Genomic DNA, 72,089 nt, shown 5'->3' with positions numbered 1-72,089 from the left:
GATTGGATCACAAATCAACAGCACCCAGTGCTGTACAGGATCTCTTGATATTTTAATGGCCAAGATATGTCTGGCCGCTAATGACGATACATCCTAAACAGCCCAGCCTGTGTTTTTCTGTAAATGCCAAACGCTACCTTGCTATTTGTATCACTCTTAATTGCACCTCCTTAATTACAAGAAGGGAAATTGTTAACTATATTCAGATCTCCAAACCCTTACATTCCAGGCCTGGATATTTTGCAAGTGCAGAGTTATCCTTGGGAAAGGCATTTCCCTGTGCCCAAAGCTCCTCTTCATTCACGGTTGGAGTCTTGTTGAACCAACTGAGCACTGAACAGAATAGAACCATCAAATAGTTTGGGTTGGAAAGGACCTTCAGAGGTCAAAATCATGAGTAGCTTGAGTCTTCTCCTCGACCCAGCTGCCAAAAGCTGAGCTGAGTCCTGCAGACCGGGACCTGGAGGGTCTCCCAGCGCTGGCTCCTGCTGGCACTGTTGGGATAAATACTGACATTTCTCAGCTGAACCCCCCCAAAAATGCCATTGTAATCAGGGGAAAAAGCTCTGATGAGCCTTGCATCAGGCTCTGCTGTTGTGCAGCCTTCCTTGTCATTGATGGACACCCCTGGAGATTCCTGAAGTGACGTCCTACAAGGCTCCTTCATGTCCTCTTCTTGCAGGCATCACTCCTGACCAGTGTTCATAGATACAGGGGAAAAAACCCACCCAGCCTATGCATTCACAGCTAAATAGTGCCAAAAGGACACTAGTGCATCAGTGAATGTGACAGTAGGGAAAAGAAAAATATTTCTATATTTCCAGAAGCTTTAAAATAATTATTATCTTGGCCAGGAACTCACTTACCTTGTGTATTACAGTGCTTAAAACAGTAGGTTAAGGTCCACAAATTGGGTGGATGCTTTGCTCTCAAGAAACCAGAGGGTAAACGGGTGGGTACTCACACTATTCTCATGCTACAGCTTCTGCACCTTCGTTGGGTTATGAAATGAAAAAAGTTTGTGCTATTTTGTTTGAGAGGCCAAGTGACCACAACCTTTCTGCTCGGTGTTGCATGGCTGGAGGAAAATTAGGTTTGGCGTCCAAGGGTTCAAGCTAGGAAAAAAATGTAAAATTGGGTAATGTTGGTTTAAACCTCAGTTTCAAACTTTAGACACACAAATACTCCTTCTGTAAGTGATGGGTGACATAGTCCTGCTGGAAAGTGGAGATGTTGACCAACATGTCCAAGGGGAACACGGCTTCCCAGCCTGCAGTATCCTATTTGAAGGGAGGCTCCCAGACAGCAAATCCACTACAACATCTTTAGTTTCCACTGCATTTCTCTAACGCCACTTCTCCGAAGAAGTGAGAAGCCCTGAATGCGGCTCTCACCACCCAGGACACTTCTGACATTGGAGATGGAGCATCTTGACCATCTTTGGGTCAAGCTGCATTACAAACAGCGCCAGAACCATTCGCAAGTCGTCAAAGTTGCCACATGATTACGTGAGCAAATATTTGGGCTGGAACTGCTGCTAGTCATTATTTGCACTTCATTTTCTCTTATTTGTTCTCTGTCTTTTAAATAATAGTAATAATAAAAAAGTAGAGAAAGCCGAGATGACAGCTCGCAGTATTCACATCCAGGAGCAGAAGCGACACCTGTTTGGGGGTGTTTTTTCGGCAAACCCCTGAGCTGCACACAGCTCCACAGCTCCAGGGGAAACGCTGCGGCACAGGCAGCCTGTGCCAGGGAGGAATAAAAACCCCTGCACAGATTTATCCAGATTTACACCCCAGGGCAGAGAAACAAGAACCAGTTCCCTGTTTCCAGGCCTCCCTGGATTTGGGGGCTTTTCCTGCTTCGTTGCTATTTGGCACCTAATTTGGAGGCCTGATCTCGGCAACAGCTGTTGCTCCAGCTTGGGGTTCAGCGCCATTAATCACGTCAGGAGGCAGCGGCGTTACCGGCAGCGGGAAACGCTGCAGCTGGGGATGGGGCTCTGCAGAAACAGCCCCCGAATGGGTTCGCCAAGGAAGGGTTTGCACCTGCCCGTGGAAGTGCAAGGCTCCCTGGGCACAAGAGGAGCTAGTCAAGAGCAGAAAAACCCCACGGTAATGCTGGCGCCAGGCACCTGAGGAAGTTTCTTATTGCAGTGGTACTTGGGGAAGAGCGGCTGGAAAGTGCCCGGTGGAAAAAGGAACCCGGAGCTGTTGGTGCCAGTGGCTGAACATGAGCCAGCGTGTGCCCAGGTGGCCAAGAGGCCACCAGCATCCTGGCTGGTACCAGCACTGGTGTGGCCAGCAGGCCCAGGGCAGTGACCGTCCCTGTGCTGGGACCTGGGGAGGCCAAACCGCCAATCCTGGGGGCAGTTCTGGGCCCCTCAGGGCTCAAAATGGTGGCACCAATATCACCTCAGGGTTCAAAATGGCAGCCAGCGGGGTGGTGGGAATCACCTCATGAAAGGCCTTGAGGTGCTGGAGCGAGTGGAGAGAAGGGAACAGAGCTGGTGAGGGGCTGGAGCACAAGTGTGATGGGAGCAGCTGAGGGACCTGGGGGGTTCAGCTGGAGAACAGGAGCTGAGGGGAGACCTTCTGATCTCTGAACTGCCTGAAAGGAGCTTGGAGCCAGGGGAGTCGGGCTCTGCTCCCCAGGAACAAGCGCCAGGAGCAGAGGAAACGGCCTCAAGTTGCGCCAGGGGAGGTTGAGGTTGGATGTGGGGAACAATTTCTTCCCCAAAGGGCTGTGGGGCATTGGAACAGGCTGCCCAGGGCAGTGCTGGAGTCACCAGCACCATCCCTGGAGGGCTGGGCAGATGGAGATGAGGTTCTCAGGACATGGGGCAGTGCTGGAGTTGGGTTATGGTTGGACTTGATGATCCTGAGGGTTTCTTCCAACCAAAGTGATTTTATGGTATTTGTCTCAAAAACCCCTTCTCCAGAACTCCTACAGATCACATTTCCAGCAGCCGGTTATGGCTCCTGTGTTGAAAGAAATCCGTACTGAGTGCTGCTGGAAGGACGGGACAGCACCTTGAGCTCAGCCAGCACTTCAGGATAAAGAAGTTGAATAGCAAGCAGGGTTTTACTGCTCCTGGCAGTCCTGGCTTAGCAAGTCGGGGAGCCAGGATCCAGGGCCTGGATGTGGCATCTTCTGCATCACAGTCCTCCTTGCCCATCCTAACACCTTGCTTCCAGGACATGAACGGAGAGCTGGCTCCTTCCAAAAGGACAGCTTGTTTACCCCCCAAAATCTTGAGAGATGTCAGTTTAACTTGTGTTTAGGTTTCTGGAAGGATTTCAGTTCTAAGACAAATCCCCCAAAGCAGAACATCTCCCCAAAAGGCATCTCAGGGTGGATGTTTCTGCTCCAACATCTCAGATTTGAGGAGACCAGCGACATACAGATCTGCACTAAAACCCTCCTGAATCATCACATCGAACCTTTCTATCTCCAGCGAGATATTTTTGGCTTTACATGGAGAAAAGGATCTTGTTTCTGTGGACACTGTAGACTTATTGCAAACGTTTGTGCCGAGAACAAATGGGCCTTTCTGTGGAAAGGATTTCAAACATCCTAATGGACAAGGAAAAGAGAAAAATCCCAAACTGGTAGAAATACCTGGTCCAACAGAAATAAAGTTGAGGTAAAATGGCAATAACCCAAGCAGCCTCTGTTTACCAGATAGTCTCTCCTCTGAGTCACGCATTGATGTGACTATTAATAATGCGCTGTTATAAAAATCCATCCTTGTAGGAGGAAGGATGCTGTCAAGACTCAAGCAATTTCTTGTTTTCAGTGAAATATGGGTAACATTTGTATTGTGTTTTCAATTCCTCCTTTCAGCTTATTTTCCATTTCCACTTTAATAATAATCTTTAAGCCTAAAAATAGCAGCTCCCTTTTAGAATCAGAGTGACCTTTTATATTACGTGTGGATTAGCACGAAATAAGCAACTTGTTCGGTTTATAGCTGACAATAAGTACGGTGGCTTTCACCAGTTTAACTTGGTCTCCATTACTTCAAGTTTTCTCATGGGGAAACTGAGGCAGGGGGGCAGTAAAGCCACTTACTTGGCACTGTTTGGGTGAAGCGCTGGGGATGCTGTCATCCTTGGCAAGAAAAACCTGAAAGTCATAAAAAATGTAATATACTTAATTATTGGCATTTTTTAGTTTATCTCCCTTTCACCTGCCCCAAAATAGTGAAAACTATCTCTCCGTCAAGAGATCCGTCTCCTTCATATTTCAACTCTAATATTACAAAAACGCCTGTTTTTTTCAGAAAGCCGTGGTTTGTAATTAATGCACTTTGGTAGAGCACCAGCAGGATATTTTGCCTCAGGTTTCATCCTTGGGCCAACTGGGATATTTCCTGCTCCAGCTGCCACACGGATCCCTCTTAATTTTGTGCTTTCTGAGAGCATTTGAATGCAGTGGGAGCTACAGCACCAGGTAACACTTGACTTTAATATTAATAGCTACTTTTTATTCCGGCGTTATCTGGCTTAGTTGAGAGAAGATATTCTCCATGGCAAAGTCCTCGTGCCTTGTTTGACAACGGACTCTCGGAATATTTCAGCATTCCCATCTCCTCGCGCTGCCTCTTCCGAGAACCCACCTTAACATTTCCTAAAGCCCTACAAAGAACGACCCAGCAATTTCAGGCAGGATGATTTTCTTGGCCCAATCTAATAAGTGTCCTGATGCCCTAGTCAAAGTGGTGCCACATTAAATGCCTAAACCTTTTAAAGAATAAATTCTCCATTCACCCAGGACAGGGCTGATCGAGACAGGGATTGAAGCAAGCTCAGCATTACCGCTGCGATCTTACTCAGGCCATTGCTTCTCAGAAATCAAGCCGTACCTGTGCAGAGAGCTCAGATTTTCTTGCTGTAGGGTTCGGGGATTTCCTTGAAACAAATAACACCTGCAGAAAGCTCTCATGTCCTCCGTGGTGGAGAGAATCGATAACCTGACTGCTGTACCGGAGCAAACAGGCAGTTCGGTGCCATGAGCTGAGGGAAGGAATGGCAGCGCTGTTCGGAAATTGTCAGTCAAACCAAAAGACAAGAAGAAAATAATAATAACAATAATAACAATAATACTAACAATAATTGCCCTGGGATTCTCTTGTGCCCTCAGGGTGCATATTGGTGATGCTCTCTTGCACTTTTGGCGACGCTCCCTTACACTTTCCAATGGCTCGCATGGACTAGAAGTGTTGGAGATGTCAACTCTCTTCTGTGAGCTCAGAAATGGGGGTTTCTACCTGAAGACGGGCTGAGGTGACCACGCGTGGCCATGGTGACCAGGCAGGTCCAAGGTCCAGCTGGGATGCTGAGTCTGCACGTCAGGGTTGGGATCAATGGGCTGCAGGGCCGTCACAGTTATGTCTGCAAGCAAGGACTCAAAATATCGCTCTACCACCTTCCATCCAATGGAGGAGAAGCCAAGGAACCAGAGAAAAGGGAGAACCCCTCTGAGAACCTCCTCCCTACCAGGGCAAACGTTTCTTCCTTAGGAGAAGTGATCCATATCCTCTCAGTAAAGCCATTTTTGTCCAAAGAAGTGCTTGAATATCAAACAAAACACAGGCTTAGCGTTTTCAGTCTGCTCTGCCACCCCTCTTGATGAAAGAAAATCCTTTTCTTCCAGCTTTTGAACTGGTTTTCCATCCCCTCGGCAAGACCTTGGGCTAAACACAGGGACTAAAAAAGGACAGCTGGATTTTTTGATTTTTTTTTTTTCTTTTTTTAAGATAAGATTTTTCCCCTCAAGAGTTTCCTCACTTATGATGGACTTGAGTTTTGCATCTCACTCCAACACCGAGCAGTGCCAAGCACGGGCTGCCCGAGATGGTTTTTAAGGCTAAACTGGGTGTTCTCAGACTCTGTTTCACTGCCAAACCTCCCAATCGGTCTGTGAGAGGCTGTACTTGGAATGGTGTAGTTGCTACACATCCTCCCCAATTGCAGTCTCTTCATCACACTAATACCACTCTTCTTCTTTCCAAGCATCCCCTGCTTTGCTTGTGGATGTGGATGAGAGTGAGGGAGCATGTGTTCTGTCCCCACTCCTGCCTGTGTCACACTCCACCCCCTGGGTGACTTGGCAGTACAGACTATTTTGTTGTTATTTTAAAAAATTACCTGCAGTGATTAAATATGAAAGGACATCATGCCAAACAATCACAGAATTATTTTGGTCAGAAGAGACCCTCAGGATCATCGAGTCCAACTGTTCCTCCACCCTGGCACTGCCCCATGTCCCTGAGAACCTCATGTCCGTCTGTCCGACCCTCCAGGGATGGTGACTCCAGCACTGCCCTGGGCAGCCTGTTCCAATGCCCCACAGCCCCTTGGGGAAGAAATTCTTCCTAATATCCAATCTGAACCTCCCTTGGCATATCTTTTCAGTAATGAATTCTTGATATCTTCTCTGCCCCATCCCGATTTCCATGTGGTGGGATCTAGTTTCTCACCTGCCTTTTTCTTTTGCAAACAGAAAACTTTTTGCCTTATGAGAGGGAGCAAAAGCCACCAGAGCTGGCAAATCTCTCTTTTCTTCCATGGGCAATGGAGATTCCTCCACACTTATGTTTCAGGCTGTCTCATCATGAGCTAACATGAGTACTCCTTCCACTTCTCCTCTCTTGCACAGCTCCATCCAGGCACTGGAATTGCCTCCCAGCCTCGGGAGGAACAACCCATGTCCCCTACATCTCCTTTCGGGGTGGTGAGAGCCTGGCCCAGGTTGGCCAGAGAGGTGGTGGATGAACCATCCCTGGAGACATCCCAGGCCAGGCTGGACAGGGCTCTGAGCAACCTGAGCTGGTGCAGATGTCCCTGCTCATGGCAGGGGGGGAACTGGGGGAGCTGGGAATGTCCCTTCACGTCAAACCCTTCGGTGATTCTATGAGACTAGGCCTGGAAGGCTGTGATGAAGAAGAGCAGATGATCTAAGGGTTTGTGGACCTCCTGGCTGCCAGACCAGTGCCCAACCTGCCCAGAATCTGATTGCCTGCACTGATACAAGTGTTAATTTTCACCTATGCTAAATGCTTCTTTGAATAATTTATTGGTTATTTATTCTGCCTGAGAGGAAGGTCAGACCAAGCATTTAAATGGAAATGCTGTTCACAAAAGCTATGGAAAAGATCAGTGATTATTGCTGCTTCTCAGCTGGACCAAGTTTTAAAGCCAGGCTGCTCAGGAGGACCTTGCTGTTGATCTCGGGCCTTACCAAGCTTAATTTCTGCTGCTTTGCAGAGGGTTTCTCAGAACATGCCCCAAGTCCACCCCGTGTCCCTCAATGACCTGAGGTCAGCAGTGTCCCCTTCTCGCCACCACTGCCACCAAAGTGGAAAGGGCTTCTCCACATGTCCACAACCACACCTGGCTCGCCCAACCTGAACCACTTTTCAGAGAGCGGACATCCAGTTGTCCTCAACCGACAATGACAAGAACACGCAGGAGGGTGCAAAATGACGTGAATGAGACAAACGGGACCTCAGCAGACAGTGAAGGACCAGCAGGTCCCTGGAGATGGTGTCATCGGAAAAGGTCCCCAAATGTGTTCAGATCTGTGATACCATCAAAGCTGCACAAACGCAACTGTTTGATTTGTCAAAAATAAAAGGCACCTCCGAAGTTTCCACTAAAAACCCACAGCATTTTCTTTTCCTTGAATTACCACATTTTAGTCTGTTTTGCAGTGAAACCCATCGTATTAGTTTTGGCAGGACAGAGGGGAAAAAGACAGGGCCCTAGAACAGTCCATAACTGATGACTACCACTTTTGCTACCCTGATAGTAATTCCTTTTTCAATCAAAAACAAGTTGTGTGCTTCTCTGGTTAAATCCTGCCAGCTCCACCAGCGTGTACATCTGCAGCGCAGATTCCTCATGGGACCTCTGTACAAAGCCAGACTTGGGTGGGTTTGATCCCTTAGAAAAAAATTGTTTGTAAAACCTAATAGCATCTACTTTCCCCCTAAAATAATGTTTGCAGCAAAATGATCCTACTGGGCTCCATATGAAACAGCAGCACAATATAATTAACTGGGATATGGCAGAGATATTGGGGACTTTGGGTGATGATATTGCAGAACTGTTCTCTCATACAGGCAAGCAGATCACTACGTTATAATGGGGAAGACAAAGGATATTTATTATTATTGTGTTCAAGCAAGGTTTGGTTCTAACACACAGTAGTGAACGGAAACCCACAAGTGAAATAAAAATCCTCTAATTCACCTCCTCGCTGTTAAAATTACAGATAAAAGAGTGATCCTGGATGTTCCAAAGCCAAGCAAAATAGCAGGATAGATAAAAATAATATATATATGGCTGAAATCCAAAGTACCTCAGGCAAACCCTATAGGATGAAGCAGTTTATCACGGAGGAGAGGGGGCGGCTGAAGGAAGAGGCCGCAGCAGAACAGGATGAATGATTTTATGGGCTTCGATACTTAACGGCCCAACTGGAAATGACACGAAAGACCCTGATTTTCAAGGTGAGTGGTTAGAGCCATCTCAGAGCCTCTGCCAGCAGCGGCCACTGCTGGCAATCTCAGCGAGTCACTGTGCAGATGTCCCCAGAGACCTGCTGAGCAGGAGGGCACCAGCCGCTCACGCTGGCCCCAGCCCAAACTCCTCCGGCAAAGGCCGATCTTGGCAAAGTTTCTGCTCTGTACTGGGAATTCAAAGAGCTCCTTCATGCTTTCTGACCGGAGATTAGAAACATTTTCAGTCAAGAACTTGAATTTTTTTCTTGCTTAGTCCCAGTTCTTGGGAATCTATGTTTTCTGATAAGTTCCTCTTTTACCTGGGACAGATTCTATTTCTTTGGGTGTCATAGAAACATTCTGGTTGGAAAAGACCCTCCAGATCATCAAGTCCAACCGTTCTGGCACCCCTGGCACTGCCCCATGTCCTGAGAACCTCATGTCCATCTGTCCAACCCTCCAGGGATGGTGACTCCAGCACTGCCCTGGGTAGCCTGTTCCAATGCCCCACAGCTCTTTGGGGGAGAAATTGTTCCCCAGATCCAACCTCAACTTCCCCTGGTGCGAAACCAAATGCACGAGCAAAACCTGTTCTTACCTGCAGGAAGGACAGACCAGTGTTCCACGCTGCAATTGCTTGAGTGCTGTCCACATTGGCGGGTTTTGGCTTGGATGCATCCAAGTAATTAGTGACTTGTGGCATTTTTGCATCTCGAACTTCCAGCAGTTTGTCCTATGTTTCAACAGACCCATAAAAAGATCAGGGAATTCACTCAAGCGTGAACAGTTACAAGCATAAAAGTGAGCAGGGATGGCCCAGGGATACTTGCCGTAAGATGGTCCCCAGCATCACTGTGACAACTCACAGGAACCAGGCAGCAGTTAAGGGTCCCCAACTTACTCCCAACTGACCCCGTCTCCTTCAGGGAGAAACCAAAGCACAGCAGAGCCACCAAGACCCCCAGTAGCAGACCCTGCTTTGACCCACAGAATGCCAGGCTGGTTGGGTTGAAGGGACCTCTGCAGACCTCCCAGTGCAACCCCTGCTCACGCAGGGTCACAGAGCAGATCACACAGGTGGGTCCAGGCGGGTTTGAATGTCTCAGAGCAGGAGACTCCACAGCCGCTCTGGGCAGCCTGGGCCAGGCTCTGGCACCTCCCAGCAAACAAGTTTCTGCTCATGTTCAGATGGAGCCTCCTGTGTTTCAGTCTGTGCCCGTTGCCCCTCACCCTGGCGTTGGGCACCACTGAGCAGAGTCTGGTCCATCCTCTGGTACCCACCCTGAGCTACTGATCCCATTGATCAGATCCCTCTCAGCTTCTCTTCTCCAGCTCAACAGCCCCAGCTCTCTCAGTGTCTCCTCAGCACAAAGATGCTCCAGACCCCTCAGCATCTTTGTGTCTCTCCACTGGATTCTCTCCAGTAATTCCTTATCCTTCTTCCCACCATCAGCTGGTCTCTCAAAATGAAAACACATTTCTGTAGCACTTGCTTTAGTGTAGCAGGCAGACCCCAGGGCTAAGCAGGAGCCAGCCCTGGATCACCCTTTCTGCATGAAGGTCCATCATCATGAGGGTCCTCCATGCCTTCCCCTTACCTAGGGGCTTTCTGTTCTAGAGACCTCAAATCCTGGGGGTGCTCTGCTGCCCCTGGTTGAGGAAATGGCATTCCTGGGCTCGAAGAGCTCAGCACATAGACAAAGAACATCCAAAGCAGTACGATGGAAATCACCGGAAGGGCCCTCCGGACTCCTCCAGCACTCGCAAGTGCTAATTGCTAGCAGTCCAATTACACTCATGCCTCTGATGGATTTAATTGCTGAGTTGCTGAGGAGATAAGTGACCTATTACGGATCATTGTTTACAGCAAATTAGTTCAGAAATTCTCATCTTTCTGCCTGTCGTGCTCAGAGGACAAACTCCCTCGGCTCTGCCACCGACTCAGCCAAGGACTTCTCTGGCTCCAGCAGATGTAAGCTCGGTCACAAGGAAAAGCTGAGCAAAGACACATCTAGGGCAGAAACACAAGCCTGGCTGCTCAGCAGAAGAAAGCTCTGAGATGAAAGGGGTCAGAGAAAGAAAGCAACAGCTCAGAGTTTTAAAAAATACCCAAGGAAAGAAGCTACGGAGGTGCTGCTGCAGCAGCAGATGAGGAGGGCTGACACAGACACACCAGCAGGTGTGTGTTCAGGCCAAGCCTAAAGGCTCAGACCTGAGTTTAAATGAAGATGGTGGAGCAGTGGGCAGAGGATGGGTGGGTAGAGGTCCCAGGTGAGGCTGCTCAGGGCAATTAATGCACGTAAGGCCCTGACAGCTTCTTCAGGAGGCTCTAAAGGAACCTCAGAAGAGAAAGTCCCAGGACCTCTAGGCAGTTTGAAATCTAAGAGTAAATAAAAGGAATGGGGAGGGAACATTTTTCTTTGTAAGACATACATGGGGATGGGCTGAAAAGATACTTAGGAGAGTTTTGCATTTTTTTCCTAAATGGGGTAAAAATGTGTTTCTGATGGCTCCAAAGCTCCCTGCCATGTCAAATTGGGTGTCTATCCGGCAGACTGAAGCCCCTCTGCCCCTGGTCATGCTGGTGGGGTCTCTCACAAGTTGTAGTACTTACATAGAATCATTTTGGTTGGAAAAGACCCTCCAGATCATCAAGTCCAGCCATTAATCCAGCCCTGGCACTGCCCCATGTCCTGAGAACCTCATGTCCATCTGTCCAACCCTTCAGGGATGGTGACTCCAGCACTGCCCTGGGCAGCCTGTTCCAATGCCCCACAGCCCTTTGGGGAACAAATTGTTCCCCACATCCAACCTCAACCTCCCCTGGCGCAACTTGAGGCCATTTCCTCTGCTCCTGGCACTTGTTCCTGGGGAGCAGAGCCCGACCGCCCCTGGCTCCAAGCTCCTTTCAGGCAGTTCAGAGATCAGAAGGTCTCCCCTCAGCTCCTGTTCTCCAGCTGAACCCCCCAGGTCCCTCAGCCACTCCCATCACACTTGTGCTCCAGCCCCTCACCAGCTCCATTCCCTTCTCTCCACTCGCTCCAGCACCTCAAGGCCTTTCTTGGCGGGAGGGGCTCAAAACTGCCCCGAGGATTTGCAGTTTGTCCTCCCCAGGTCCCAGCACAGGGACGGTCACTGCCCTGGGCCTGCTGGCCACACCACTGCTGGTACCAGCCAGGACGCTGGTGGACTTCTTGGTATGATATGGGAGCTCTTACCATCTTCTAGAGACAGCGCTGGGTAGTCACAGTCCTCTTGGAAAACAGGGCTCATCCCTCCCTGGGGACAGCAGGGCTTGCGTGCTGCTCTCTGGGCTTGGCTGCTATTGTACGTGGATAAATACAACAGCAGGACCACATTATCCGGACTGTTACCTAGAGATAAAAAGAATTAAAGCAGGGGGAACGCAAGAAGCTTAAAAACAGGCCTGCCCTTGACTTGCGCGATATATTTCAACAGACCCATAAAAAGATCAGGGAATTCACTCAAGCGTGAATAGTTACAAGCATAAAAGAATGGCGGTATTATATTTATTATTAAAGCCCTTTAAAAGCCCCCTTATTGCAGATGGATTCTGAGCCTCTGGGGAAAGTCAGGGACAGGATATTTAGCAAAAATGTTATTAAAAATAGAAATTGTTTCCCATGACTTAACCTTATTGCCTAGGGGGAAATCACTTAGGTGATGTTATTGGAGAGCATGCAGTTACGAGACCGTGATTGTTATGGAAGACCATGCACAAGGTTTCTGGAACAGCAGCAATGTTTTTGCTTCCAGGGAAGCAAATTTACCTATGCACCCCACCAAATGTCTGCAGCCCCCCCCAGAAGAACGAGGACGGTTTTTCCCTCGAGTCCACATGCCTTTAACCAACCAACCTGCCCTGCAATGAGCATGTGGGGCTGTCGGCAGGGCATGATTAATGTAATTAATTGCGTTGTCACCTGGGGATGTATCTATTTGTCATCATCGTGAGCCAAGTCTGCAGCTCCAAGATGCGTCCAGTTCACCCTCCTTGCTCTGGAGCGACTTGGAACCGGTGGCCAAATGGTACGATGGTGCCATGGTTTGCTTGCCTCGATGCGAATAATAGAAAGCTTTTCTTCCCCTAAGTTTTCTTCAGAACCTGCAAAGAAAAGGTTTGATTATGACAGAAAAGCCCTTCTGCTCCACAGCAGCATCAAGTGTGATCCCCTCCCCTGCAACCACAACCCGAAGCTCTTTGAGAAACGCGGCTCCAGAGGCCGTGGTGATGCTGAGCTGAGCAGGTTGTCCCCTGCCTTCCTCCTGGGACACGTATCAAGGAAGATAGGCAGATATCAAACATCCATCACAGGCGCTTGTCCCTTCGACAGCCTGACATTGGTGCGGCAAAACAGTTTTTGATCACTTGAGCTTAATGTCAGTGCAATCATTGCCTGGAATGTAATTTTGTCTTTAAAAAAAAAGAGAAGAGAGGATAAAAAATGAGACTCAAAGGTCTCGGTGCTTCAGAAAAGCTGGCTCTGAAGTGTTGCTGTAAGCATCAGATCTCAGCAAATTCTGTAAACTCCCTTCCCCCCCTCCCCACCCTATATGTGGACATTTTCCTCTCACTTAATGATATTCCATCAATTATATAACTTCACAGATACTAAAGATCAGTATTGGGGAGTTCAGCTTCATTATTAGTATGGTTATTGTCCTTTGGAGACTGAGCTAATGGCCATTTGTCTTCTTCAATTCAATTAACAACAATCCTCTCTGGACACCGCAGAGGTTGCTCTCGGTGACACGCCGCTACGTCCCCTCCTCCATCAGGACGCGACCCCCATCTCCGCAGGCAAGATCTGGCTCCTCTCGCACTGTACGTTTTAGCAGCACATCAGGAAATGGCACGTTAAATTATCAAAGAACTAAAGTGGACAGGGCCTGAGCCAAGAAAAATCCATTTATTGATGGCCCTTCTGAAGTGCTTGAGTAGGTTGACAAGACAGAAAGATGCTCTTCCCAACCAGTCAAGAAGGCTCTTCCCGAGGAGGACAAGGTCACCTCTCCCAGAAAGGATGAAACCTAAGGTTGGGGGCAAATTGAGGGAAGTTTCAACATGTTTAAGGAAAATGGAGCTTACAGCTGCTCTGGTTTGGCAGTCGTACCTTTGGCAGTACCTTCTGTACAACTGCAGATCATGGTGCCTTTATTTTCCCCTCATCCCCGGCCTCTGCTCTATGAACGTTCTTGTCGCTAAGCTCAAGAAGCCTCGAGCAGGAGCTGTTAAACCCATGTTTAAACCATGATGTTGCTGCCTTCCAGTACGTGAATAAGCTCCTCACTTCTGCAAAGCAACAGCTGGTCCTGGCATCCTCATCCCTTTCCGCATCCACCTCCATAAGGACTTGCACCTTACCTGGCCTCCCCAAGGTTTGCTCCTTAGAAAATCTGCCAAAAAAACCCAGCGCTTGGTTTGTTACCATGTCTGTCTCCTTTAACAAAAGCAAAACCCAACCACCCTGCCCCTGGAACAACCACAGCCCCGCGCTGCCGCTGTAAGTAACAGTGATGGGATCACTGAGACGTAACAAGATTTATCACTTTCTCCCAAAGAACGACCGCCTGCTTGGTGTCCTCAGTAAATAATGTTCTGCCTGCATCATCTGGGGACATCATTAACCCAGGAGACGGTGACACCACTTAACCTTTCATGGGCTCGCTCAGCTCCCCTAAGCCACCCGTGCTGTACGGTGAGTGACTCAAGGAGTCCTTCCAGGGACGAGGGGAGGATGCAGCTGCCTGAAAGGAGCTTGGAGCCAGGCGGGGTCGGGCTCTGCTCCCCAGGAACAAGCGCCAGGAGCAGAGGAAACGGCCTCAAGTTGTGCCAGGGGAGGTTGAGGTTGGATCTGGGAACAATTTCTTCCCCAAAGGGCTGTGGGGCATTGGAACAGGCTGCCCAGGGCAGTGCTGGAGTCACCATCCCTGGAGGGTTGGACAGACGGACATGAGGTTCTCAGGACATGGGGCAGTGCTGGGGGTGGATTAATGGTTGGATTTGATGATCTCGAGGGTCTTTTCCAACCAAAACGATTCTGTGATTACCTCAAGCCGGGCCCAGACACCCAGATCCCGCACGTGCCTTGTGCTCAAGACATTGACTCATCTGGTGCTGCCTCCTCACTATACTTAATAGCTCCTGACAGCTCCTTCACTATATGTCTATGACCAAAACACTGGATTTATTAATGCATTTTTAATTAGCAAACTCACTCTCCAGGGGAAGGTGTCTTGCATCTTAACGACCTTTGCTTTGAGCCTTTGCCAGAAAGTTTCATACCGCCAACCTGCATCTGCAACCAAGTTTCCTGATGGCCGTCCACTCATAAGCCGAGCAGCCAGAGCAGAGGAGGTTGCTGTGGGTGAGGAATTTGCTAGGTGAATGTAGTCCCAAGCATAGTCCAAGCTGGTGGGAAGTCATTATACACTCATTTGAGTATGAACGAGTCATAGAAATCTTACAAAGCCTCTGCACGGTTACAGAAGTGCTGTAGGAAAGGCACAGCAAGGGGGTTCAGATGGTCCCTGAGACGGGGAGCGTGCTGGGGACAGGCAGGGGACAGGAGCCAGCCTGACCTCGCACACCAGCCCTCTTGTTCGCAGGGACAAGGACCGCAGTTATTTTTCCTTGGGGCCTCGTTGGGGCCGGTTCACAACCCAATTACTCACCGCGTCTCCCTAGGAGGTGCCTTTTTGCAAGCCACATCTTTCCAGATCAGCTCGTAGTACTAGGGGCCAGCATAAAGACCTGTTTTTTTCCTAGGAGTTAGTGACATTTTAATCAACTCGTCCGGATAGAGTTACGCATTTAAATGTTACGCTGTTTCCCTTCAGATTTCCCCAGGCGTCTCATGTTTTCAACACGCTTCCAATGTTTGCTGTATCCCTCCCGTTCCAGATCGCATTTCCAACCAGCCGTTACAATCGCGCTGTTCCAAGCTGATCAATGCCCACGGTCTGTGACACCACCCCTGTCCCACCTCTGGGAGGGACAAGGCTTGAACCCGTTTCCTCCTCTCCCCCGTTTTGGGCAGGATGCATGGGGGAACTGTCAGCAGCTTGGTGGTTTATTCCCCACGCAGCTCTATAGATCCGCAGCTCCCCGGCGCGTTCAGCGGTGCCGTGCGCCCGCTGCCAGCTGTTCCTCGCTGTTTCTGGCTCCGCTGTCACACAAGCTGTTAGTGATGCCATTTGTCTCCGTCCTCCTTGGAAAGGCACATCCCAACGGCACACGGTCCCCAGCAGCGGCTGTTTCCCTCGCCCCCGCGCAGCATCACCCTTGTGAGAACCCAATCGCACCATCTCCAGAGGAGCAGGAGGACCTGGCATGAAAATCCTTGCCGAGCAGAGAGCAGCAGATGCTAAATATTCATGCGGCTATTGGTTCGCTACACATGCGGGCGGTATTTATGCTCCATTGAGTCTCCTGATGAGCGTCCCATCCTCAGCTCCTCCGGGTCACCATGCAGAGGCAGAAGCACCCCAGAATTAAACAGAGCCGATGCGAACATTGCTGTGCTGGAAACACACGTGGGAGGCTTGTTCCCGCAGCACAACATGTATTCATCTTTTCTGATTTCGCTACCTACCCATGTGCTGATCCCTCCATGGGGCGATGGCCACCCCAGGTGCCTGGCACCCCCAGCTGCTCAGCGATTCCTCCTCGCACCTGCTGTGAGCATCGCTTCGCTGCCTTAAGCCGGGCTCTAAGGGGCTCAGGAATCAGCTTAAGCAATGTTGCGTGACTCAGTCCTTCCCCTTGGCTCTCCCGTCTCGAAGCCTGAGCCTGCCCACGGCCTCCAGCAAGATCCCTCCTGCCCTCCATGCAATATATCTTGCTGGCACCTGGAGTTTGCCAAAACAGGGCTGTTGCCCAAGCCCCAGATCAGGATTGTCACCCTGCTGCTCCTCCAGGAAACACGTGAGCTGTCGGAAAGTGTTTGCTGAGTTGAACTAAAGATGTGTGCAGGTCTAAGCGGCAAGGGATGCCCACAGCCTGGCCGTGAACCTCTCCTGATGTGTCCCTCGTGTGGCTCCTTCCAGAGCTGTCTCACCTGCACCAACTCTTTTTGGCTTTTGTGTCCCTCGTGCATGAGGTTTTGGGTGCAGCAACCATGAAGGTGTCTCAGAGGTCCAGTGAAGACCTTGCAAAGAGGCTTGGACCACATTTCCAAAGCTGTTAGGGTTTGCTTTGTAAGAGAATTCCCTCCCATGCACTATTACAAGCATTTTGACAGGTCAGGCAATGCTCCTCTTTCCCTGCGAGTTGCGCAGGCGGACAGACACAGCAGACCAGCTTTTTGGAGAAAGATGCACTCAAAGAAGAGAGAGGGTTTTGGAAGCCTCTTCTCCCCCTTTTTCCTCCAGGAAAGATGGAGCAATCGTTCTGCGCAGCTCGATTTCCTGGGCTGCTTTCACAATTCCTGATCAGCCGCAGAAACCTGCTATCGCTTCGTGTCGCTCCTGCACCTCACCCTTCGCAGTAATCAGCCTCATTTATCAGCAGCACCCCCGAAAGAGGTACGAGGTGTAGGGTCCCTGACCAGTACAGCCAGAGGCCACAGCCCCAGTGGGACTGGGAACCTCTGAGGGGCAAGGCCAGAGAAATCTCGCTTCTCTTTGCAAAACCCCAACGGCACACGCTGCAAAGGCAGCACCTCAAACCCTCCGAGAAGGAGCCATTTATTATTCCACTTCTCCCTTAACACAGTCTCCACCGTCCTGCATTCACAAGCGCCGATATCCAGCGGTTTTTCTAATCCAATTTATCATCAGGCCATTTCACCCAAGTCAGCAGATGCCCCTTCTGCTCAGGTTACTTGACGGATCGATTCCCGTCGAGGCCTCAGCGATGCCGCCTGCCAGGTCTCCAAGTTTCAATTCCCCTCCTGTCTCACTCAGCAAGACGCGGGGAAGGGGAGGGCAAAGGCCGGGGGGGACAGCAAAGTGACAGGACAGGCCGACGGGCTGCCAGGGGTGCAGGGACACCCCTGTCCTCATTGAGGACACGCTCACCCCCAGCCCGGCGCTGCGGAGCCTGGCGATGGCTGCAAGCGGAGGCAGATGATGGCGGGTTGGTGACAATGGCTCAGAGGGGACACGTGGCACTGAGTCAGCCCTGCACATACAACCCCTTCCCAGCGATTTCTGGTGCAAAGGGAGGCAGCAGCAAAAAGCTTTCAGGAGAGCTGTATTGTATGCAGTGATGCTGCTGGGGCTGGGGACCACATTTGGCCCCAGCTCTGCCAAGCTGGATCCTCCTGTAACAACAACACGGGGGGGCAGGATGCACAGCTGCCCCAGTACATCCCAGTCCAGCCCTTGCAGCCGTTCCAGCCTCAGCTCTTGCGGCCCCGAACCACATTCAATGGGAAATGGAGGTTAAGGTCTCCTTGCTTCTAACTCTCAAGAGTGAGGCTCGCAGTGAAGCATTTTGGTGAGATTAAAGCTGATTTTTGCTGCATCCGTGTTGCATTCTGGAAGGGGAAAGGTGCTCAGGGAGAGCCTGGGGAACCAGCGAGCTCCCCATCTGTCACCACACGGAAAACCTGACAGGCTGGTACTGGGATTTAACCATCTGAACAAATCACAAGGACATTTAGCACCTTCTCCTCTTCCCCTTTGAGAGAAGGACACGGCAATGTGGTGACATTTCTGAGGAGGAAAATACCTGGGGGTCACAAGACAGCAGTTTTCACACTCAAGGCCCTTAATGGATTTCTTCCCACCCCGGTCACCCTCCGGTATGTGCTGCTGGTCCAGGCTCTATTTCCTTAACGCACGAGAGTGTTTGCTGAATTCTCAATTAGATAACAAAACCTCTTAAGGAGCGAGACAAAGCTCCCAGAAGTGGTTTTATGGCATCCAAGACACAAAGCCTTCCTCCTCAAAAGCACTCTCCTGATAAAGACTCCTTCCCGAGCTATCCACGTGCATTTGCAAACCAAAGCCGCAGCTGCGAGAGGTGACCTGGAGAGAAGACCAGCCTCATACCCGCTGTGCTGCTCTGCTTGGAGAAGACATGCAAGGAAACCAAATTGAAGTTGCTATTTGTTTTTCACCCTCCCATGATGAAAAGCTCCAAATTGGTGGAGAGGGGCAGGATACCAGGGTGGGAGAGATTTCATCAGCCTTATCAAGGCGGGGAAAAAGAACCAGTATTAGAATCATTTCGGTTGGAAAAAACCCTCAAGATCATCAAGTCCAAGCGTTCCCCCAGCCCTGGCACTGCCCCATGTCCTGAGAACCTCATGTCCGTCTGTCCAACCCTCCAGAGATGGTGACTCCAGCACTGCCCTGGGCAGCCTGTTCCAATGCCCCACAGCTCTTTCCAGGAATGAATGTTTCCTAATATCCAGTAAAGTTCTCCCAGCTTTGCCTCCTTGTTTGAGGGACAAAGCACTCAGCTCCAAATTGAGAACAGCAACAGGAAAGTGGCAGGAAGGGGATGGAAGTTAAAACAGTGTCATTGGAAAGACTGGGAGAGACTTCTCAGCCCCACGCTAGAACTGCCACCTCTCAGCAAAATCCGGGCAGATAAAGAGCTTTAGTTATGCACTGTCATGGCATATTAAATAAAGGTGTCTGCCCTCGATCCCTCCTTCCTCAAGCCCTTCACCCTGCTCCCCTTGGGAGGGGCAGGTGAGCATCATTAGGATGGCACACCCGCCTCAGACCCACCGGGTCACGCCACCCAGACTTGGTGAGCTCAGCATCGTATAAGCAACTCTGTTGAGATGCATCAGAGTGACAGTTAAGGTCCTTGCCCTTTCCATTAGCTTTATTTTAATTTGAAGCCACGCTGTTCATTACTTCCATTATATCCAGTCTCAGCTGGCTGGCACGAGGCTTTATGCTGCTGCTGACTTTGGGCAAGAGCCTGATGCGCTGGTCCCTGGGGTCCCGGCTGCACGTGTGCCAGGGTAACAAACTGGCCAGAAGTGACACCTGGGCGCTTGTTTTGCATGTGGAAATGCCACAGGTCTGCCGGGACACTGCTCCTCCACCCCATTGAAACCATGGTCGCTTGTGGGGCTGGGTAGACTCCGGGACAGTCTTTCTCCTTTGCCACAGAAATTGCTTTGATTTACTGAAGGATGGAGCCAATGTGATGTGGACAGTCAGGAGTCAAGTCAGTTTGCTAGCAGAGAAGTTTCCAAGCATCATCTCAGCTGCTGGAAGCTTATACAGCTGTGACATTGGCCTACAAGCAGCCAGAGGCTCCAGATGTTGGGTGCTGGAGTGAGTGGAGAGAAGGGAACGGAGCTGGTGAGGGGCTGGAGCACAAGTGTGATGGAGTGGCTGAGGGACCTGGGGGGTTCAGCTGGAGAACAGGAGCTGAGAGGAGACCTTCTGATCTCTGAACTGCCTGAAAGGAGCTTGGAGCCAGGGGAGTCGGGCTCTGCTCCCCAGGAACAAGCGCCAGGAGCAGAGGAAACGGCCTCAAGTTGCGCCAGGAGAGGTTGAGGTTGGATGTGGGGAACAATTTGTTCCCCAAAGGGCTGTGGGGCATTGGAACAGGCTGCCCAGGGCAGTGCTGGAGTCACCATCCCTGGAGGGTTGGACAGATGGACATGAGGTTCTCAGGACATGGGGCAGTGCCAGGGTTGGGTTAGTGATTGGACTCAATGAGCTTGAGGGTCTTTTCCAACTAAAATGATTCTATGATTCAAAAAGAGAAAAAAAGAAAAGCATCAGGCACCAAATGATCCTTGGCCTTTACCATAATGTTGTGGCTCTCTCCCCATCAAAGGGATGGTGGGAGAGGGCTGGAAACGCAGGTATTTTTTCAGCCAGTTCTTTCTGCACATGTCGGCATCTGCTCCCATCCCTCCCCAGCCCTTCTTCTGGGCAGACAGTCCCTGGGCTGCTCAGCACCACCAAGAAATCACTGCAGAGGGCACGAGCCAAACCAGGAGCCTCCTCCCACCAGCTACAGCACTGGCTCTCCTGCTCCGCTTATGTAAAGGGCGATTTTCCATGGGCTCAGCGCTGGAGCTGGAAAGCCCTTTCAAAAAAGGGAATCTGGAAGCCCTACCTCCAGCTAAGGAGCTGGGAGAGACAGCAAACGCACAGCACTGCATACACAAGGAGGAAGCTGGTAGCAAAGTTGGATATCGGCTTCAAGACAGGCTGATCTAAGGAAGATTTTCTGCTCTCCTTCAATTTAAAGGAGGAATTCTTGAAATGTAATCTTAAAAAGAAGAAAGCTACCCTGCAGCTCCTGCCATTTCTGGTCCATCTATTTGGCAAGATCCTTGAGCAGAGACAGAGCAATCTGCTGGATGAACGTTGGGGAAAGCAAAGCTGCAGGCTTCCGCGCAGAAGGCACATCACCCAAAGGCCATTGCCTCGGACTTCCACTCGTGTGGGGACCCAAAGGAGCCTGAAGAATGCAAGAGGATTTCCAGCCTGCGCAGTCAGGACGAAGCAGCCGGCAGGGGAGGATAAAGCAGGAGCGAGGAGAGGCCTCTTGAGCAAAACAAGGATCTTCGACTGCTGTAAGCGCAGCTCAGCCACGGAAATACCCGCAGAAGCCAAGTGTGAAGAGCTTATCTGCATCTTGTTAGCCAGGAAAATCCTGGTCTGGCTGCCTCCTGCAGCAAAGCAGGAGAGTTCAGCTGCCCAGCACATATGGCTTTTCTCTTTTATCATGGGATGGCAGAGCAGATGGGGCTGTAGACCCGGCCTACAAGAGCTGCAGACGTGTGGGGCAGTGCTGCAGACCCCATGGAGCACCTCCCCACTCCAAAGACACCAAAGCTTAAGCCCTAAAGCCACCGAACAAGAGAAGAAAGGATGCTTATTGCAAAGGGGGTCTCTGCCACGCATCAGCTCTACTGGGGAAATCCTGCTTTTCTATCGGGACAGACACAGAGAAGAGCGTTTGACAAGTCCTACCCAAACCAATCTGGAGTCCAACCAAGCAGGAAAGACCACCGAGCGCTTAAAATGGAAAAATGGAGTCAAAAGAAACCCCAAGATGCTCATCCCCAGGTTTCTGCAGACTTTGAGGTGGTGGGGACCGCCCGGCAGACTCGGGGTTCATGCTGCAGGTCGATCCACGGTGGTTTGGAGCAAGAGGACCGGTCCCACACTGGATGTCCCAGTGGGGTGTGCAATTGCCCCCAGCAAACCTCAACCCATCCCAACCACCTGGTGCTGCAGGAGCCAAGTGGGGAATTTTTAGATCCATTACGTGTCTGCTGAGAACAGGCTTGAAAAACAACCCGCTTTAGTAAAACTTGCGCTAACTTTCGGGGGGACATCAGTTATACTGAAGCAGCTAACAATTAAAGAGCATTCTTAAGCAACTATTTTTCATCAAAATTACTTTTCAGACCATGAGTTCAGGCACGTCAGATATACACTCATCAACAGTGCCTTGTAAACTAAATATACAGATTCCTTCCCTGTCCCACCAATACTCCAGTTTAAGTACAACCCCCCCAGCCAGGGAAGTGGGAGGAACTAAACCAGCTCCTGAAATCACACAGGTAACAAGGAAAATCCTACCAGTCGCTGCTAAAAGGTTTGGTGTTGCAGTAAACTACGTATTTTTGTTTTGGTTTAGTATTAATGTATTTATATATTGTTAGTGCAATTTGTCGAAGCTGTTGCCTTGCTTGCAAAAGCCTGGGTTTAGCAAATATTGGCTGGTTAACTACATTGTTACTTAGCAACCCTAATTGGATTTCAAATCGGAGATTTTGTTTTGGAAATATTACCTGTATCACTTAGCACTGTGAAATAAGTTCCTATCTTCATCATGCAGATAAACCCAATCAGCATTCCTCAATTCACGGGGATTTAATCTTGTTTACACGCTTCTAAGATGAGAACCAACACCTTCCCTCCTCCCCCAGCCAAGACCTGCAATTTTTCACCAGTAGCTGGGACTCCAAGACCAGCACAAGCTCCTGGTGCAGACACCAGCTCTGGAACAAGCGCCAGGAGCAGAGGAAATGGCCTCAAGTTGCGCCAGGGGAGGGTGAGGTTGGATGTGGGGAACAATTTCTTCCCCAAAGGGCTGTGGGGCATTGGAACAGGCTGCCCAGGGCAGTGCTGGAGTCACCATCCCTGGAGAGTTGGACAGACAGACATGAGGTTCTCAGGACATGGGGCAGTGCCAGCGTGGGGGAACGGTTGGACTTGATGATCTTGAGGGGCTTTTCCAATCCCCTTTATCTCCGCAGCGATGTGACGGGTGAGGGAGAGAAACAATTAAAGAGAGATAGATGCTGACGTCCTTGTGCAAGCACGGAGAGGAGAGGCAATTACAGGGAAGTGTCAGTCTGCAAACTCGGCTTTCTGTGCTCTAGAGATGTTAATCTCCGCTTTGAGGAGGGATGAAGCAGTACTTCCCCCATGGGAAAGACCCTGGGGGTATGAAGTATGGGGGTACACATGGGTACCCTTCCTTCCTTTTCCTTCCTTCCTTCCTTTTCCTTCCTTCCTTCCTTCTCCTTCCTTCCTTCCTTCCTTCCTTCCTTCCTTTTCCTTCCTTCCTTCCTTCTCCTTCCTTCCTTCCTTCCTTCCTTCCTTCCTCCCTCCCTCCCTTCCTTGCTTCCTTCCTTCCTTTCTTTCCTTCCTTCTCATAAAGGGATCCCAGACCAAGACTCCAATGGCCCTAACCCCAACAGGTTTTTCCTAGCAGGGAACAACGGGTGCATTTTCTGGAGTTTATCCATCCGAGCCACCCAGAATCCAGTTTATTTTCACCACAGTCTGGAGGCTTCCAGTCCCGACACCAGCCCGAGTTTAGGTTGGCAGATTAAGCCTGGGAAATGAGACACAGACTTCCTAGACCGTGTCCTAAAAGAGGAAAACACCCCACGGTAACTCTACACAGCCTTGGGACTAACCCAGGATGGCAGGACCTTTCTGGTCTTGCTCGGGCTCGTCCTTCACAATAAAAAGGTCCTTTCCAGGAGCTTCGGTGAGAAGCACAAAAGCAGGGGGAGATTAAACAAAAGGAGAAACAAAATCACGTCCATCGAGCCCTCTCATTTTGAGCTAGGCCACGAAAATGCTGCTTGGTGTTTGGAGCAAGTTCAATGGTGACGGTGCCGTAACGAAGGGCCGTTTCCTTCAGGTGGAACTAGACCATGTATTTAGAGGGGAAACGGGGAGAAAAAGCAGCGTTATTCCGCTGAAAACATAAATGAAACTGGATTTATTTTGTCTTTGTTCCAGTTCTCAGGAGACGGCGTTGACTTATGTGTTGGAAAACCAAACCCTGCAACCGGCAACTATGAATTGTGTATTAAACCTGCCACCTCCCCCTAAAGCCCTGAAGCAAACAAAAACCTGACGGAAGCTGCTGATTTTTTCTTGGCTCCAACCCCGAGCTGTTTGTCAGGTTCCAGATGCATTTTACAGCGGTCGAGGGTTTGTTGTTGTTGCTGGATGATTTTAGCAAACCAAATGTTGGAGAAGAGCAGGTCTGCAAGTGCAAACATTTCCTCGATAAAACTCAGGTTTTCTGCTGCAAATTGTCAGGGAGTTTTCAAGCGGGATTAAGCTACAATTATACGGGATCTATCTGAACTGCGAATTAAACAGCGTGTTGAATAGAAATGTTGTTGTGTTCTGTTTGAACACCCACCACCCAAAGAACATCCTTTATCTTGAAACGCGCGTTCCTTTTACCTTATATTGTTACTTCAAAACCACTGCTCGGTTACAGCGGGGGCTTTGGCGCTGTCTGATACCTGCCAGTCGATCTTCCTCCGCTAAGCCCTTCAACACACCTCGACAGCTCCTATTTTAAGATCTTTAAATGATATGAAAAATCAAACGTTAGGGAAATGAGCGCGGCTCTGTGCATTAACGCTGCCTTTACAACCCCATCAGTATTCAGCTCGGCTTCCAAATGACCCCGATCGGCAACAATGTTCTGCACATTCCCACAATTAAACAACATTTGAACTTGTGTTAATAGCAACAGAACAATTATCTGAAACAGCCATTCGATGAATAAGCAAGCTGTACCATCGAGAGTCAATCCGGTGCAAATAAAGGCCAACCCTTACAAAAGGGAGCGAAATCTTCAATATAAGGAATAAAGATTCTTTACTACCGGCAACATAAAACCGGCGTGCGAACAATATAGCGAACATCAGGAGCAAATATCTACTGAAATTTAGGCATGTTTGGTTGCTTAATTGTAAAGTTTGCTGACTATTTCCACTGCAAAATAATCTTTAGCATTCTGCAACTGTAAAGAGACATTCGCTCAGTCCCAGTATCAAAATATTCTGATAGAGCTTTGTGTGGGAAATGCAGAAGCAGCAGTAACAATGTGGGGAGGAGCAAGGCTTTTAAGGGCCTGAATTTATCTTTACAGCTTAATGACAGAGACATTGGTTATATTTCTGGAAAATGTTGAAATAAATGAGTGGGGGGCTTAATTTCCACTGGCAGTTTCGCTTTTGTTTCTTACGGAATATATTCCATACTGAAGGGAGGGGCAAAAAGAACATCACGTTCCTCTTGAAATAGGGAGAGCAGAGCTTAGTCACAACCCGGCTTGGGAAAGGACCATGACTTGACCAAATTGCCAAACAGGCATCAGCCTATGACAGAAACACTAACAAAGAACGTTGGGAAACTTTTGATCGGACCTTTCCAATGAGAAAAGTTGTGTCCAGACGGGCGAGCATCAGCAGCTTTCGGAGGAGCCTTCGCATCACTTCCCCAAGGGGGGCATCCACACCATACAGGACGGGCTTTTCTTATTACATTTCGCACCTTTTCTTCTAATAAAGCTCATTGTTCATTCCTAGCTGCAAGAAAGACATAATAAAAATGATGGCAGGAAATTGAAGGCTCGCCGGGGTTAAGAGAGACAATAACAAAACTGCTTTTACAGGGTAATCTACCATCCTTTGGTAGCTCATGCTAAAGAGGGCTCGGAAATCAGCAAGAGAATTAAAAATATTGAGATCAGCTAAAACGTTCCTTGCTTTTTTGCACATCAAAGAGGATACCCACAGGGACAGATTTGCTGCTACGGAGCAATTTCTACCACTTTTTACTATCAAAATGAAAGCGTTTGGGGCTTCTCTTCCCTTCCTCTAGCATAAATCTGCTGTATGGGGGGGAAATTATTCTGTGCTCCCCAAAAATCTCCACCTAAAGCAAATGGTGATGCCAGTTAAAACACTGGGAGGGGGAACAGGTCTGCAATCCATTAGTTGTGTGAGGGTGGAAAGAGGTGAATCTGCCTCCAAAAAGAGTTGACATGCCTTATAAGTGCTGAGTCCAGCAGCTCAGACTAACCCAGAGCTAAGCCAGGGGTTTTTAAGCTGGGTCTAAGCCACCCAGTTGCTGGGTTTGCAGACAGTGCTGCAGCAAAGGCAGCAATGCTGGGTTTGCTTTCACATTACCAGGCAAAGGGAGAAAAATATAAGAAATATAAGCAATACAGGGCTGAATCCAAGACAAATCTGCCCCAAGCGCTGCGGCAGGGGATTTAGGTGTGATGGAGCATGCGAAGCATCACAAAATCAAGCACCAGGCTGGGCTGAGTACCTGGTTCACACTCATTTGAGCCTGGACTAAACCTTTTAGGCATTCTTTTGAAATCCCCAAAAGCAAGGCAGGAAAATCCGCAACAGGTCTGTGAGAACGATCCGGGGTCTGTCCCTATGCTTGGAATAGAAGCTGTGCTAATAAACCAGACAAAATTAAACGCATCTCCTCCATAGGCAAACCCTCCTTTGCTCCAGAGCAACCAGAATCTATCTTTTTAACTTTTCCTTGTTGAAAACCTCTTTTTGTCCACAAAGCCTTGTTGATAAACAGGCTTTGTTCCAGGGAATGCTTAATTCCCGGCCAGCAGAAGATTTAGGGCACAAGGCGCCTATTTCTGCTGCAAAACTGCAGAATCCCCCCAAATCCTGCGTCAGGAAGCACTTGGCTTGGCTGCTCTCCATTAGCCCTTCCCTCATACATGACTTCACCCTCTTGTTTTCTGCCCTTCTTTCCTGTCCTGCTTCTCATCTCCTGTATTTTTGGATTTGGGGATCAGGCGGGGTACAGCGAGCCCCCAAATTTGGGACACCAGCCAGATGTTGCTGCCGGGACGCGGGAACCCACGCGACTCGGCGGGGCCTGAAATGAATCACACAGCACGTACTTTACCCATATAAAAGAATATCTGCAGGCCCATGCCCTGCCCTGATAGAAAACAGACAGCCCCCGCCTATTAATTGGAATTCAAGCTCATAAACATATTGCCTTGGCACGGTGCAGCTACCCCGCTTCCCTTTGTGTCTCTACCCCTATAAATAATTAAAACTGACTTAAAAATAGAGCTGTCAGGCCCACAACACATGGGCTGCGGAGGGACCTGGACGTTCCTCCCCGGGCCCATCCAGCCCCGACGTGGTGGTTTGAGGGAACAAGCGGGTTCGTGTGTGGGCTGAAGTCTGTCCCATGAAGCCTTCCCATCCAGGATGGTGTTCACAACCACTGAAACTTGGTCTCAGTGCATCCAGATGGGGCTTGGGAAGCTTGTGTTCTGCTCCTCAAATGCGGGGTGGGAGGTAAGAGGGTAGGCCTGGCTCAACGGGTCCGTGAACAAAAGCTTTATTGCTATTAATGTCTGATCTATAGTGGTTCAAGGCGGCTTTGTCATGGCAAGAGGTGAAGAGGGAACAACATGTTGGAGGCTCCTTGTGGACACGTTCACACCTCTCCCAAGGCCAAGTATCTTTGTCAACCCAAGCACCTTTGTCTTGGGTTGCTCCAGAGCTTTGAGCCAGGAGCCCAACCAGGATGGGACCCTCACCACCCTGCAAAACCCCTCGAGAGAGCATGAAAGAGGCAGGTGGACATGTCAACGCTGCTGCTCAGCCCTTGGGAGGACACACAGCCAAGCTCTGTTCTCCCCAGGTCCTTCAGCTCTCCCCGTCTCACCCGGCCTCCCCATGCACGTACAACGCTGCCACCGCTTCTGCTTTACTGTCCCCAGAGAGCGCTCTGCACCAATTCTGCAGCCATCACGCACAGAGACACTAATTAAATTGTTCGAAAATCCAATAAAAATGCTTTATGAGAGTGTCTGTCATTGGCAAAGGTTTAGGGAAGAAAATCAAGCTACTCCAAAAGCAAAAAAAACAATAAAAAGAGAGTCTTCTTCACTCATTAGACCCTTGATATGTTTCACTGTGAATGGTTTCTGGGTGTTACAAACTGCAGCCAGCCCAGTGGGACCAGTTTCCCAGTGCGGGGATGATGAAGAGGGACGTTTTTTGGCGAGTGGTTGGGTTTCTTCTCCTCTCCTCTCTCTGAATGACACCACCATTTCAGGCACAAGCTATGAAGGCCAAACCAGCTTATATTATAGATTTTCTCATTCTCCAGCCAGCGCCAGAGAGTATCAGTAATGCAACCAATTAAGAGGATTAAAAGCTATATATATATATATGTCCCTATATTTTCTTTTATGAAAGCAACACTGCCAGGTCCTGTGGCTGCGATCAAGGTCCCACGCTGCCCTTGTCCCAGACACCCAGGGACTGATTCACAAAGGGGATTATTGCTCCACATCACTCCCCCGGCTCTCAGGGATGTCTGTGGCACAGCGAAGAGGCCAAGGTCTCCCGTAGGTGTTCCCAGCCACATTCTACCTCATTTTCTACCTTCTGCGCCCCAAAAAAATGCGTAGTTATTTACACAGAGTGCAAAAGCGTCCGTGATGATGTCCCTCACCATCACTCAGGCTCTGGACCTTGGCATTCGCTAAAACCACTTGCAAATGAAATTACCTCTTGCTTGGCTGGGCTGGGAGGGGGGATTGCTGGGCCATGCTGGGAAGATTTAAGAAAAACAAATATCATGAGGCTTATGATGTAAATACTACAAGCAGGCCAAACGCTCTGTAATTTCTCTTAATTATGCAAATAGGAAAGAGAAGGTACTGTCAGGGAGCGTATTTTCCACCCAGAACAGGGAGCGCTTGTGCAGAAGCATCTGCGAGCACAAAACCCCCTTGCAGCGCGGAGGCAGAAGCATCAATCCAGACCGACGAGGCACCTTAAAGCTGGTGGAGGTTTCCACCCCGCGGTTTGCGGCTTGTGCTGACGAAACGGTGTAATTTCAGGCAAAACGCCCCAGAACGAGACGGGGTCTCCAATGGCCCCTGTTGATTCAGCTCAGAGCAGGGGGGCCCTTGGGCCACCCAGGACATCGGTCACCTCGTCCAGAGAGATGATGGGAGGCTGACTGGGGAAAGAAAAGATGCACTTCACCTCAAAGGGGTTTCAGCTCGCTCTCCGCAGGAGTTTGGATGCGGGGTCACCCCTTTGAATCCTCGGGGAAAAGCTGCTGAAATCAAGCCGACTGCCGAAGCCCTTTTGTTCGGCGCATCTCCTGCTAGGAGGGACTCTTCTTTTATTTCAAAGACTCAGCAACTTGGATTGGTTTAACCTTTTCCAGGTTTCCTTTGCACAATAGCACAGATGAGCTCTAAAGCCTCCTCAAGAGCACAGGTTGAAGCGGGAGATTGGCGGGGGGAAGGGAGAAGAAATCACGTCAAGCCCAAGGAGCTGATGCTGTCGTTTCCAGACGTGCTTTGCTTGCCAAAGCCCCCGACACCTTCTGCTCAGGCAGTGCGGGGCTGCGGGAGCAAAGCTGCACAGCTGCGCACCCCAATCCCCATGAAATGGGCTCCGTGAGCCCTCCTGGGTCACGGTAACCCAGTGTGGCCACCCAAAGCCACACCACGAGAGATGGGGACTGAGAGACTGAAGAACAGGCAGCAGGAGACCAAGAAAACGCACCGAAGAAGGGGAAAAACCCTAAACCCCAGCACTTCATCAGATGGGGCCGCTGCAGTGTCCCACCACCCTGTTGAGAGCAGTGCAGGGGAAAGGGACCTAAGGGTCCTGGGGACAGCAGGGTGACCATGAGCCAGCACTGGGCCCTTGTGGCCAGGAAGCCAATGGTACCTGGGGTGGGTTAGAAGGGGGTGGTCAGTAGGTCAGAGAGGTTCTCCTGCCCCTCTGCTCTGCCCTGGGGAGACCACACCTGGAATCTTGTGTCCAGTTGTGGCCCCTCAGTTCCAGCAGGACAGGGAACTGCTGGAGAGAGTCCAGCGCAGCCACCAAGATGCTGAAGGGAGTGGAGCATCTCCCGTGTGAGGAAAGGCTGAGGGAGTTGGGGCTCTGGAGCTGGACAAGAGGAGACTGAGGGGGGACTCATTCCTGGGGATCAATATGGAAAGGGGGAGTGTCAGGAGGATGGAGCCAGGCTCTTCTGGGTGACAACCAGTGACAGGACAAGGGGCAATGGGTGCAAACTTGAACACAGGAGGTTCCACTGAAAGAGGAGAAGCAACTTGTTGGGGGTGAGGGTGGCAGAGCCTGGCCCAGGCTGCCCAGGGAGGTTGTGGAGTCTCCTTCTCTGCAGACATTCCAACCCACCTGGACACCTTCCTGTGTAACCTCATCTGGGTGTTCCTGCTCCATGGGGGGATTGCACTGGATGAGCTTTCCAGGGCCCTTCCAACCCCATTGGATTCTGTGGCATTGGACTGGCATTGGATTCTGTGTTGACATTTTCTCAGCCCCATCCTCATCATCATTCACGTGCTGCCATCCCCCCGAGGAGCTGAACCCAACCCCAGCACCCCCGGGTGCAAACACCCCGAATAGCAGGGGAAAGGCGGTTTCTCAGCGGAGCAAGGCAGAGATTCTTTGATGTTAAAACAACAAAGGCGGGCGTGCGGAAAGGAAGGTAATCTAAATGCCGGCGAACAGCAGGCTGCATTTCAAAAGCAACATCAATAGCTTTGAAAATCAATTTCTCCCAAGGAAGCGAACTGCTCTGCCTGGGCTCCTCCAGCGCCCTGAGTCCTGCTCCCCTGCTTCCTAAGTTTCTGCAGGCTTGTAAAATAATGCAATTTTGGGGTGGCCGGATGCGTTGGGGCAGGAGGTTTGGGCTGCTCCTGTTTAGCAAAAGGCAGGAGAAAACGCCAGAATTATTCCCCGGGTCACATCACCCTCACAGCCTCGAGGTGCAGGGGGAAACCTGTTAAAAGCCATTATCTCTAGAGGGGGAGACCCCCGCTGTATCCTCAGCCACCGCCTCTGCTCTCGCAGCATCGCAGCAGGATTATTTCATTCGCTGGATTTCCATAATGAGCAAAGACACAGCTTTTGTGTTTGCGTGGGGTTTTCCTAACAAAAGCCACAATTCCGCATCCTCTGGACTCCCGGAGCTGGGGCTTAGGAACAAGCAGTGAATGCTTTTACTACCTAAACGTTAGTTAGCGCTCGCTCACATCGCATCTTTTCAGATTCATGTTAACGGAATTGTTTATTTTGTGTCAGTGTTTTCTAAGCAAAATATTTTGAGTATTTTGATTTGTTTTACTTGCAATGCTTGTTTGTGCCATCTCTGGAAATCAGACGCAATTAACACAAAAAGGAGCAAGATCTCGCCGCTGTTTCTCGCGATCCTGAAACGCTTCAGTTTTACTTCTTCATCTGCTAAATATTAATACATGAAAACAACCTGCCCCTCCCTCCATTGCATGTTTTCTTCTAAAAATCACCAATAAGCTTAAAAAAAGGCGCTGGGAGCTGCCCAGCTCCACTCCCCACACCCACACCTTTGTGGGGCCGCTTAGCCAGGTTTACAATCACTCAATTGCATTATGTTTTAGCGGTTTATTATTTTGATTTTCATGCAGAGCAGCCTGTTCCAGCTCCTCGTAACAAAGACAATTATGCTAACTTTATTGGATTTGCATTCAGGGCTGATTTGTCAGAATTGTATATTGGTTCTGGGAGATGGAAAGGGAGGAAGAAATGGTGCATTTGCTTTTCATGAGCACTCACAGCCTCTTCCAGCCAAGCCCTTTCTCAGTGCACAAAGATGCTGCTTGTAACCCTGCAAACCCTCATGCCTGGCTGTGGCAGCCAGCACACAATGCAAATGGAATAGGAAAGGTTGCAAATTGTCGGTGTTTTTGTCCTGCCAGCTCTTGGGAAGAATTCGAGCCACAAGGCTGGATACTCATAGCCCTGGTGATCCTGGACATGAGGAGTTGGGCTTCACATCAACACCGAGCGCCGCGTTGTGCTGGTGTCAAACCCAGGCAAAGCTGATCCCCGGTTATTGCTTCTAATGTGGGATCACAGCACCCCTAGGCAATGGTGGAAGCAAACAGGACCAAGGATGTTCCTGACAATGTGACATTTGAGCAAGAAAACAGCCCAGACTGTTTCCTCCTTTCTACAGAGAGGATGCGACATCGAAAAGATTCAAGACCTTGTGCACACTATGTGGTAAATTGCAGGTGCGAACATGGCGAGGCCACCTCTAAATACACACTTAGAAATAAATAACATGGGCGGTGAGGAAGGCTGGTCCGGGATTTCGCACCAACCTATGTCAGGTTGTGGCATGGAGGGTGTTGGTCTCTTCTCATGAGTGGTAAGACAAAAAATTGGCCACAAGTTGTGCCAGGGGAGGTTGAGGTTGGATGTGGGGAACAATTTCTTCCCCAAAGGGCTGTGGGGCATTGGAACAGGCTGCCCAGGGCAGTGCTGGAGTCACCATCCCTGGAGGGTTGGACAGACGGACATGAGGTTCTCAGGACATGGGGCAGTGCCAGGGCTGGGGGAATGGTTGGATTCCATGATCTTGAGGGGCTTTTCCAACCAAAATGATTCTATGGTTCTATACCCTACCTGGGCTCCCGCTGATGCACCAAAATTCTGTGCCAAAACTGCTAAACCTCGGCCGGGCAGCACAAACCCATCACCGCCCCTCCTGGCGGAGCAGATGGTGCCAGTAACACGCCAGGATTGCTCTGGTCCTCTGGAAAAGGGCTGCAGGGTGGTTTGGCATTGTCTGCCAGAAAGGCCCATCCTTAGAGGCAAGGGGTGCTGAAGCCAGAAAAAGCATGGCTTGGCAGGGTGAGGGGAAACACTTATCCAAAGAAAAAGGGAAGGAGTGATGGGAGAGAACAGTGAACTGATCTAGTAAGATTTTTAATAAAAACACCAGCCCATCTCCAGCTGAGCTGGCCATCCCCAACCCAACTATGATCCACCACTTGCACAAAGCACTTCCCAAAACACAGTTAACCCAACACATCGTCTTGCAATATCCCACCTCCACCTACCGAGGCAGACTGCAGCTCTCTGAGGAACGCAGGTACTTCCTATTAACTTCCCTGACTTCCACACAAATCCCACTTTGCTGTAGTTTAATTTTTACACTCCCAAGGCCCCTATAGTCTCTTTGCGCACAACCTCGCTGTGTGTTTCCCAACGCCATCCCGACAGTCGCCATGGCAACCCAGCCCATCACAAGGCACTGCCACGCTCCCGAGGTCACGTCAGCAAAGCAGAACGGTCACCTGCTAAAGATGGAGGCGGCCGCATCCATCCCCTTCATTAAAATGCTACAAATGGCCATCTATTTTTATGACCATGCTTCTCCTTTGGCTCCTCAGGTCCGCAAAGCTGAGATTAAAATGTTAAGCTCTGCCTGGGTGGTGAAACAAGGTGCATGTTTTGGACTTCCCACCTGAGGACAGCCAAAGGGAGGCGAGGATGGACACACACGGCTCCCGGGGACATGGGGACAGCAACACAGGGTCCTTCTTTGGGCTCCCTGCGGCATCATCCCCCTGCTAAAAGTATTTACTCAGTTTTTGCAGAAACTTCGTGCCAACGGCGTGTTTGCCTCCCTCTTCTCATCCAGCATATGGTACGTATCAAAGAAAGAAGCAGTTTTAAAAGAAATACGCCACTAGGTTTGCTTTTTTGTTGTCTCCTCCTTTGCAAGACAGATTTCTTCCACCTGCACTTTGTCCAGATGTTGTGCGCACGACTAGAAGGAATGTTTTAATTGTCTCCTTGTTATGGGCTCCGTATGTAAAATCATTGTGTTAATCTATTCTGCCTTTCAGAGCTTCTTGCTGTCTACTACTAAGTGCAAAATGTCGATGTTTCTCCAGCCTGTCCCATGTTTCTTACTCCAATTTCAAGCAAGTGTCGGAGGGTATCTTTTTTCATGACTATTAGGGGGAAAAGCTCAATCCTATTAGAAATGCTGAAGCCTGCAGCGAGAGAAACGATCCACGAAGCCAAATAATGCATGCCAGAACCCAGAAAACAATCTCCTCAAGCTTCCCTATGTGTTCCTGGCATTATGAATTATCGCAGAGGGCCTGGGATGGGTGTCACACGCTCAGCAGAGGCGCATTGCCATTGTCCCCGTGTCCTGCTACGCTGCTCGTGGGACCCTGTCCTGCTCCTCCCCACGCCACATAGAATCATTGAATCACTTTGGTTGGAAAAGCCCTTCAAGATCATTGAATCCAGCTGTTCCCCCAGCCCTGGCACTGCCCCATGTTCTGAGAACCTCATGTCCATCTGTCCAACCCTCCAGGGATGGTGACTCCAGCACTGCCCTGGGCAGCCTGTTCCAATGCCCCACAGCCGTTTTGGGGAAGAAACTGTTCCCAATATTCAACCCCAATCTCCTCTACCCCACAGGTCCCTCAGCCGCTCCCATCACACTTGTGCTCCAGCCCCTCACCAGCTCCATGCCCTTCTCTCAACTCGCTCCAGCACCTCAAGGCCTTTCTTGACATGAAGGGTCCAAAACTGACCCCAAGTACTGCCCAGTACAAGGGGAAATATGACCTGCGCTGTGTTCTGGCCGCTATCAAACCCAGACATCTTTCCTGGTGTGACAAATCCTGCCAAGCAACCGGGATTTGCCGCCTGTGCTCGGTAAGTGCGGCTGAAACAGCCGTCGCTTCGCCACAACCTGCAAGTGCAAAGGGCAGCGGGGAAGAGAGAAGCACGCGAGCTCTCACAATAAACCCTCACGCTGTGCATGATAATCAGTCACAAAAACCAGCCATAACCCTTCCTGTTTAGACAGTTCTAACTAATCTGGGCTCTTCCTCTTCCCTCCGCAGGAGCCATTCTTCACAGGGCCTTTTGCAGCGCGCTCCCGAAATTAGGCATGTTCAAGCTGCTTCCAGACGAGGATAATTTTTTCCACCATTTGAACTGTCACAGTGAAGCTCAACACAGATGAATTGATCCCTTCAGAGATCACTGGGCCTCTTTTTAAGAAGCTTATGTATTCCCTCTGTACTTTCTGCACTTGGGGAAACACCCAGCTCGACTCGTTCTGCAGTATTTGGACGGCGGGTAGCACGAGGACACCACCGAAACCCAGAGGAACTCTGAGAGATTCCCCGCAGAAGATTTACACCCCGCTGCCATCTGAATTTTCAGACGTTGCCATTATTGCCAAAGCCAGGCAGTGAAACACCACGATTGAGGTGCCAAGCACGTACAAGATGAACTTAAAAATAGTCATTTTTTTTTTAGAAAAATACCAGACTGGGTTCCTACTGTTTGCTTTCTGGTGCCGGGCTGCCCGAGGCCAAGACCAGCCCCAGAACCACAAGCAGCTGATGTGTTCCTGCGCTTAGCTCAGTACTACACATATTGGAGTTCATAATGGTTGGAATTGATGATCTTAAGGGTCTCTTCCAACCTAAATGATGCTATGAAACCTCAAGCTCCAAGGCTGGGTGTGCGATGAAGCATTTACCAGCACAGAGCCAGAGAAGGACGAGGAGCCTCAGAGACAACGGTGCTAATGTGATTTGTCAGAGCAAGTCACGAGAGCAATTCGAGGACATGAAACCAGTGTCCATACATGTGTTCCCACCCCACAGCCAAACACGTAGAGGAGTGCATGACTCTTCCCGTTTTGTGCTCTTGGACCAGTTCCCTTCCCAGCTGGGGCATTAATGGAAATGAGGCCTAGGAACTATGATCAAATATGGTAACCTGGGGTAGATGAGGAAGAGTGTGACCAGCAGGTCGAGGGAGGTTGGAGGTTGTTCCTCCCTCTCTGCTCTGCCCTGGTAAGGCCACATCTGGAGTTGGGTCCAGTTCTGGGTTCCCCAGTTTAAGAAGGACAAGGAATTACTGGAGGGAGTCCAGTGCAGGGACACAAAGATGCTGAGGGGTCTGGAGCATCTTTGTGCTGAGGAGACACTGAGAGAGCTGGGGCTGTTGAGCTGGAGAAGAGAAGCTGAGAGGGATCTGATCAATGGATCAGTATCTCAGGGTGGGTGTCAGAGGATGGACCAGACTCTGTTCAGTGGTGCCCAACGCCAGGGTGAGGGGCAGCGGGCACGGACTGAAGCACAGGAGGCTCCATCTGAACATGAGCAGAAACTTGTTTGCTGGGAGGTGCCAGAGCCTGGCCCAGGCTGCCCAGAGCGGCTGTGGAGTCTCCTGCTCTGAGACATTCAAACCCGCCTGGACCCACCTGTGTGATCTGCTCTGTGACCCTGCGTGAGCAGGGGTTGCACTGGGGGGTCCCTAGAAGGCCCTTCAACCCAGCCACGCTGGGATTCTTTGAAATAAAAGACTGGAAATTATTTAAGTGCCTGCTTTAAGAAGGGGTTAAGCGATACAAGTGAGTGATATGAATCATTAAAGGCAGTGGGTGGATCCTACAGCAGGAATAAGAACGGAGGCTCTGCAGCCCACAGATCTCTGCCCTCCCTCCCCAGAGACCCGGCCTCGCGGTGCCGATCGCAGCCCACACCACGTTCCCCCTGCCAACCCCGCTCCGAAACCCGCCTTGCCTCTGTGAAAGTGCCCCCGTGCCACAAAGGCAGCAGCTGGGCTGATAACCCACGATTATTTCACTTTGGTCCCTCAGTACCTGAAACCTAAGATGCTTTTCAGCAGGCCCGAGTGGAACAGTCTGATTTTAGGGAAAGGACACGGTCTGTAAGGTAATGAGGTTGCTTTAAGATGCACAGGAAAGCTTCGGTGGTAAAAAGCATCTTCTTCTCTTTCAGTAAATATCTATTTCTATAGGCATGTGTTTAGCAGTGATTTGGATGTTCTGGTTTATCCCTGCATCCCCTGGCAAAAGCCAACATGCTGTACCACACAGTCCCTGCTCCAACAGTTGCTGCTTGAAGTAAGTGACACAAAACACAAGATTACACCCCAACCAAAGGACCTGCCTGACCTACAGGGCTGTAGAAAGCTCTAGGGCTGACGGATACTCCAGTGACACCTTGAAATGGGCTGGGCTGACCTTTAAAATCTCTGCAGATGCAGGAGGTTGAAGCAAGGGAGATGAAAAATGTGTTCCTAGATCTCTGCAAGATTGTACATGCACTTTTTATCTATTTTGGCCTTGGGCACTGTTCCTCTTCAGTTTGTTCAATACAGTCCCTGTTTCCAGAGGCAATCACTTCAGCAGCTGAGCAAAGCAGCTGCTGGGGAATTTCTGGGTGCTCCGACTCCGGCATCCTACTGCGAGCTTCTTCTGTAGAACTATTTCCAGCTGCTCGCCTGCATTAATGCGAAGGAGCCAACAGTTTGGCTCCACAGTTTATTAAACTTTGCATCTTTGTGACAAGGTGTGAACCTGTGCTCTACATTAATTTTCCAAAGGTTTTACATGCCAGGGAAATTACCAGCAATTGAGCATGGAACATGGGGGAAAGAGGAGGCTTCACATGAGGGATGATCGTTTGGTGTCCGCCAGATGAGCAAGTGATGTGTGAGGAACCTCTACGCTACAGGCCCTAATGAGGTCTGGGAGAGGGGACTGTCACTTTGATCATCACACAGAGTGGATTCGGTACCTGTTCACCCGCTGGCCCAGCCAGGTGGGACTCCTGAGGCTTGTCCTAGCAAGGATGTGGCCCAAGGTGCTCTTTCAACAGCTGCTGGGTGGCCCATTTACTCATCTGCATCGCTCCTGCTCTTCCTGCTGGAGTCAGCTTGCCTGGCCGACAACAGAAGGGTGATGATTGCCGTGACCCGCAGCTTGGCTCTCTCCACATTTTGCAAGTGGGTGTTTTAGGTGTGGGACCTCCAAAAGGTTCTCTGTGCCAGAGCCAAGCCCGAGGAGAGCAGAGCAAGACTGATGCAGGAGGAGATGGGGGGATATTGGTGGCTCACCCAGCAGAGGTATGAGCAGTGGGGACACAAGGAGAAACACGGCTTTTCAGAGCAAGCAGGGAGGCACACGCAGTGCACACATGGAATCACTGTGGTTGGAAGGACCCTCAAGGTGACCAAGTCCAATCATAACCCAGCCCTGGCACTGCCCCATGTCCCTGAGTACCTCATGTCCGTCTGTCCAACCCTCCAGGGATGGTGACTCCAGCACTGCCCTGGGCAGCCTGTTCCAATGCCCCACAGCCCTTTGGGGAACAAATTGTTCCCCACATCCAACCTCAACCTCCCCTGGCGCAACTTGAGGCCGTTTTCTCTGCTCCTGGCGCTTGTTCCTGGGGAGCAGAGCCCGACCCCCCTGGCTCCAAGCTCCTTTCAGGCAGTTCAGAGATCAGAAGGTCTCCCCTCAGCTCCTGTTCTCCAGCTGAACCCCCCAGGTCCCTCAGCCGCTCCCATCACACTTGTGCTCCATAAATAAAAGCTCCATGAATAAAAGCTGCATCAGAGACAGAAAATGCCGTGTGCCATTCAGGGCTCCTGACAGCATTGAAAGTCCTGCAAGCTCCTCAGGAGCCCAAGAGCTCCCATGGCTTGGGGAGAGGGCTCCACATTGAGCATAGCTGGGCAGAGGTGGGTGGAGGACACGCTGCCACCCTTGGTATTGGAAAGGATGACAGAGCTGGCCCATATCACCCCAGGCTGTGGGACACAAGAGCACCAAGAGCAGAGCACAGATTTTCATCCTCATGGTCCTGAGCTCTGGTAAACTGAAGGATCCTCCTGGTTTCCCAGGACTCGTAGCTGAGCTCTCCATTGGGAAATACAAGCCTCAGGAGCACGTGCAAGCCCTATTTGTTGCTCTCCTCATCTCCTCAGTACAGGCCAAGCAACGGCGTGGAGATACCACTGTTCCATCAGCAAAACCCAGAGTGGAGATAGCAAGAGTGTCCTCAGGTGAGGGGGTAACTCAGCAGTGGCCGGGAAGAGGAAAAGGACCTACTTAGGGGCCGTAACATGCTCTCTAGATATAAAAAACAGGTGATGTATATACATCACATGTTTGTGGGGTATTTTCTCTTACACAATGAGAGCTGCTCGGGCTGGCTCAGCACAATTGCAAGGAATTCGTGGGGCTGGAGTAACCCGGGCAGGTTGGTGAGCATGGCCTCAAGGTCCTTGCCATCATGAAGCACAGACCTTCCCAGCTTCATCTCGCTGCTGGCTCAGCCAAAAGAACCAGGCGAGATCCCTGTCGCGTCATGGAGGGCTTTCTTCCTGCCTCCTCACACACTGGATTAATTTAATTTCATTTTGGCAGTGGCAGTAACACAGCAAAAATCCATTCTGACATATGTTCCACATCGAGCTGTGAGGAGTTTGGTTATAATACCGCAGGCCCAGTTCACTGCTCAGACACCAGCAGGTACTCAAGACAAATAATGCATCCTAGTGACCAAGAAGCGACAAGGGAGAGGGAATGGGAAGCAGTCCACGCTCTACAGCCCTTGTGCCAATCACCTCACCCAGGCTGGCTGTTGAAGCCAGAGCTGTACCCTCTTCTACACTAACTGGAGAGTGACTGGCCCCAGGACCCCTCTGTGGAAGGGCAGGACCATCTTTTTGAGCTGTCTCTGAATATAGGAGCCCAAAGAACCAGCTGTGTCTCTAAGTCCAACTTTGAGAAGCCCAAAAGTAGACAAGATGGATCCACCTCCTATGTAAAGGTCAACCAGACCCTGCAGTGATTTCTCTGGGGGTTTGGCCCGGGACGTGCTTTATACCGACACAACACTGACTCCCTCCTTAGCATTTGCGCTGTGAGTCAGGGGATATTTAGACTGATAATTTACACAGTGAGATCCAGCGATAACCCTTTCCACAAAATACCAGCACGGAGAGAGAGGACAGGATGAGACAGGCGGCTCACGGCATCCACTGCGTTGTGCTACTCTTCTTTTACCCATCTCTCCTGGGTCTGAATTAACGTCTGAGTCTACAGTCCCTGGTTATGTTCCATTTCTTTAGAGAAGCGTCTACAACCAAGAACAAAACAGAAAACTGCTGCTTTGAATGAAATCCTGGAAACACATCCCGGACTCCCTGATGCACCACAAAGCTGCTCCATGCCCAACAAAGGACGTTCCTCTGCTCTGGGCCACCACAACCTGCAAGAGTCATCAAAAATCTGCAACTCATGGAGCATATGGAGACCATACTGACTCAGTGACTTGTATAAGGATTTCTGCAAGCGCAAGAGGACTTGGATCAGAGGAGATAAGGTTCAATGATCACATCAATTTGGTCACAACGCTTCTAGACATTTTCTGGTGGCACAAAAGACTCTTCGAAGTCCACTTCCCAGCGGATCATACACCTTTCCTTGAGTCTCTAACCTCATGGTATCACCTAGAACTCATTCTCCCCACTCTTGAGGAAATTATTTGGACTGTATCAGTCTTACTGATGTTCTGGAATTAAAATTAATGAAATGACAGCAGGTAACTGCTAGGGCTTTTGCCTATTTCTCTGTAACAAGCCACTTCTGCTTATCAGATGAGGCTATTTTGGAAACCTTATAAAAGAAACTCTATCCTTTTCAGTTCCATTTTGCCCAGTCTCTGCTTACAGTGCATGCTCTGGCAGCTCTTATTTCTTTGTCAGTTTAATCAGATCCACTGGGAACTAAAAAGGAGGATTAAAGTGAGGTGAGGTGCTGAGGGTTGAGCTCCTCACCGGATCTGGGGAGAAGTCTTCTACAGCCTGATCTTCTCGACATGGGATGAATGTAAATCCCAGCAGCTCCTGTTCTTTCAGGGTAACCTCTGAAATGCTCTTTCTCTCCAGACCGAGCTCTGAGCTATGGAGAGGGGAGGTTGCGGAGGATCAGCAAAAGATCTCTCATGTCCATCTCCAGCCACTGGCTCCTGGCTAACGCTGTGGAGCCTGCAGAGGACCAGATGTGCTAGAAGGAGACAGAGCCTACAAATAAAGATAATGAAAGCAGTATGTCTGCTGGCCGATAATGAAAGCGTGGGCAGCGCTGCTCTCTCGCCTGCGAAGCGGAGTGGATCCAGCGGATGTGAGAAATGCTTGGAGGCGTTCCTGGTGGGATCCACCCAAACCCCAGCAGGAACCTGCGCTGCCCCCACAACCCTCACACAAAAGGTTCTCGCCCTAGCCTGCTCCGGCACCGAGAGCAGCCTGAAGGCAAGCTGGTCAGATGAGATGGATATAAGCGCCAGATGTCCACAAGAGGCTTCCAGCTCCACCACACAACTGCTGCCCACATGGGCCAGTGCTTGGCCAAGAGCAACATCTGGATGAGGTTGATTCAAGCAGAAGTTTGCTGGCAGAGAGAAATGCTCCAAAGAGCCTACAGTTGTATTTGAGCTCTTCAACCACAGCCATGAGGCACCACGACCAGCCTCTTGGTTTTTACGCTAACTCCCTACAGAAAAGCCAATTAGGACAAGGTCTTGCCCCTTATTTTGAAGGTTCTTCAATGACTTGGGCTATCTAGGACACGCACAGCCTTGCTTTGTGGCACCACAATAGGCTCTGCAGGGACATTAAAACCTGCCTATGCCACAAAACAGAACCCAGGAAAGAACCTCTCCAGCAAGGCCGGCTCCAGGCCTGAGGAATGTTTCCTCAGGGTGCTTTTTCTAACAGGAACACAAACCTGTGTAGACACTGCCTATATACAAATAAATGGAAAACAAACCTACAGTCTTCCCCAAACCAATTCTCCCGCATTCTCTTCTCCTGGGGAACTGGATGTGAAAACAAACCACACAAAGCCAACACTAGTTGAGTTGCCCAAGGCACGACCAGAAGGTGTTCAGACAGCCTGGTGTGGGGAACACGCTGAGGCAACTGGATAAGGAAAAGTACCAGTAAAATAATGAATTCTGCCAGCATTCAAAATCCACCAGGTAAATCACTCGCTGGAAGCTCCTGGAATAATGAAGCACAAGTTGGTTGTTACGTGCCCAGCTCCAGCTAGAAGGTCAACATGCAGCTGCATGGTCTCTCCTTCCTTTAATGCTGCAAGAAGAGCAAAAGCTTAGCAGGGAAGAGTAGGACAACAAATACCACCTCTTCCTTTCTTTCCATGCTGCTCACCATCCCTCCAGGCTTCCACCCATGAAGGTGGGAACAGCATGTTGCCAACCACCTCCAAAGAACCATCTTGGAGCACAGGCCCATCGGACACGTGACCCAGAAGAGCGATGAGTGATCCCTGTACCCATCGCTTTCCCCTTCCTCCGCCTCTCCGCCCAAGGGGTGATCCAGCCCCGCGGCATGACGCCCTTTGCCGAAAGCAAAGCTGCCAGAGAATCTCAACTATTAAGGTCACGTAACACTCCTCCGTTTGTCCACCGCCTGCCAAACTGTAATGACTCATTAAAAAATAGTCTGTGCCTGCTGCCGGCTTTGGGCTCGGATTTGTTGCTGATACCATTAACAAAAGCGGTGACACCGCATTTTCAAGGGATGCCAGGAAAACATTGGCTGGTTTGGAAGAACATGAGGCTTTTGTGCTCTGTACTTGAAAATCAACAGAAATTCAGCTCTCTGTGATGAGATCTGCTGTTATCAACAAATCCAATCCAGAATGGATTAAAACACATGCATTTTTTTCTTATTGCTGCCTTCACACAGAGGCGTTTGTGAGAGGTGCCTCCATTTTTGGTCTTCCCACAATGAGGAACATGTGTATGAATCATGTAGACCTCTGCATCCCTAGAGACCACTGTACCCCCATGAGAAAGAACCCCATTAACTCCTGTGAAAGGGAAAGGTACCGGGAGCCAGCCAGCAGATCCTGGGCTTAGCTCAGACACCCAAAATGTATATGAAAAAACAAGTGAAAGGCTAAATTTCGCTCCTAGGGATGCGCAGGAACAGGCTACAACTCTACTGTGACACACCAAATGGACAGAACATTATTTCTCTTTCCCTCACAGAATCCCAGACTGCCAGGGGCTGGAAGGGCCCTGGAAAGCTCATCCAGTGCAATCCCCCCATGGAGCAGGAACACCCAGATGAGGTTACACAGGAAGGTGTCCAGGCGGGTTGGAATGTCTGCAGAGAAGGAGACTCCACAACCTCCCTGGGCAGCCTGGGCCAGGCTCTGCCACCCTCACCCCCAACAAGTTTCTTCTCAAATTTAAGTGGAACCTCCTGTGTTCCAGTTTGCACCCATTGCCCCTTGTCCTGTCACTGGTTGTCACCCAGAAGAGCCTGGCTCCATCCTCCTGACACTCCCCCTTTCCATATTGATCCCCATGAGTGAGTCACCCCTCAGTCTCCTCTTGTCCAGCTCCAGAGCCCCAGCTCCCTCAGCCTTTCCTCACACGGGAGATGCTCCACTCCCTTTAGCATCTTGGTGGCTGCGCTGGACTCTCTCCAGCAGTTCCCTGTCCTGCTGGAACTGAGGGGCCACCACTGGACACAAGATTCCAGGTGTGGTCTCCCCAGGGCAGAGCAGAGGGGCAGGAGAACCTCTCTGACCTACTGACCACCTCCTTCTAACCCACCCCAGGTACCATTGGCCTTACTGGCCACAAGGGCCCAGTGCTGGTCACCCTGCTGTCCCCAGGACTCCCAGGTCCCTTTCCCCTGCACTGCTCTCCCCAACTTACACTGGAACCTGGGGTTGTTCCTGCCCAGATTCAAGACTCTGCACTTGCCCTTGTTCTATTTCATTAAATTTCTCCCCGTCCAATTCTCCAGCCTGTCCAGGTCTCTGATGGCAGCACAGCTTCCAGTGTCAGCCGCTCCTCCCAGCTTGGTGTCATCAGCAAACTTGCTGACAGTCACTCTATTGCCTTTCCTCCCTTCTTCACTTCTCCCAAACTACTCACCCTTCCCAGGAATGTGGATTGGAGATCAGCCTGGTTCTCCAGAAAGGCCCTGCCTGCCCACACCATTGCAAGCGACTGAGCAAAACTTCAAGTTCCACGAGACCATGGACCATCCACATCTCTTCTGCACCATCTGCCACAGAGAAGCGTTTGTCAGGACCCTACAGCAAACCTGATCGCCAGAATGACAAAGCCACCATCCTAATCACGCAGAGATGGCACAGGGAAGGTCATGGCTACTGCAAATGTCTTGAGGTCCTCTCAATCTAGGAAATATATTTAAAAAAAGAAAGCAAAGTTCTCAAAGTGGCCATTGGCATGAAAGCCTTAATCATCTCTCCTATGCTTTCCAGACTGCTGTGCAATGCATTAACTGACCATGCTGCTTCTTCCAGCCTGCTTTTCCCCACAAAAACAAACTCTGATGTCAAAGACCATCAAAAAAAGATTAAAAACTCCCTATTCAAGCCCCAGAACAGCCACTTTTGACCAGCACCTTCTCTGCCACCCCCAAGGACAGGTGTTGAGTCCCAGTGAGAGCCAACAGCACCGCTGGATCTGATAAAGCTACATTCTTAATATACCGATATTAATCCAGTCTCTTCTCCAGCTCCCAGAAACCTTCTTCATGCCTCGCTGACTCGTATCAGAGAGCGAGAGCTTCACCAAGAACAGCTGCACTAAGTTTGATGGAGCCGGTTTGGCAAATGTCCTTTGCCTGCTAACAACGTGTCCCCCCCCGCGGCGAATGCAGCACGCTCCATTTCAGTCCTTTTCCATCCCCGTCACTAATGAAGCTGACGGAAAGCAAGGAGTAATTGTGTTTGCAGGTGACAGGGTTGGAAGTGCATTGCTGGGAAACACGTACTTGGCAAGAAGTCCTGGTTCGGAGGTGGAGGGAGGGCAGCCAATTGTGAAATCCCTGGCAAAAATGCAAAGCGATGTTGCTCTGCTCAGCCCAGCTGCTGCAGAAAATACAGGAGGAGTGCGCTTACCGGAAAGCAGCATCAGAAAGATGAGAACCTGCCTCGGGGGCATGGCAAACCCTCTTGCTGTGGCTTCGTTGCCATCACATCCCCGGATCTGCTCATGGCTGCGCTGCAAAAGATGCTTGTTTAGTGCTGGCGTAAAATGGGGGTGATCGCAGCATGTCTAGAGATTTGGGGAATATTCTCTGGTTGGAAGGTGGGTGGGTGGTAGTCCCCGAGAAACACGTGGAGAGAAACAGGTGCATCCAATGGACTCCAACCCATATAGTGGAGTTGTGTGCTGGTGTAACAACGAATAAAAGCTCCCAAATTCTGCTCTGGGGTACTGCAATGCTGCAAATGTATCACCTCTATCACGGGGTCGAGCTTGGAGCTTGGTTCCCAGCTCTCATGTCTGTCATTACTGAAAGGATATGCGCCAGGGGAGGTTCAGATTGGGTGTTAGGGACAATTTGTTCCCCAAAGGGCTGTGGGGCATTGGAACAGGCTGTCCAGGGCAGTGCTGGAGTCACCATCCCTGGAGGGTTGGACAGACGGACATGAGGTTCTCAGGACATGGGGCAGTGCCAGGGCTGGGTTGTGGTTGGACTCAATCATCTTGAGGGTCTTTTCCAACCAAACTGATTCTATAACTCTATGACTCTATGAACATGTGCCATGGGAGACACACAGACAGCCAAGAGAGATCTCTCCCAACTAGAACTGGGGACTAGAGGTAGAAGGCACTCACAAATGTTGAAGGACATGAAGGAAAACATGTTTCCATGCAAAAAACCTCTGGATGAAATTCCTCCAGGGCCCAGAGTACATCAGAGAGGACACTGCAGATACCACAGGTTGGGCTGCGCTTCCATTGGGGCTTTTCTCTTGAATTTACCAACTTTTAACAGGGCACGACCATTGCTTGGAGCTAGGGTGGCATTTGGGGCACAGATTCCCATACAGGACATGTAATGATCAGCCCCTTGCAATGTCAAACACAATGGATGAAGCAGAGCGGGGTACATACCACTCCTTCATTTAATATCTCACCAAGCTTTGCTCTATAAGTCTTTCCTGGTTGTGGAGATATAGTGCTATACATCTTTATTTTCTTAGCTGTTTCTCTATGTTAATTCCTGGTATTTCATCCATGAACAGGCAGTGGGGACTGAGGCTACATTATTTCTGCTGGGAACTCTTCCTTCCTTCCCCGCATGCCAGTTATTTATCTGTATCAAGCCTTAAGTTTGGCTGGAGAAAGGGCAGGGACGTTGCATCCTCTTCAAGGCAGGGATATTGTCCTGTGCTCGCTCTCAAGTGCCACGCACATTTATGCTACCGTAGAAATAATAAATAATAATAGTAAGTCATCAAAGAAGTGCACCTCAGGGAGGAGCCGAATCACAGACTGCAGCGAGGAGCGTTCGCTTTGGGCATAACTATTACACACGAGCTGCTTATTGCAGAACAATTTCCTTCAAGGGTCTATAGCCTGAACTCTATTAAAATGGATGTTCCGATGGTGACTTATGAATTTAGAAACCAGGAGCTGCGTTCTGCTTCCAGCTAAAGAGGATGGAAATCTGGGGTCACTCCGCTGGCCTCGTTCACACAGGACGACGCAAAAATCCAGACTGCCAGAAGCACAAAGGGCTCCTCATCTACTTGCCAGACACCATTCTGCCCTGAGTTCTGTCCAAATCAGCAGAGATTTGCAAGGATGTGAAGGATGGGCAGGCATCGAGCGAAAGAATAAATTTGATTAGTGGGGCAGAGAGAATAAAATGCAGTGGCACAAGGTCCGCTTACCTCATACCGGACCCAGAAATGAGAAAAAGTGAAGCAGCCACTTTCTGTCCTATTTAGTTTTCACTTAATATTGCACGAGCGTAAATTAATGAGATTCCAGCAAGCAGACATCCCGAGGAAAAGGCACTCATTTGATCGCGAGGCCCGGCTGCTCAACCTGACCTTAGAGAAACGAGGAATATTTTATTAATTGAGGTCTTCCAAATTAAAAAAAAGCCCAACTTTCCAGCAAAGGAGACCTTTGAGCCTTCCATCTGCTTTGGTGAGCCTGCTGGGTGAGGTGCTGCAATTAAAAGCACTCGGAGAAGACAAACGGTGTTTTAAACAGCTGTGGGGAGCTGGGATGGGGGAAGTGAGAAGGTAAAGAAAAAATAATGGGGAAAACAGGGGAGAAAAGTTGCTTCCACCCACAAATTTAATGTGCACGCCTCGGGAACGCCATCTCCATGGGAAGCCTCCCGAGGGAGATGCTTTTAGCAGTGCTGAAAATGAGGTGTTGCACGTAATGAGCCAGCTGTTGTAGGACAGGGAGAGCCCAGCACATTGTCCAGAGGCTGTGAAGCGCTAATTGTAATTGTTTTGATGAGCAACAGTGTTAACGTGGCCGTTCTTCCCTCTTCTTGCTCCCCCGTTTAGCAGAGCTGGCACCTCCAAAGGCATTTGGGCCTCTACGGCCCATCACTTCAGAGGAGTTTTGGGGTGATCACAGGGGCCCAAAGCATGCCAGAAACCCAAGTCAGACAGCCCAACCACCTTAAGCTCTGCTTTATAGATCTCTTGTGAAAGACCAGAGCCCTCAAGTTGCACCAGGGGAGGTTGAGGTTGGATGTGGGGAACAATTTCTTCCCCAAAGGGCTGTGGGGCATTGGAACAGGCTGCCCAGGGCAGTGCTGGAGTCACCATCCCTAGAGGAGTTTAAAGGGCATTTAGACGAGGTTCTCAGGGACATGGGGTAGTGCTAGAGTTGGGTTATGGTTTGACTCAATGATCCTGATGGTCTCTTCCAACTGAAATGATTGTATAAGGCTTGATCTCTAAACCTCAAGGCACCATGCAGGACTGAAGGCCCAGCTTGGTGTATTGAGAAGACCCCACCTGAGCATCCTAAAGGTCCCTTTATAACGATAAAATTACATTTAATGTTTGTACAAGACGATGAAGGAGCAGAACACAACCTCCCACTATACACACTGCTGGTGGCGGACTTAAAATTGAGAATCGGAGCAAATGAAGATGCGGGAGGTGAGTGGCCCTGGGGTCTACACAACCTTCAGGACCTGCTTCCCCTCAAGCTTCAGGGCTCATTTCTCTCAATGTTAGAAAAGCAAGCGCGTGGGAGGAGGCTGGTGCTTTCAGCAAACGCAAATTAACAAAAGCAGCTTTTCAAGATCAATAATAAAAGGAGAGGGGAAAGCAAGTCAGCAAAGGCCTGTTCTGGAGCCCAAGGAAGGAATGTAAAACCTCCTGCCGGCTGCGAGCTGCTGCTCACAAATCGCATCTGGAAACTTCAACGTTACCAACAAACCCATTGTAAGGAAACACAGGCGCGTCGTGGCGATGTTTATTGGCACGGATAATCCATACCTCTTTCAGAAAAAAAAAACATATTATAATCCTCTTCTCTTCCTTTTCCTATTAGCAGTGTGCAGACTGCCATTTTATAATCCCAAAGCATTAATGGTGCTGGCGGGGCCCCGCAGACACGGCGCCGCAGCCCTGCGATAAGTGGATTCCCCCTCCTCTCCTCTCGGATGTGTTAAAAGAAGGGGGAAAAATTAAAGAAAAGAAATTTAAAAGAAAAAAGGAGGTGAAGGGGAAAGGAAAAACACAGCGCAACAAGCAAATGAAAACCATTTCATTCTTCTCAGCAGCTGGAAGCAAGGCAGATAAGTGAGCGCTGGCTCCCCTCCAGCGTCGGATTTTCCCTGAACGTGTGGGATTGGAAGCAGTTTTCCAGCCTAACCTTACGCCCCGGCGCAAAACCGTGAGGTGGAACGCTCCGTTTTGAAGGTGATTAATGGCAGTGCGCTCCTGGGGGGAATTCGGCTGTGTCACGGGCTTTCAGGGCAATGCAGGGAACAGTATTTACCTTCCAACAAATCTGAGATGATTTACCTGCTTTTGCTCTGTTGTTGTTGCTCATACTTGGGTGTCTGGACAGTGACAAGAATCCCAGCCAAATGCACCGGAGAAAAGCTCACAAAGCAGATGGGGATATTGGGAGAAGATTCCTGCCCCCCAAAAATTACCATTTGCAGCAAGAGGAGAGGAGGTTGGTGGTGATGCTGGGGGTTTCTGGAGCTCGGCATTGGGATGTACTGGTGCGACCGCAGCTGGTTGAGGCTGCAGAAGGGACGTGTGGCTGGGAGGGCAGCGAGGTCATGGAAACGGAGCCAACTCTTTGATCACACCCTGCGGAGTTTAAAATAGTCGGACCTGTCCTGTATCCAGACTAGCATGGTCAGCAGGACAAGTGCAGTGATCCTTCCCCTGTGCTCTGCACTGGGGAGGCCACCCCTGGAGTGTTGTGTTCAGTTCTGGGCCCCTCAGTTCAGGAAAGACATTGAAGTGCTGGCGCGGGTCCAGAGAAGAGCAACAAGACTGGGCAAGGGACTTGAACACAAGCCCTATGAGGAGAGGCTGAGGGAGCTGGGCTTGTTTAGTCTGGAGAAGGAGGAGGCTTAGAGGTGAGCTCAGCACTCTCTAGAACTACCTGAAGGGCAGTTCTAGCCAGGGGGGGATTGGTCTCTTCTCCCAGGCAGTCAGCAATAGGACAAGGGGGCATGGGCTTCAACTCTGCCAGGGGAAATTTAGGCTGGAGATTAGAAAGCAATTCTTTGCAGAGAGAGTGGTCAGGTATTGGAATGGCTGCCCAGGGAGGTGCTGGACTCACCGTTCCTGGAGGTTTTCAAACTGAGATTGGACGTGGCACTTAGTGCCATGATCTAGTCAATGGACTGGAGTTGGACCAAGGGTTGGACTTGATGATCTCTGAGGTCCTTTCCAACCCAGTCGATTCTGTGATTCTGTGAGTTCTCGCTCAAGGCTGTCTCAGCCCCACCTTGGTGAGGAGATGGCAAACAAAGAGGAAAACGAGGAAAAAATAATATTTCAAGACTGAATAATACGATGTCTTAGGTGAAAGGCAGCCCCCAAATCCTCATTTCTCTTCCCTCTTTCCAACCATTTCCCTAATAAAACCTTTCTACAGAACTGCTCCCACAGGAGTCACATCAAGGTCCATACACCAGCACCAAGGGTCAGTGGGACCTGCACATGTCCCCCCTCCACCTGAGTCCATGACTGAGAGGGGCACCTGCCTGCCCGAATGCCAAGGACGAAGTTTTCCGTGCCAGGAGCGTTTCTTGCCATACATCCACAGCGTTCAACTCCCACGAGGCCCACTGGGGCGCAATGTCCAAAGTTCACAGAAGCCTTGTGGCAAAACAACCTATTTCCCTCCAGCCAAAAGGAATCGTGCCAAAATATCCCCGTATTATCCCGACAAAGACCCTGAGGTTAAGGGTTAAGCCTGGCTTTGCTCTGGGTGCTGAGAAGGCTGGGAACGTGAAACGCTGCTGAAGGGAGGTTATGAAAAAGCAAAGCACCGTTCTCCACAAATCTTACAAAGCCCAGCTTCTAGCTTGGTTTTTCCCCCACCCCATGCCTTGTTTTCCCATGGGTTCCCCCCACCCAGCAACCTCGCTGTCGCTGTGATTATTTCTAGCCCTTTCACAGCGGTTTGGAGCATTATTTCTCGTATCACTTTGCTGGGATTTTGCAATTAGAAACAATCTGGCCCCATAATGGCCACTATCATCGCCTAGGGGGGTGTACAAACAGCTTTTTGAGTCTCCCTGGGCTCGGCGTTGCTCTGTGGCAGATTTTAGCAGCGAGCCTGGAGAGAAGCGAGCACAGATGCTTCCCCCTTGCTCGGCCCGCTGAAGGTCAGGGAACAGTGTGGAGCAGCCCAAAGGCCGGAGGGAAAATCAAAGGAGAATGATTGCCACCGGTGGGAGAGGTGAAAAGCAGGGTCATTTCGCCAATATGTGTGGGAAGGGCGGGGGATTGATTTAAAGGAGGAAAAAGATGGAGGGAGACAAGGAAGATCTTTGTGTTCTTTTTCACTAAGCTCTGTGGCTGTTTGACAAAGCCAGACTGCGAAAACGTCGACGATATCAACCCGCAGCAGTTGGGTTTTCTCACTCGGACCTTCTTTAATGTGTATTACACGCTGTCCGATCACGCGAGAAAACCTCAGATCTTCCCCTTCACTTACTGCTCTTTCCAGGTAGAGGAAATACGGAAACAGCGCTATCAGCGACAGCCTTTAAAGAGCCTTTGGATGGAGAGGATGAAACAATGCTCTGCCTGCCCCAGGAGCATCCTGGATGCTCCACCATGAGCCAACGTAGAGACTGGTTCCTATTGAAACCAGATTTAAGGAAAGTGCTGGAGGAAGACCAAGAAGGTCTGCAGGGCTGGCAGGACACACAGTACCCAGGGGAAGAGACAAAGTGCTGCAGGAACGACACCGCGGGGATAACTACGGGAGAACGTTTGTTGGAAGGAAAGCAGCTGCTTGGACTTATCTGTACTGGGGTGTTTCTGTAGATGTCTACGCAAGCAAATGTTCTTGGCACACAGGAGGATCTCCACGAACGGAGATAGCCTCCTGAGCCTGCAGCCTCGTAAAGCTGTACTTAACTTTAAGCATGTGCTTAAACCCCAGCCGGCTTCAGCACATGCTTTACATTAACCCTGTGGTTAAGCACCGAGCTGAAGGAAAATCTATCCCCATCCCCTGTGGTGGGGGACAAGAGCTCCGAGGTGCATCTGAGACCCTTCATTTGGGCCCAAAACCCCTGGATACAGCTGGAGGAGATTTTGGGCTGGTGTGCAGGACAGCTGTGGAAGCCATCACCAAAGATCCCTTCCAGAGCAGTAAGTGGCTTCTCAGACCGGGTGGTGGTGTGGATACCTCAGGCCAAGCAGGGATTTCTTAACTTTCTGGAAATGGCCTGAAAATGTAGATTTGACACGGAAACTCTTGATTTCCATGTGAAGGTTTTTGCCAAAGCCCAGATGATGAAGATGAGGGAGAGGCAGGCCGAGGAATGCTGCAGGGATGATGCGAAAGCCAGAGTCCAGCGTCAAATCCCTGCCTGAAGCAGGGGAAGATGTCGTCGCTTCTCTCAGCCTCGTCTACTGGGGCTCTTCTGCCTTCTCCACGCAGTTAAATGGGGTGAGGAGAGAGCATAAAGCAAGCTCCTAACCCTAGAGATGGGATATAAAGCACTGGTGTGGCCTCCTTCACACACAAGCCCCGGTTCCAAGCTAAACACATCAACTGGAGCCTCCCCGGGACTCCTCTAGGCAGGGGGTTTCCCCGAGCTGCTTTTCCACCTCTTGTTTTATGTGAAAGCTTTTTGCAAGACCTGCTAATCCAATACAGAGGAAATGCCAAAGCCGTGAGACGATTTGCAACCCCCGAATGCTGTTCTTCACCCAGAGAGATGCTCAGGAGATGCTGAGCTGTGCCATGGGCTGCCCTCAGCTGCTTCTGCACCACCACCCAGCAGCTCTGTGCCCCAGAGCACCCACCCCAGGATCTCGCACGAAGTCTCTCTACTCCAGTCCCAGATTAATTGAGCAGCTCACAGGATGAAAGGAAACCTCTGGGTTCAGCCCGGCTTTTCGCTCTCCATCGCTTCCCCATCTCCTATTTGCACATTTTCCTCCCCTCCCAACCAAAGGAAGCGGCGCAGCTCGGGAAGGAAAACCGCTCCCCAGGGGACCGAGGGGTGTCACTCATTTCTAATTCCAGGGGAGGTGACTTTTCGGAGGGAGGAAAAAGCACAGAGCAGAATGAGAAACAGAGGGCGGCAGCTCCATCCCTCCTCCCGTTGGCATGGCAACGCAGCGAGGCGGGTACCGGCCCAGGTTGCCTCCCAAAGCGGGGCGCAGGGGGGCTGTCCCTTGGAAACGCAGCCCTTTCATTCCCTGAGCTCTTTAATATTCCCCACGGCTGCCTCTGGAGCAGGTTATTGTCTAAGGTGTCAGGTAGAAATCCTTTCCTTCCCCCCTCTCTCTTTCCACCGGCGGCCTAGCAATCTGTAGATAAAGTTAATATAATGCAGAAGGCGCCGCAGGGAGGGAGGCTGTCGTAAGCCATTACCATTGACTTTGCCAATGTGGTAATATTGTCCTTCATCAGCACGAGGATTAGGAGTGGGGCTGGGGATTAACGCCTTGGCTTTTCAAGGTCAACCACAGAGTTTAGTGGGATGGGGGAGAGAATTCATCGGGTCCTTATCCTGGCACATCCATCCTGGGACTCTACTCCATAGATCTGTGATCCCTTCAAAACTCCAGTGCTCAGCCTGATAGCTCATCCCAATTTTTGGGAGCACTTAGGGGGCAAAACCACAAGGGGCTGGGAAATGGGAAACATGGTTTTGAAGAGGAAAGGAAACTAGCTGGCCAAACAAAATTTCCCTCTTATGGTTTCAGGCAGCTCACTGAAACTGAGCGGAACTCTTGAGGGGTTATTTGTGGTTATGTTTTCCAGTTTGTCTGAAAAAATAGCTCGGTTTTCAAAACACAAACATACGAAGTGGCAGGAAGTTTTCGCTTTCTAATTGTTTGTTTAACAGCAAAACTACTGCTGCAGCGAAAACATTCACTCCAACTACTTCTGTTTGGTTGAAAGAGACAAAGTGCTTTCGAAAGCGAGAAGAAATGGTAAAAACAAGGCATGCAAGCAAGTGACTGAAGCTTTCCTGCTGAAGCTACAAAACAGCTCTGGGCACCAAGATGCTGTTGCAAGAACCTCCCATTGCTCACAACCACATCATATAATCCTGTTCTGTCCTGTGTTTGAACACGTATTCGTATATAGAGTCTGATCCACCGGAGCAGGGATTTAAGCAGCGGGCACTGGCACCCAACAGAGAAGCATGAACGAGCTATTAAAATAAGTCTGGTGACATTTATGAAGTTAACACAACCCATGATGAGTGCGCACAGACTGTTCTCACGGCAGGCTGATAGTGGGCACGGTTCTTTTCCTAAAGTGTTAAAGGAAAATAATTTAACCTGATATATGACCAGTAATTCTATTTCACCATCGCTGCACTGAAGGATAAATGGAGCCTTGTTCCCATTCCTGGAGGACAGAATTTAGACAGACACAAATAAACACATCTCTCCCTTACCCACTGTAATGTTATTAGGAGATGGAAGATGAAGTAAAGGACGAACGAACACTTAAAAACGGAACCTATCAACATTGCACCTGTTGCTAATGAAGTCTTGTCTCCCATCCTCTGCCCTGGCAGAGCTGAGCAAAACGGGGGCTGGAGTTGTGAGGATGCTCACCTTCAAATACCATTACACCTAGAAACTTTGGCCCCTGTTTAAAGTGCTCTGAAGGATGTTTTTGCAGAATATAAGGCTGCATTTTTTTTGCCCAAATCTCATCCTAAATTCTTCCTGGCCTTTTTTTTTTTTTTTAACCATAAAGACTGTTATATTTTTTTAAGACTGATTCCAAGACTTTTACCTGACTAAGGGGTGGGGGCTGAAGAAAGAACATAAGCTAGATTTATTGGCTGTCGTGTGGGATTTATATTCAACTTGCTCTTTCTGCCTGCGATACCCCCACAATTCCCATTGCATGCCTGCAAAGGCTGAAATGAATTTCTGGTACAACACCAGAGCATCCATAACTCCCACCTCTGCCTCCCTCATGGGGGATATGCAGATTTAGCACCTTCCTCGGCCTGAGTTACATCTTCTGCCTCCTCTGAGGATGCCCAAAATGCATTGGGGGAGCTGGGAAGGTCCCTTCACCGCAAACCATCCTGTGATTCTATGATCATGTCTACTTTTAGTCTGCTGTGCCCACCGTTTCCTTCTCCTCTTTGGGGACACAGTTGAGGGCTCAGAAGGTTGGGTTGTGTTGCATCCCTTGCTGTGGGGGTTTCTCTTCAACCTACACTCAAGTCATCCCCATTTTTCATCTCTTGACTCCAGACCAATTCATGATGCTTCAGCAAAGAAGAGAGACCTTATTCTGATGTGTCTTAACATGTCTTCAAACTGTGTGCAAACCATATGGCAAGTGCAGAAATGACTGGGAGTCTGTTCTAAATCTTATTAGGGGGCTGTGAGTCCCATCTCAAGGATGGAAAAGCTGAAGTCAGGACTGCAGTTTGGGTTGGAAGGGACCTTTCCAGCTCCCCCAGTGCCGCCCCTGCCATGAGCAGGGACATCTTCACCAGCTCAGGTTGCTCAGAGCCCCGTCCAGCCTGGCCTGGGATGTCTCCAGGGATGGTTCAGCCACCACCTCTCTGGCCAACCTGGGCCAGGCTCTCACCACCCTCAGGGACAACAATTCCCCTTTATCCAGCCTGAATCTCCCTCCTTTAATTTAAAACCACCACCCCTCATCCTACCACAACAGGCCCTGCTCAAAAGTCATCCCCATCTTTCTTATCAGCTCCTTTTAAGTACGGAAAAGCCACAATAAGGTGGATCCTTGGATCTCCCTGGATCCTTCTCTTCGTCAGGATCCACCCAGCTGCCCACACTCACATCTTCCCCTTCACCCAACCAGCTTCCAAGAGTCCCCACCAAGCCAAGCTCTTGCTATCAGGGCCAGCAAGAACAAAAGTCCCTCTCTGTATATTTGTGCAAATAAAGAAATACTTGCACGGCCACGGCTGGATTGAATCCCACGCTGGGACTGGCAACCATTCATGAATGGACAGTTGAGAGTAACCGCGACTCACCGGGCACTGTGACACATCTCAGCAACACCGGCAAACGGTGAGAACTTACATCTTTTTTGACTCTTGGCTTATGCATGGAGAGGGTGTTGTTTATACAGAATGACTTACGTGCTTATGTATCTAACAGTAGTGGTAATAATGATGATGATGATATCTTCATTTTATATAACTCTATCCACTCAAATATCCCTGCGCACTTAACAGATCTTTTTCTATAAGGGAATCACTTCCACTACTGTATAGATGACTATTAGAGATATTAAAGGTAAGCGTACAGATAAAAGAAAGGCACAATTTTCAGGCAGAACCATAGTATTTTTCAATTATGACAGCTGGTTAGGCCGTTTTTCCTGGGGCGGGGGGAGGAACAGCTGAAACAGCTTTTTGATGTCCACTTTCCCTCTCCTCCAGGAGAACAACCCATTTACCCCCCGTTTCACAGAAATTGAAATGACCACACTACATTCCTTACTAATGTCCACCCAAAGCTCTTCTGAACCTAATTTTAATTATCGTATTGCTTGGGGAGCATTGCCTTTTTAATCTCTGATATCTTTGAGAATACCTGTTATTCCAGAGAGGTATTAGACCCTTATAGAAATGGGTGATACCTCCTTAGCGCTGATTGCTGAGAAACTTTAAAAATCATAAAGCTTCTATATAAACCAAGAATTTTCTAAATGCTGACTGCTCCAGCAGCCCTTTGGAGGGGATCTGAAGATGTGAAGCTCGTTGACCACAGGAGATCCCACCTTTCTGGTGTCCACCTCCCCACTTTCTGACTCTAAGAGCAGCTGTGATGATCTGCTGAGACAAGACTGGATTTTGAAGTGTTGTGCATAGTTTAAAGTAGGAATGTGCTACTGGGGATGTATCAGCCACGTTCTCTTCAGGGAGAGGAAATGTCTCCAGACCCAAAGAGGACATGTGCAAGGAACATGGGTGAATCTGGTTCACATTTTCTATGTTTCTTGAGGGCTCCTGAAGGCTCAAGACTCCAAAAGATACTCCTCATCTTCAGATGGCCTGTACCTGCCCACTGACGAAAACTGTCCCGGAGTCTCCCTGTCCTTGCTGCTGGTACAAGCAAAACATGCGAACTCACGCTGAGTCCCTAAGCATCTCAGCAAGATTTCTGGTGGCCACATCCAGGAGACAATGCAGCTCCCAGAAGAAAGACAACATGAGATTAATAGAATCACACAATTGTTTTGGTTGGAAGAGACCCTCAAGATCATCGAGTCCAACCATAACCTATACCTAGCACTAACCCACATCCCTAAAAGCATCATCTATACGTCCTCCAGGGATGGTGACTCCAGCACTGCCCTGGGCAGCCTGTTCCAATGCCCCACAGCCCTTTGGGGAACAAATTGTTCCCCACATCCAACCTCAACCTCCCCTGGCGCAACTTGAGGCCGTTTGGAAGACCTGTAATGTCTTTCTTTAACACCGCTGAGCCACAGCATTATAGAATCACAGAATCATTTTGGTTGGAAAAGACCCTCAAGACCATTGAGTCCAACCGTTCCCCCAGCCCTGGCACTGCCCCATGTGCTGAGAACCTCATGTCCGTCTGTCCAACCCTCCAGGGATGGTGACTCCAGCACTGCCCTGGGCAGCCTGTTTCAATGTCTGACAATTACATAGGATCCAGAGACTTCACACATGATTGAGAGATACATATTTGGGTTTGGAGAGAAAAGATCCGCATTGCAACTGCTATAAGACATCTGTCCACCCTCAACAGAAGCTGCAGTGCGATATATTGTTCCAAACAGCCAGTCCTGCCAGTTCCTGCCATCTCCCACATCCCCGCGCTACCCGCAGCATCGGCAGGAGCCGCTCTGTCCCCAGCCAGAGACCTGGGAGAGCAACAGCAGCCTCAAAATAATAATGGACCCATTTCTCTTTGTGGCAATCTGGAGAATGACTAAGAATAATAGCAGCTATCAGCTGGTAAGCGCGAGCAGGTGGACTAATGACTTGTCCTAGCAAAATTCCAGCGCTTTTTTTTATTTATGGCCGAAACGCAGTGCTGGCATTTGCTCCCACTCAAGGGTCAGGTCTGCCTTCTCATGTCCAGCATTCAAACTGGCACCACAAGCTGTGTTTTCAAGTAAAACTAAAAAGCGACCTCGCTTACTGCTGTGTGGCAGGAACATATTTCTGGTCGCTGCAGCTGCCTGGTATGGTTCCTCGCCTAACATATTCATTAGAGATTAACTGCTACTTAGAACGCTGCTTGGGACCAGCCTGCCTGGTCATTAGAAAAGCATCAACAGCCCACAGGGCTTTGTCCCCTGTTTTGGTGACGTTCAGATTTTTGCTCCTGCCTCCACCGTCGGGGAGCAGCATCTTAGTGCTTTCTGTCACGAGCAGCGATAAGACACAGGGAGGAAAACACTCGCAGAATTTCCACTTTTTGTGGGGGTGGGTTTGCTTGCTGAATCCCTTCAGGGACCGTCCCTCGCAATCTCAGTGAGCAAATATCCCCCGGCCAGATTGCAAACACTGAGCAGACAACCAGCTGCTCCTGCCAAACTCCAGCAGGTCGTTTCGGAATGACACTCCCCACGTCCCATCCACGCTGCCTCAGCCTGCCTCTTTCTATTCCTTTTTTAACAGCGTGTGTAAAAATATGTATTATATGGCAAGGTATAATATACGTGGGAAGATGCTAGAGCATAATGCAAATAAATGTCCCCGTATTGATTTGAATTCTCTTAGTCACACAGCGGTTCCTATAAATTCATGTGACCAGAAGAATCTGTATTTCAAAATACACATTAGAAAAAACATAATTGAAGTGGAGAGACCAAGATAAATTTGCGTTATCAGGTGCAGTTACCAAAGCAGTAAATCATTGTCACAGCATAAGCTCTTATCCATATTTCCATATTAACACCAAACCCGTACTCTGTGCTGGCGCTGCAGCACATAAAAGCCATCGGCACGTCCCAGTGTGTCAGCTGTAGCTCCGCGTCTGCCGTCGGGTGTCAAGCACAGACAGACGGCACTTTGCTCCTCATCACACCGAAACTTGGGGTCACCCCTGCGGTGCTGGGGGGATGAGCACCCCGAGCTGTTCCCATCCCCAGAATCCCAGAATGTCAGTGGCTGGAAGGGACCTGGAAAGCTCATCCAGTGCAGTCCCCCCATGGAGCAGGAACACCCAGATGAGGTTACACAGGAAGGTGTCCAGGCGGGTTGGAATGTCTGCACAGAAGGAGACTCCACAACCCCCCTGGGCAGCCTGGGCCAGGCTCTGCCACCCTCATCCCCAACAAGTTTCTTCTCAAATTTAAATGGAACCTCCCGTGTTCCAGTTCGCAGCCATTGCCCTTTGTCTTATCACTGGTTGTTACCCAGAAGAGCCTGGCTCCATCTTCCTGACACTCCCCCTTTCCATATTGATCCCCAGGAATGAGTCACCCCTCAGTCTCCTCTTGTCCAGCTCCAGAGCCCCAGCTCCCTCAGCCTTTCCTCACACGGGAGATGCTCCACTCCCTTCAGCATCTTGGTGGCTGCGCTGGACTCTCTCCAGCAGTTCCCTGTCCTTCCTTCTGGAACTGAGGGGCCACCACTGGACACAAGATTCAGTCCCAGGTACCATTGGCTTCCTGGCCACAAGGGCCCAGTGCTGGCTCATGGTCACCCTGCTGTCCCCAGGACTCCCAGGTCCCTTTCCCCTACACTGCTCTCCAACAGCTCGTTCCCCAACTTACACTGGAACCTGGGGTTGTTCCTGCCCAGATTCAAGACTCTACACTTGCCCTTGTTCTATTTCATTAAATTTCTCCCCACCCAGCTCTCCAGCCTGTCCAGGTCTCTGATGGCAGCACAGCTTCCAGTGTCAGCCACTCCTCCCAGCTTGGTGTCATCAGCAAACTTGCTGACAGTCACTCCATTCCCTCATCCAAGTCATTGATGAATATATTCAATAGTACTGGTCCCAGTACTGACCCTTGAGGCACTGCAGTAGATACAGGCCTCAACTGGACTCTGTCCTAGGGACCCCACACAGGAAAAAACTCCCGCCCAAAGCAGAGTGTGACATATGGGGACACCAGTGACCTCGACACGGTTGTGTCAGCCCCCCTGGGGAACGCACACAATAGCTGCACATCTTCAGCTCACTGCTCAAGTCACCAAGCAAAGCCCAAAGGCTCATCACGGAACAGAAAACCTGAGATTGTGTGATGGCTGGACCTGGGGAAAAGCCCAAGGTGCTCACCTGCCATCCTGAACAGCCCTGGAAATGTGTTTCTGGTGCCTCTGCGTCCTTCATGGCTCCATGTTCAGAAACATCCCCTCCCAGTCATCTCTATCATAGACTCATAGAATCATTTTGGTTGAAAGAGACCCTCAGGATCATCAAGTCCAACCATAACCCACCCCTGGCACTGCCCCATGTCCTGAGAACCTCATGTCCGTCTGTCCAACCCTCCAGGGATGGTGACTCCAGCACTGCCCTGGGCAGCCTGTTCCAATGCCCCACAGCCCTTTGGGGAAGCAATTGTTCCCCATATCCAGGCTCTCGGATTCTCCGTGGTACCTTCCAGAGGATCCGAACTGTGAGTCAAACCCCCATCCTGAAGCCCTCTGCATTGCTCAGGGAGATCTGTGGGACAACCTGATGTGATCAGAGGATGCCACCACTGTCCCCTTTGCATCCCCTGCCCCACTGAAGGTCTCTGGTATTGAGAACACTCTGGTTTGGTTGGACTACATGGGCATATGCAAAAAATAAAAACAAACTGAGCCAATATTTGGTTCTACTTGAAATAATGGTTTGGCCATGAACACACATCTTGACAGGCAAGAAATGAAACCTTGTAGAAGACTCGCTAAGAAACACTCTCATTTCAGATGGCTTAAAAGACTCACAAGAAAAGCTGATTTAGTCACTGACTTGACTGATGCTCATTAGTAAAGTGAAACTAAGACTTCCCTAAAATAAGTTGCCAATGAGGAATGTACTGATGGAGTTTGGTCAGTGGTGTCATTTTTGCCTCTCATTTGGAAGAAGACAAGAACAGAGAGGATCTCAACAAAGCGCACACGGTAAAAAGCCCATGTCATTTTGGGCAAGCTGTCAACTTTTCACGCAAAGCTTCCAATCTTTTTGCTGAAAACCAAACGCTTTTCTGGTAAAAGCTGTTGGTTTGTGACAGTTTGGTTTTCTTCATGCTGCCGGGTCAGCACTTTCCTTGCATAATGGACATAATGTCCGCTTTCCATGCAGCGGAGTGATCCCGCTGGATTTCTTCCCATTACCTTCCGTCACCCCCATAAATGACCCGTCTGCTCCAAGCTCATCATGGAGAAAAGCACCCCTAGATGACAACCCCCCATCTACTTGTGCACAGGGGCTCACGGGAGTTCTTTAATCACTGATAAGAGCAGGAAGAGTTTGAGCCCGGCACGATTTGAACATGATTTTTCAGTATGAAAAGCGACCTGTTGGGTTGGTCGCTGAGTCCTCTGGAGAAACCACAAGCCCAACCGCTGCGTCAGGAGATGGGATAGATTGAGAAGGACTCTTTTATTTTCTGGCGGACAACAGAAACCCCTCGCGACTTGCTGGAACTTCTCGCATCGGAACACACGCACGCTAGGGGCTTATTTATTTGTGATGGGCTGGACGCGCTCCAGAAGCTCCATCTGTTTACCTGCACCTCCCCACGCTGCATCCAACCCACCCATTGCCCCCTTCCCTTGGACTCTCTTAAAATTTATTCCCCTATTTCCTGCCCGAGTAGGAAAGAAGAAACAAAAGGCAAAAGAGAAACTTGCTGATTGATTTCAGCCTCGGAAAGTCCCTGTCATCTTGTTTGATGACTTCATTGCAAAAATGAAATAGGCGAGGGAGAAGCAATGTTTTCAAAACAATTTGGAGCAAGAGGAGGAAGGTAGTAGGAGGGGAGCCATGGGAAGTTGATGGCCTTTATTCTTCAATTCCCATGTTGCGTCTGGCTTGCTGCAGGCTATAGAGAGAAAGTAAAATTGTTATGATTCTTATTAGCTTTTATTTTATAAAGCCTGAACTACACTCTGTAGGGGTTTCAAACTGGAGCTGCAAATCATCCGCACGCCTGCCTGCCTGCCTGGCCACCTTATCTTTACATTAATGTACTACCTGTCTGGAGGGAAGAACACTCCTGTCTCTTTGCCAGTCGCGAGCGAGGCGGCTGGTTCGGCGGCGGAACCCGTCTGGCTGCAACGCAGGCCGTTATTTCGCCGTTACAGAAATAACATCTGACACGCATCAGAACGACGGCTGCGCGTCACTCACCAACCTCCGAGAACAAAGGGAGCGCGTCCCGGCTCCACTCCCCGCAACAGCAACCCGGAGCAGAGCAAATCCAGCTGTGAACGGCAGCTGGAAAGGAGCCCGCGCGCAACTCGGCCACGGGTCCCCATGCAAACCCTTCCCACGTTATCAGGGAGCTCCCCAAGGTGCCACCGACACTCCAAAATCCTGCCAGGATTTACATTCAGCAGCTTTTCTTTCCTCCCAGGTGAGATTTAAGAAGAACGGTGTATAACAAAAGGGTCACCTGGAAGATTTCGCTGTTTGTGCTGGTGATGTCTGTGCCTTTTGCCGAGTGTTTTGCTCCATGCAGCCGGAGCTGCAATTCTCTGAACGCTCTCTCGCAACCAAGTTATTTGGTGAATGAATATTAAAACTAACAGACTACATTATTTATGACTCGTGGTACAGCACGCTGGCAGGTAGCAAATAACACCACGGTGTAAGGAGCTGGTTGCTCCTAAGAGAAGCGAATTTGCAGCCTAAATGAGATGAGCCAGACGTGGGGTGGGAGAGGAAGCAGAGGCCAAAAATGAGACTTTGTTGTTCAGCATTAACCTCTAAGCAGTGGTTTTCTCAAGGCAAGGGAACGAGGCAAAGGAATACAAACCACATGTGCAGTGAATGGAGATGCCTATGTGAGGTGTAGGCAACAGCTTCTTCCCTCTCTGAAGAGCCGTCCCCAGGAGTACGACTTTTGTAACGCACCGAGTAAAGGACAAAGCACAGAAAAGCACTTGGGAGGGTGTTTTACCTCTCTGCCATTGGCGGGATCCCACTTAAAACAATGATTTTGCTCCTGAAAATCTCCTTTTCCTTCCCTCCAGGTCATTTCAGAGAACTGGTACACAAGGCGCAAATCAGAAAATAGTCCTTTAACCAAACCAAACCAGTGAGGAGCTCAACAGGATCCCTGCACGTTACAATGCTCCAATTCCTTTTTAGAGAAGAAAAAAAGGCTCAGGAACACACATTTTTTTAATAATCATTATTGTGCAGACTTAAGGAAGATTATGCTAATTGTCAGCACAAGCATAATGCTCATTTCTGCTACTGTGTTTGTCCCAGCACATTTCAATATGCTCCCATATGCATCCCTGGCTATGGTCTCCACCTGCTCTCATGTTTATTCGGAAAGGATGCTGGCAAGGGAGGTAAATTATTTTTTAGAGCACAATTCTTGGATTTTGATGATAAGTAAGGTACCAGGAGAACAGCACGGCTTGGACACCTTGTAGGAATGATAAAAGGGCGGAATTTCTTTCAGTGAAGGAAACATGGCAAGATTTGTCGTGACAATGCCCATTTGTGAGAGCAGCTCATGGGAGCCTGACAAAAAGGAGATGTTGGGGGGGTTGTAAGAGAAAGTAAAGCCCTGTTGCAAAGCTAACCAGTCTAAACCCGCAGCTTTACAGAGCCTGTCTTAGCAAGATGAGAGGCCTTGTTACAACATACTCATAACAGGTGGCCAGATATATGGAAATGCATCATTAAGTAAGTACAAAATACCAGTGGTAGACTTGGCTCTTCCAGAGTATTATCCACTGTGGTCACCATGGGGCTGGTACTCGCACCTCTCTGTAGAATTCACCTGGCTTGCTGCTGATCAAGCATCAACAAAACAACAAAGATCACTCCACAGTAATCCTCTACCTCCGTTTTTGCTCATACAGGCAAGAAGCATGAAACCAGACCCCAGTAGATTGATGCTGATGTTTTGAGAGGTTCAAAGCTGCTTCGTGTTTAGCTCAGTCGCCTTCTCCTTCTGCTCAGGATTCCCCGCTTGGAGTGTGAGTTGACAACACTGAGTCTCCTCTTCTTTATTAATTGAATAATTACTAATCCTCTTGACTCCCTCAACAAATCACCCGTAAATCCCATGGGATTAGCAGGAGGCTGTTAGATAAAACTTTGGGGAATAATGCGCACACCTACCCAGCGCAAACAGCTGCAGAGGGGATTTTGCAAGCCATTTCTTTGCAGAGCGAGAGATCCTTTTTCTTTTTCCATCACCTGGTTGTGTGTAAAGACGTTCAGCTCTGCACCCGCTCCTGTCTTGAGCCCTTATACCCGTGTGCCTGCACGTCGCTGTTTGGAAAAGGCCAAAGGCGCATGTTTACAAGTGCAATACTCACACTCATAACAGGAGAACAGATTGAGAGTCCTTGGAGGATTGCACAGGATAAAAAACAAACAGGAGAGAAACCGGTCCGGAAAACACACAGACCAAAAGGACGGTGAAGTCCTGATGCAGCCCCGGAGCCGCCTTTGCTTGGCTTTTAAATACAGCCACGATATTGTAACATCCTTGTGGCCTTATCTAGGTTTTCTAATCCACAGAACTGGATTAAGGCGGATATATGCATCAATGTAAAATAAGATCTAGCAAACCACCCTACAAAAGAAAAGTCTAAGGAAAGGCCAATTTACTTTTATTCCAAAAAGCTTGCAGGTGATAACGGGGGTCGGAAAGGCAGCTACTTCTTTGGACAATATCTCTGTACAGCGCACTGGAACATCGACAGCTAAGCAACGTATTTATTTGCCATAATTTAACGTCGGCATCAAAGAGATGGGATTTTTCACGGCGCTTCATGTTCCGAGAGGAGAGCGGGACCGATGTGGTCTGATGGGAAGGCAATGAAAAATGTCCATAAAGCCAAGCACTCGGCTTTAAGGTTCGGCTGGATGAGCTCCTGCCGAGGATTTATGGGGTGGAACGCAGAGCTCCAGCCGCTTCCAAAATCAGACGGAAAAGGGGAATGGACCTCAGCTTGTGCCAAGGGGGATTCAAACTGGTTCATCTTTCACGTCTCACTCTGCCCCGCTTGATCTGGATGCATCCATATTCAAAAGACACTTAGGAGAATAAGGGCCGTTGCTTTGCTTTGCTTTCCTGTTATTTATGTGCTTTAAAGAAATCTCTTTCCTGGCCTCCAGACCCCAAAAGCTACAGAATACAAAACAGGGAGAAAAGAGCTTTCTCTGGCCAAAAATTCACAGAATCCCAGAATGTCAGGGGCTGGAAGGGACCTGGAAAGCTCATCCAGTGCAATCCCCCCATGGAGCAGGAACACCCAGATGAGGTTACACAGGAAGGTGTCCAGGCGGGTTGGAATGTCTGCACAGAAGGAGACTCCACAACCTCCCTGGGCAGCCTGGGCCAGGCTCTGCCACCCTCACCCCCAACAAGTTGCTTCTCCTCTTTCAGTGGAACCTCCTGTGTTCCAGTTTGCACCCATTGCCCCTTGTCCTGTCACTGGTTGTCACCCAGAAGAGCCTGGCTCCATCCTCCTGACACTCCCCCTTTCCATATTGATCCCCAGGAATGAGTCCCCCCTCAGTCTCCTCTTGTCCAGCTCCAGAGCCCCAACTCCCTCAGCCTTTCCTCACACGGGAGATGCTCCACTCCCTTCAGCATCTTGGTGGCTGTGCTGGACTCTCTCCAGCAGTTCCCTGTCCTGCTGGAACTGAGGGGCCACAGCTGGACACAAGATTCCAGGTGTGGTCTCCCCAGGGCAGAGCAGAGGGGCAGGAGAACCTCTCTGACCTACTGACCACCCCCTTCTAATCCACCCCAAGTACCATTGGCCTTCCTGGCCACAAGGGCCCAGTGCTGGCTCATGCTCACCCTGCTGTCCCCAGGACCCCCAGGTCCCTTTCCCCTACACTGCTTTCCAACAGGTCATTCCCCAACTTCTGCAGGTCCTGTCCTTAAAACACCCACATATACCTTGCAGCTATAAAATAGTGACAGCGGTGCGAACGGAACTGCGGATGTGTCTATGGATCAGCTTTTCATGCAATACGTTTGGTATTTCATCACTTTCAAACCAGAGACTTGGGGAAAAGGAGAGAAAAGAACCTCCTGTTTTTATCAGAAAAAAAATGCAAATCTGCATTACCAAATTCACACCGGTTTGTGAAACTGCTTTTTATCGGCAGGCTGCAAAACACCGCTGTGGGAGAAAAGCTGAAGCTAGATGAGCTCACCCTTCCCATTTTTAATCAAACAGATATATCCACGCATTGGTGATAAATTCGGCAAAAACCAGTTTGGGGTTGATAAGTAAGTTTTATCAGAATAACATGCTTGATTGATCTATAGATCTGTAAATAATGATGGAAAGGTATCCTGAAGGCCACAAATTTACACCAATGTCCCGCAATGTTTAGGCTCAGCAGTCACAAAATAACATAACACATCCTTGCTTGGGAAGTCAATTATTAAACTGTACCTGTAATGAGGTGCACTCCGAGGCTCCAGCCAGCAAAACACCACACACAGAGACACGGATAAAGCAAAAAGTGCATTGTTTTTGGTGAAACAACAGAAAACATCCCCAGCTCCATCCTGCCCCAGTAGCTCCTTGTTTGGCGTTCACACTAGACACAAACGTGCATCAAGGAGGCAAAAACCTCCACCTGGGTTTGCTGGGTGCAGGTTTGCACCACGACCCCAGGTCAAAAACTATCCAGCTCAGTGCCTTTTCACCCAAATTTACATTTTCCAGCCAGACAACAACTCAAAGACACTTTGCAAGGGGCTGGGGGAGATGGGAGTTTGCCAGAAATAGGCAGCTCTTAGTTCTGCTGAAGACTTTCATCTCCCATCCAATTATCAAGCACGTAACGTATTTTTAGAAGCTCACATTAGAAGAGCGCTGTCGCTTTTGCTCCAGCCTGACTGAAAAGCCGTTTTTATGGGAAGGTTTGGAATAGATTACGCCTGTTTCTGTCGCCAAACCCGGCAATGGGAGCGAGCAGCGGCTTGTCAGGTAACTATAGACCAAAGTATAAAATACAACCTGGGCTGAGCCTGGTTGAACCTGCTGCAGAGAGGCTTGTGCAGATGATGGAGAGGGAGAAAATGAGGAAGATGATGTTGACAGCAACACTTTTAACAGGGTATGAGTGCTCAAACACCCTGTTGGAGGAAGATACAGTGGTTTGGAAGAAATCGGCCAGAAAGACATGACGCTAATCTTGCTTTTGGAGGTTCTTCCAACACCCCCAGTTCTTCCCCCCTCTCCAGGCGATGGTCTTGCTTGGGGGGTTTGCATTGCAAAGGTTGGATGGCAAAAACCCTTTGGGAGAAACAGAGGAAGTTATTAAAGCCTCTTGTCTCCATCTCCCCTTCACAATGCACCTTTTATTCCACTGGAAATATAAGCCACTCCGCTTAATGCTCAGGATTAGATCGTAAAGAAAGAAAACAAAAGGCAAGCGGTTGCCTGGGCTGGGGGCGTTCGGAGCTGCAGTTGTAGCGCATCCCCGCTTCTTGCCAGGTGTTTTGTTGAGTTCAAGTAAAACATCAGTCCATTATCTCCCACGCTTTCTCTTTTCTTCCCCCTTGCCCTCCAGCTCCTCGATCCATCGCGCGGCACAAAATTAATTTGGTTTATTCCGGCAGGCGTGATAGCTGCCTATCTCCCTGACTTGTAAGGAAACAAATTTCCTCCTTAAGCGCTTTCCACTCGACCTGCTCTTTTCTCGGCGGAGAAAATTGAGGTCAGGGAGCCGCTGTTGCACAGTGGCAGCCGTTTGTCGAGCGCCCGGGGTGCAACCGCCAGTGCCGGGGCCGGGGGTCCCGGCCCCCCGATCCCCAGAGACGTGCGCAGATTTCAGAAGGCGAAGGCTGCATTTCCCACTTGGTCTAATTATGTTTCATTCACGTCTTTCCTGTGCTGTTGGAGAGGTTATACCTGGTGATAAATAAAAATAGAAGGTTGTGGTAAGAGGTGCTATAAGGTATCAGGGCATCAGGAGCAGAGTTACTGACTCCAGCCATCCCATTAATGCACAGATGTTGATGGGTTACACTGAGCTGGAAGTGAAAGGAGGATTTGTCTCTGCATGTCTTTCCTGCTGTTGTATTTTGCATTAAAAAATCAGCACAGACCCCTGAACCCTGCCACAGCCCCTCAAGCTCCTGCAAGGATTGCTTTTGGAGGCAGGGTGGGGATTCCTCCTCCTCCTCCAGTCACCACTTCAAGGCTGTGGGGATAAGCTGGAGGTCTAGGCCAGGTTTAAGATCTGAGCGAGCAGAGGAGTGCAGCTCCAAGCCATGAGAAGGGAGATCAGGTGAGAGGGAGCATGAAACCTGCCCCACTTCCAGCTATTCCATTGCTGTGATGGTGAGGATGAAGAGAAACCCTATTTAAGTTATAGAATCATTTCAGTTGGAAGAGACCCTCAGGATCATTGAGTCCAACCTCACTCTGGCACTGCCCCATGTCCTGAGAACCTCATGTCCGTCTGTCCAACCCTCCAGGGATGGTGACTCCAGCACTGCCCTGGGCAGCCTGTTCCAATGCCCCACAGCCCTTTGGGAAGAAATTGTTCCCCAGATCCAACCTCAGCCTCCTCTGGTGCAGCTTGAGGCTGTTTCCCCTTGTCCTATCAAACACACAGACACAGAGGGATTCTTTGAGTCTTCAATCTCAGACTATGGCTTTGACAAGGGTCCCAGTCTTGCTTTTTCTTAACCCATCTCCACCAGATTCACCAGGTTGGTTCAATACCCCACAGCCAAGAGTCGGCTGGTCCTAGGAGTCCACATTCCACCTGGACAGGTCCAACAGGCAGAGCTGAAAGCTTATCTAGCTACTGTCACTTCGAAAGCTTGTTAATTGGGTATGCAAATTCCCCCAGCACCGGCAGAGATGATGTATCAGTGCCAGCTGTGCACCTCTCATGACTGCTGCTCTATTCGCTGCATCTTCACCGCTCCTATTCCTCCTCAACTGTGATTTATTTGTTTCATGGTAGCGCTTGGAGAACCAAACCAAGACCAAAGCTCTGCTGGGCCTCAAGAGATCCCTTTGCAAACAGGTAAGACACAAGCGCAGCTTGAGAACAGCCAATATGTCACAGGCACAGCACCCTGAGCCACCAAAAATGTGACACGCAGAGGGGAAAAACTGGAGCATGGTAATTTCAGCATAAAAGAAAAATATGTCTAAGCAAAGACACATCAGTTAAGAACAACCTGAAGGTGACAGACTTATTGTTTAGTCCTCAGATGGTCCTGTTTCATCTCACCTCACTCATATTCAAATAACCAGTTGTATTTCTGAGGTACCTGGCAAGTGTGTTTTTCCCCGAATTCCCATCTTTGGTTATTGATTTCCAGGGGAAACGTCTTGCCTTGCTAGTACCTGGAGTAAGACTGAGTGAATAATTCACAAGTAATTATTTACATGACGAATTCAGTCTCTCCGCTTCTGGAATATGCACCAACTAATTGTGGTTTCTTTCTCTTGAAAATCATTCAGCATCCTGGCTGGTGATTTTGAGCATTTCTTTTGCGCTGTGAGAGCTGATTTTGAGCAGATATCTGATGTCAATACTGGATATTTACAACGGGATGATTGTGGCTTGTTCTCATTGCCGTTTCTCTCTTTGCACAAAAAAAACAAATCCATCTAGAAGAACGCAGGCCAAATAGTTCCTGTATTCACAATAAAGAATTTGCTCAGGCCACTTTATTAAAAGCCTCCCGAATCACACAAAGGCCACTGTGCCAAAGGCTAATAAAGATGGCTACGCAACAATTATATTACAATTACCCATCATCTCATTTTCAAAAGCACGAACGGTTCAAAGCCAGCAAATGAAAGGACACCGCACTTCGTACGCTCCCCACATCACAAATACAAACCCGTTGCCCATGGCGAGCTCAGAGGAACATCGTTCATCACCATTCAAGAGCCTGAACCTTGACCAATGCGCTGCTGTTCGGTTCCTTGGCTTCTCTTAACAACAGCTGCTCCAAAACTCAAATATTTTGTTGCCCGAGCTCTTTGATTAACACAAAATAGTACAAAATAAAATATTTCTTTATTCAACAGATGCACAAATGCTTTTTTTTAAGTGTCTTTTTTCAGATCTCTCTCATGCAATTTAGACCAGAAAATGTCTGGCATTAATTCATGATTGCATTATTAATGTAGAAAGGCGAACATCTTCAGTTAATATATTCCACTAATGGGTGCTATATAATACATTAAGTCAGGTTAAGCGTGCTATATAATAAAGATCTGCAGTGAGACGTATTTTGAGATTACCGATTTAAGCATAATGGTTATTTTGGTGGATGGTTATAGACTTTTAACAGAATACCTGTATCTGAGAGTTGTCTGAAGGCGCGATATTTGGTATTCTGAACCCAAACGAAACAACCCGTTGTAACATTAACAAGTTATTTTCAAAACAAGTCCCCTGTAATATGTAATGTAAAATGTAATAGGCTGGCACCTGGTCAAAGCAGCAAGAATTTGTCTTCACATGATGCAAGTCAAGCGGTAGTTCTGCAGATAAGTGGAGTCTATGGGCTCATCTTGAATATACAAAGTATAAACTATGCTTGAAGACTTTTTTCTGTCTACATCAACAACACGGAACATGTTTGACAATGGAGCAAGAGCTGCCTTCTGGTTTCAAAAGGGATGAATAAGCAGGTGTATTTCAAGGACTCGACAGGCGGCGGCGGCGCCCTGAACACTTTGCGGCGCAGCTTCCATTTTACTCATCACAAAAGCAGACGAAATTCGCCTAGCTCCAACTAAATGAAAAAATTAATGGGATGCTTAGAGAAACCTATTCTTCAATACCTTAGTGATTTACCAGAAAAAAAAAAAATCAAAAATAAAAAAACCCCATTCGAAGGCAGGGTTGAAACCCCCGTGGGCTCCAGGAACAATTGCGCTTTTCTCCCAAACAGCGTGTTTTATTCTGTGCCCAATTCCCCGGGGTGGGTTGTGCGGCGCAGAGCCCGACGGCAGCAGAACTGAGCAATTAGCGCGGGGAGGATGGATGTGCACGGAAAAAAGATCCTCAGGTTTGGCTTTTACAATCCTTACCGACAAACGCAAGCCCCCCCTGTCTTCCCCTGTGCGGTTATATTGTTGGCAATGAGGGAGAAGAGCTCAGGTTTAAGCTCTGCCCTCTCCAGACTAAACTGGCCCAAACTGATACAGCCCCATGGAGGGTTATAGAGAGACACAACCACAACTCTCAGCAAACAGAAGCTCCAAAAAAAACCCAAAACTATCAAACCCTTTCCAAATAACAGATTCATTCTGTAGTAAATTTGGTTTTGAAGTATCTTTTTTCCCCCTCCTATAAGCCATGGTCCTGCTGAGATACACAGAAGACAATACAACCCATTACTCAATACAACCCCATGAAACTGACCAATAATCTGTTTTTCTGGACGGTGGCATGAATAAACAGAGCTGGACCTACCACAAGTAGTTAAGTGAGTAAAAACACATATAAGGTGCACTTAGACAGCTCCTCGGAGCGGGGGTTTGGCTGTGAGGCCGGTTCTATCTCATCTAACTCATGACGGGATCGGGTGCGTCTGGAAGCACAGGTCTCCATCACCAACGATGGAAGGAATTCATGCAACGAACTTCAGGCAGATGAGTTGTGTTGAGCAAAATCATTTTTGCCCATAGCATCTAACGAATTTCGGGTGATTTGCATACATTTTATGACTTCCTTCACAAGTTTGGTGGCTGAGTAATTCATAGACAAGAGGCTTCTTTATATTATTTCTGATTAAATTACCCTCAAACAAGCAAATGTATTGCGGCAAGGTCTTGCTGTACACCTACCAAACACCCTGCGCTGTATGTGGCTGTAATGACAATGAGTTATTGCTCCAAGAGTGTCCTGGAGATCCAGGTTATGATGCCATCACCTCTTCTGGAGGAAAGAGGAGAAGCTCTTTCCATCTTGGCAGAGACTCACGGTTCCAAGACAAGTGCTCCTGGCTGGTGGGTCCAAGCTGTGGGCGAGTTGAGCGAGCTGATAAATCTCAGTGCTGGCTGCTTCGCCATGAGGAGCATCAACCCAAAGCTTGGCTGACTTCCCAGCAGCACTTGCAGAAGATCATTGGCAGTCCTCGCACCCAGCTTTGGTACAATTTCTTCTCCGAAGGGCTGTCGGGCATTGGAACAGGCTGCCCAGGGCAGTGCTGGAGTCACACGTCTCTTCCAGGAGATGGAAGAACATGGAGCCAAGAGCCTGGATACTGAATGTTGAACCTGCCTGCTGACCTTGGGTGCGAGTCCAACATGATGTTCTCTGCAGCTAGGCCAAGTTCAGTCCGTTCAAAAGCCCTCCTGATTTCTGACCGTGTGATTGCTGCGATCCTTGGCCACCAGAAATACTAAACTTCTACCTGTAAAAGGGAAGATCTGCTTATTTCTCAGCAAAAATGTTTGCAACAGCTGTGACCTCCCTCCAATCTAGGTTGCGTCTTGTAAGGCAGAGGTTGCAGCTGCTGGGAAACGCCTCCAAGTCTGCTCTCAGACTTGCGATGCAGTATTCACTACGACAATCGCTGGCAGAATTTGTGAGCATCTGGCTCAGCAGAGCTCTCCCAACTGCAGGATGAACACGTGGACACTATCTGCTCAAGTGATACCGCTTACTAGAGAGGGCTTGAGCTGGATCAGCTCTCGTTTTCATTTGGGATTTGTGATCTGCAAAATAAACTGGACCTAGTTTGGTGTTGGATTTAGGGCTGGTGGAGAAAATCTCCTCTAGCTGCTAGAAAGGACTCTCCAAAACAGTACGAGCAAAAGGAAAATAACTTAAGGTTAAACATGTGAACCCGAAGGAGAAAAGAAAAACCGCAATCCACAGCCAGCTCTTTCTCATTTCTTGCCTTGCACATTCCTCTGCAAGTATTTGTCACCCTCTGTTGATAGAGAAGAGTTTCAAAGATACCAGAGCAACTTAAAGGACATGAGTTCCACCTCTGGGTTTTTTACAGACACGGGTTTGT

The sequence above is a fragment of the Nesoenas mayeri genome (genome assembly GCF_963082525.1).
Source record: "Nesoenas mayeri genome assembly, chromosome: 9".
NCBI classification, from domain to species: domain Eukaryota; kingdom Metazoa; phylum Chordata; class Aves; order Columbiformes; family Columbidae; genus Nesoenas; species Nesoenas mayeri.
The sequence above is the reverse complement of the archived record's forward strand: the minus strand, read 5'-3'. Positions refer to the sequence as shown.